Source organism: Netta rufina, assembly GCF_964035555.1.
Source record: "Netta rufina genome assembly, chromosome: 1".
NCBI classification, from domain to species: Eukaryota; Metazoa; Chordata; class Aves; order Anseriformes; family Anatidae; genus Netta; species Netta rufina.
In genome coordinates this window covers 168,464,170-168,520,944 of record NC_140123.1, presented here as the reverse complement: position 1 = coordinate 168,520,944, position 56,775 = coordinate 168,464,170, and the positions used below count along the sequence as shown (strand labels likewise).

The following is a 56,775-nucleotide window of genomic DNA, read 5'->3' as shown; positions in this document are numbered from 1 at the left end:
GCGGAGAGCAACAGCTTTAACTCCTAACATTCGATTTCTGAGCTAATGAGCCAGAGGATCACGCAGTTAGATGCTTCTTAGTGACATCTGATGTGGAAGAGGGTTTAATTACTGCTCCATTGTGTTTGGGAAGTTTTATTGCAAGACCTCTGGCAGGACACTTTAAGCTACAAAGCAGTGAAGTGATGCTAATGTGTTCTGGACATAAGGCTAGTTATATCTCACCTAGAGATAAGGCAATGGGCAGCTCATGGAGCAGAAATCACCACCAAGTCTTTGCTTCTCTTGTGCTCTGAGATACATCAGTTGGCATGAGACCTGCAGTAGTTTGGCCTGCGCTATTAATTGCTGTCATAGTCTCTGAGCAATTAGTTCACAACCGTGGACTCAATGGGCCATGCTGCAAGGAAACCAAGGAGAAGTGGTGTATATATGTATGTACGTGTACGCACACGGGCATGTGTAATACAGGCTGGGCAACAGGGATGCCTACTCACAGCTACGGAGCCGGGCACTTCTTCTCGCACTCATTCCCAAACCAGCCATCCATACGCTGTGTTTGCTGTGTTGGCTGAGGGAACCACACCCAGCTGTGTGTACAGCCATCTTCATCACTAGGTGACCAGCCCTGACGAGGTGCAGTCTACTCAGTAGGGATTTGCATTGCCCACCCCCATTCTGCACCCAACAGATGCCAATGCCAGATGTTCAGAGCCAATAAACCCACACCACAGTTATCCAGGACTACTGTGTAAAACACTAGGTGCTAGGGAGCACCAAGATTTACAGGAGGTAGTAGGCATTCATTTTGTATTTGATTTTGTGCCCATCACCTCTTATCTTGCCACTGGGCACCACAGATAAGGCACTGGCTCCTTTCTCTTGGCACCCTCCTTTTGTATACATTGACAAGATCCCCCTGAGCCTCCTCTTCCCCAGGATGAGCAGGCCCAGCTCTCAGCCTCTCCTCACAGCGGAGGAGCTCCAGGCCCTTCTCCACCTTGGTGGCCCTGCAGTGGACTCTCACAGACATGCCCATGTCTCTCTCCTTCACTTGAGGGATGGGGGTGAGGGCAGAACTGCACCCAGCACTGCAGGTGTGACCTGAATAGAAGGGTCACCTCTCACGAACCGCTCACACTCCTTTGCCTAATGCAGTCAAAAATACCATGAGCCCCCATAGCAGCAAGGGCATGGTGCTAGCTTATATTCAACTTGGTTCCTGCTAGGACTCCTAGGCCCTTTTCTGCCAAGCTGCTTTCCAACTGGGTGGCCCCCAAGAGCGCACTGGTGCATGGGGTTGTTCCTTCCCAGGTACAGGACTCTGCACTTCTCGTTGAACTCCAAGTAACTCTACTTAGCCCACCTCTTCAGCCCACCAAGGCGCTTGCAGATGGCAGCACAACCTCTGGTGCATCATCAGCCACTCCCCAGAGTTTTGTGTCATCTGCAGAATGTCTAGATAGCTTAATATACATTTTTTTGTTATTGTTGTTGTTTTGTTTTATAATTTGTTAACTAATGGCACATCACAACACGGAAAGGACTCAGTTTTGACTGCACGCTTGACCCTGTTGAGTTCTCTACTTTTATGCTTTGACCTCTTCTGCTGTTTAGTCACAATATAAATACTGCACCCATTTACGTGTTATGAAGAAAAAGTGTTTGTCAGCAGACTTTGGAAAAAAAGGGGGGGCAATGTATATAAGCCAACATTTATCATACTTGAAGGCTTTTTAATAAAAGTTAAATACTTTGCTTTTATAGACTTCTTTCATTCTAAACTGTATTACAAATTTGAAGAAATCAGGTACTACTGCATCACAATGAATCAGGTACTACTGCATCACAGCTTTTTGATAGTGGTTGTGTAGTCTGCAAATAAGTCTGACCAGTGAACCAGGTGTTTGAAGTTTAATTTATTTAGTAGTTCATGTTTAAATAACAAAGTTATTTAAAACATGTAATCTTCCTCCATTCCCCAAGCTGAAAAAAGGTATTTACTACTTCCCTCCTTTAAGATAGTTCATGTGTAGCTCATATATAGCAGGAGTTTTGAAAATTCCTAGATGTTATGTCACAGAGCACTTGCCCTTATTCACAAACATTAAGACCACTTGTTCACTGTCTTCATGGCATCTGCATAACTCATCTATGCAAGAAGTATCACAACCCTCTTACGATTTTGCATAGAGGGAAAGCAGGTAGAAAGCCACCCCAATGTGAAGAGTCCCACAACTAGTTCAGTAGATTGGCAGTATCTGCCATGTACATGCTGACTGTAGAAAGAGGGCCTCATTTTAGTAAATCTGAAAATGAAATTATATAAAATGCACTTTCCCTTACTGACACGGCATTCTTGAAAGGAACAGTCACTGTGGAACAAATATATATGTATCTGAGGCAAGAGGAAGAAAAAAAATCATAGATGTAGTTTTTGTATATCCACAATCAGTAATTCAACCACACCTGCTTACCTTTTGATGAAAAGAAGGGAGACAAAATACATGTTTTGTTTCCTTTTTTTTTTTTTTTTTTAAATAAGGTCAGGTTCTATTGAAAATCTCTGTAAAAACAACTAATGCTGCAAGGTAGTACCAATACAAAACAGATCAATATTAACTTTAAACTGTTAAACTTTATTATAAATTAAAATTTCTTTACAAAAATTGCACATAATTGACCACTCTTAGGTTCTGATGCACTGGCATTTGCAATAGTTTCTTTAATCTTCAAGTTTAATAGTCTCTGCCGTGAGTCCAATGCAGAAAAGGGCAGTAAGCAACCCTCTTAGAGCCTTCAAGTGCAAGAAGCATACTTGTGGCCACGGCAGTTACACTTTCCTTAAGAGCGGCTGCTTTTGTTTTAAATCCTGTAATGAAAAAGTCTCAAAAAAGGTTTAAAAAAGGAAAAACCCAAAGTGGACTACTTGCTTTTTACTGTAAACACAGCCCAGTAAATTAACCCCAAACACAGATCTCTCAGGCATCAGTGAGAGTGTCAAGTGAATCAGGAACAGCAAAACAAAGAAAACAGAAAATAAAAGGAAAACATGAAAAAATAATGTCTGTCATTTTGATTAACTATACTTACGTACATGATGTTATGAGAATCTGGCAGGGCCCAGAAGCGAGGCCAGACAGCGAGTTCATTTTTCCAGAGAGGAGGGTCATGTTAATTGTTTCCAGGTTCAAGGAAAGCAGACTGAAGACTTGATATGCTCAGCAATACTCATCTGCCTTACGCAGATCTTAGGCACAGATCAGCCTGAAGAATCATTCAACTGATTTTGGCATTTAACAGGACTTATGGCTGACTGTACCCAGTGTTCAGTGATTCTTGCTTTCTGTTCTGCAAGTGTTTAAATTTAAAAGCTCATCTAGGCTGACTCCAACCTCTTGGCACTTGGAAACTAGTTTTCTCAGGTTATCAGTTTTACCTCCTCCTGATGCTTCAAACAAGAGTTGCTGTAAGAGATGGGGAAGCAGATATAAGATTTAGCCAGAGATTGAGCATCACCACATCTAAGGATATGGGATATGCAGAAAATTTATATGAAACCTCAAACTGAATCATAAGGAGAAAACATTACATCTTTCCACAGTGTTGCACATAGAGGTAACTTATGAAGAGCTCTCTGATATAAATGATGGACCTGTAAAATAAAAACAAATATTAAGTCAGTACCATGTTGTGAGATCAAAATGAGTGATATGAAGCACAAAAGTCAGTTGCAATGAATTTTTAAATCAACTTTAATAGTTTCAAATTCAAGCATTATTGTCACTACTAAAAGAAAATACAAGTTCATGTCTGACCTTAATTCTAACCCCTGTATGCAAATGATTGATTACATGAGAACATTCATTTTTCTTCAAAAGATTCTTGCCTTATTCATTGCACAGGATGGAACATGCACAGGGAATGTAGCAGCTTATTCAGTAACTTTCACTTGTGTACAACTCCAAGGTCTTTCTTACTATTGCATACAATCCCAACCCTGCAATGAAAATAACTGTTTCATAGCCTTTTTTTTTTTTTTTTTTTGACATCTATCTGCGCTTTATCGGTATGTCTTTGCAACTACAGCAAGACTTATTTTTCCATTTTATGTCTGCATTGAACTTTTTTGTTCTCCTTCTTCAAGCGTCTACTCCAGCCTCCTTCAGCTACTGTTATCTGAAGTACCAGCTCCAATCAAGAAGTAATTGGTGTTTGTTAGCATTTTAAACTGTGAAACATTTGTATATTCTCTTAGCAATCCTTTAAATGATCTGCTGAAGGAAGCAAGTGACAGGTTCTCCAGGGATTATAAATCCAGAATCTCAATCATAATTCAAACAATATCCTACTTAACTAGAAGCTCCAGCTATCTGCAATATTTCACATATGCCTGAATTCTAATTGGTTCATACTCTTTAAGGGTTCTCTTCTCAATTAATTATAAATATATTTTTCCAAATTTAAAACCAAATAATGCAGGGATCTTGTAAGTCAGCAGTCTCACTATAGGGAGTGCCTTAAAATGCAGTCCATCTAATACAATGACTGAAGCAGGGATCTGTGACTAATTAGAGATTACACCAAACGATCGACACAGAGACAGAATTAAGGTTGAATACACAGCCATGTCTTTGATGTCTCCTGACTGAACTATTTGATCTTACAAACTAAATAACTGTCTACTTAGGGGTGTTCTTTTTTAAAGACTCAAGGAAACAGTAAAAAAAAGGAAAAGAGATTTCATATGTGAATCTAGCATGAATCGGTTAAAATTTTAGTACTGTTTCAAAAGAAAGTCTACTGACAAGAGAAGGATGCTGAGAACCAGTCACTGCAAGAATGACGTGTAACAAGATACAGCAGAGAAGCAGCTCAGAAATGCCACAAATGAGTGGTGAGTAACAAGCCCATATCTTCATGATCCCCCTAATACACAGCATCTCTCCACAAGCAGAATATTTAGAGTGACAGCAACAATACCAGAAAGACCCATTCTGTTTGAACTGAGAAGTGATTCACTCTGTTGCTGTGCTAAAAAACTTTCTTATTTGCGTACAGAGAGATAAAAATACACCCCCCCCACACCCACACACATTAAGTGGCAATGAGTAAGCTTATTATTTTTGGAGAAAAGGAAATGATAGCTTTAGGGTGTAAGTGGGGCATGGGAAATCATTCAAATTCTCTACACACATTTGCCTAGCAGAAAAACCCTTCCAACTGATTGCAAAGGTAGGGAGTCATTAGTTATCTTCCAGCACAACAGGATTTTTTCCCCTCTACTGCATTTTAAATGTTAGCCATCTCCTCCAGGTTAAGCAAAAAAAAAAAAAGAAAAAAAAAAGGAAGGGAGGAGGGGGGAATATAGACTTCCCTGTACAGGAAAGATACAAGTAGTATGCAGAAGAATATATAATCCCTTCTACCTTGATTGACAAAGATACTTCTCACACTTGAAGCAAACGCTTCTGTGTTTACACAGAATATTTCAATTATCCAGAATTCTTAGGTTTAAGAAATGACCATTGCTTTGGACAAAGCAAAAGAATGAAAAAGTTCTTCAATTTTTCATTTTAGTAAGGTGTGTTGACTTACTTCTCTTTGTCCCATTAGAAAGCATTCGGCAGCAATGGCTCTGAGGAAAAGAAACACACAAAAATATTTATTCTTGAATTATTTTAAATGCCATAATTGGCAGAATACTGACTGTGCAATGGAATTACAAATTCCTTGAGAAGAACTAACTTCCAATGATGTTAATCTACAGTGAAAAGATAAAAATAACCGTTTTTTAAAAACAACCTTACATGAGCAAGACATTTCAGTGGTTCCCCATTATGAACAAACACTGAAGAAAAAGATCAGTTCAGCATCACTGGATAATGGAGATTACTGCTATTGTGATATATAAAGGGGAGGGTAGAGAGGGGAGACAGAAGTCAATAGTTGAATTAAAAAGGCAACTTGTAAATATATCATTCATCTTTATCTGTATAATATCAATTCACATAAGTTTCCCCAAGAGGGAAATACCACTTTTCATTTTAAAGATGTGACAGTACCTCTGTTGTAACAAAGTTACTGCTTAAATAATAAAATAATGAAAGAGACTTGCAGCACAAGCCCAATTTGAAGGACATTTCAGATTTACCTTTGTGATGTAAACCTTATAAACAAAAGCAATATCTATGAAAACAGATGTATGACTGTTGCATTACATTTTCCAGATGGCCAGGCATGTTGGGATATTATATGTAAACATCTTGGCTTGCAGTTTCAGAATTTGAACATTGCTCTCTTCCCAGTATCGCAGAAGCAGTCTGTAAAAGGCATTCATGAGAAAGGAACACTGCTCTAATCACTGGGAACAGAAAAGCAATGCAAAGATCCATACACATTACACAAAATATATTACACTTAATCTCAACCAAGAGTTGCAGGTAGGAAAAAGAGGCAAGACACCACACAAGATCGACTGAACATGCTCTTATAACAAAAAAGAAGGTACACCATCAGAGAGTAACTACACAGTGTGAAAACGTGATCTTGGCACATTACACGATCTGGTTTTAGCATGTGTGAGGTAACTGTATATTTGAAGGAAGGCTGATTAGTTTCGCAGTCACGTGGCTACAAAATACTGTGCAGACAGTACTGCTCACCCATTTTGTGCAGTATCAACATTGTCTAAGGAAGCTGTAAGCTCCACCTAGACAGAATTTCAACTTGATGTAAAACTCAGCCATTCGATTTCCTATGCTCAATATAAGTGTGCCATTCTCCCCGCACCCCCCAACCTGTGGCCAACCACAATTTTTTTTGTTTTTTCAACTCTGGCTTTGAAATCTTTGGAGTCCCTGTTGATGATGAATAGTAAGTGCTCGTGGTCTTTTCAAGCACTTCATACAATGTTCTTGAGTTCACTGCAGCTGAATATGTTAAAATATGGATTCTCTAATCCTGGACGAGTGCATTTTGAAATACTGTATAAGAGTTGATGTGATGTTTACTCTAACTGCCCTTGATTCCCATGAGATTTTTTCAGAATTAAGGATTGTCTTCACTAAATAAACATCAAACCTCCAGGTAGCACTGTTAAATACCGATGCATCAATTTTATTTTGCTCCATGTTGAAACTATACTCTTAGCAGATATTAAGTAACAAGATTTTAGTATAGTATCTAACCTTTCTCTACACTCTTGAAATTTACGTTTGTAAACATATACAACATGAATATATTTATTAATAGTTCCTGTATAATTATAACCTCTCCGTAGATAAAACAGAACCCTTTCAAATACTAGAAAAAGATTGAGATAGTATCAAAATGCACAATGTGCCTCAAGCAACATGCAACAAGAGGAAGAGTTTTATTTTTGCAGTAGAAATCAAATCATGTGCATCGTGTACAGAAAACAGTAGGGATATTAGCCAGCTGTTCCTCTTGATTACAGGTGTTTTTACATACCTCAGTGCAAGTCCAGGATTAGCAGGCATAGTAGAACAAAACCTTTCCAAGGTTTTGGAATGTTGAGATTTTGGAATGCAGCTCAAATAAAAAAGAATTACCTGCAAAATTTGAATTATAAATATTAATCTACTTCACAGCAGTCTAATTTTGCTAAGAGTAATGGGATGACAGAATTATGAACATTGTGACTGAAGTGAGTTACCACCTACAAACCTTATCAACAACAAACCTTATCCCTCAGGGGTACAAACATCAATTCATTTAAGAAATCAACGTACTGTTGCTAATACCACAGATTTTAGTCTTTCCTGCCTGTATTTAGTGAATAAAAAGAAATGCACTGGATATTAGCAAAATGGGACCCAAGATTTTCACAGAGAGAATAAAAGTTTGACAGAATAAAGCTTACGGAAGTGCTCAACTCAATCTTTCTCTCCTGCTTTTCTACTTTATTTCTTCTGCTTCTCAGACACTATAATTTTTGTGATCAAAACCGACAGCTTAAATATTGTTCCCATCACCCAGCGGTACAGCTCTGCTGACCCTTCTTGCTCAACCATCTCTTCTCTCCTTTCCGGTTTCTCTTTTATCAAAGAAATAGTAGTTTGTCATTAATAGCTGTATTCACACAGTATCAAGACATGCAATTTATTTATATTGAAGTTTCTCTTAGCCTTACATACTCTTTATTCTGAAAGTCACTGCTAGGTATTTTTCTGCTCGTAACACTACTCTCCTCAAGTACGTTGTTCTACTAATTCCTAGCTCCCAGTATACATATACTACTGATGCTCTGATGCTGTTATTTTGACAAGTAAGTTACAGATGCTCATTAAAAGGATATCAGTCTTTGTTTTTTAATTAACTGTCCCCAGAAACATTTTTACCTTGTTATGAAACTCGTAATTGGTCCAATAATCAGCAGCACTAAAAGGAATTGGGTATCGCGTGGGGACTGTAACCAGACATCTGTTCACTAGGTCAGTAAAAAGCTTGAATTCTTGAACTTTGTTGTTGGATCCAACAACTTTGCTATTGATAAAAACAAGGTAACTGGAAGAAAAGAGAAAAAAATTGTTCTGGTGGCCTTCACTTAATTTTGAGATTAAATTACTTTTGTCTCAAGAACTTACTCCAGCCAGATGTTCTGAACAATTTCCTGCTGCATCACTGCACCAAGAGCTGCTTCGTAGGCATCCAGTGCTTCACTAATACTCGTGTGAAGAGACTGGCACAAACTGTTTATATTAAAAGTTGAAAAATATGATGTTATATACACAACATATAATCTTAATATAGAAGAGTAAGAAACAAGAACTTCCCTAAGAAGCACAAAAACAGTTTTCAGTTTAACACCAAAATGGACTAACTTTAACAGTCAATGCATTACAATGAGCAAATCTCAACTGCACGTAAAAGTAAGGAATAATGCAGAAACTGTGCAGTTTAAAATACAGTTCTTGACTGAAATAGAAACATTATCCGTTGTCTTCTTTTGTAATGCATCCATTGCCTTCTCTCTTTTATTAATCGTTATCATAAGGATGCTTTGACTGCTACAGAATGGAGACAAGTCTTGAGATTCCATTTGGAAAGAACCAGAATAATAAAATTTCAAAGTTGTATTACAAGAGACCACTTGAGAAATGACGTGAAATTCACAACAAAAGTAAGTGTTCTGGAACACGCTGATCATATCAGAGGGAAAAAAAGAAAAAAGCAAAATAGTCAAAACTAAACTAAAACCAGCTCCTCAAAGCGTAGTCAGAACAGTATATGGGACCTCACCAAACACAGGAGACTTTTTTTTTTGCCTAAGATTCAGTTATCAATCCTCATTTCAAGGTGTAAATTAACAATAAAAGCTAAGACTTCCAGTAAGTCGTAAGAGAAAAAAGCATGAAGACTAAAGAAATGCAAAATAGGGTAGGGTTGTTTCAATGACCTTCCTACAGAACTCTACTGACTAGAGCAACATAATCAGTGCCTGATTCTAGGCCTGTTTTCTCCAAGAACTATGAACTATTTACTAGTTTTGCTCAATATATATATGTGTGTGTGTCTGTACATACGTGTGTGCACGACGTATGTCTATACTTTTTTATATAGATATAAGATGAATGATGTTTCTGGGCAAAACATTGTCCCTTGATCTTTTGAGGCTCTAGTAATCTCACACTATTTTCACCTGGTAAAAGTCAACTTTTATATCTTTTGCCACCTGCACCTGAAAAGAAGAAACATATAGGCCCAAATCCCTAAGCACTTACTATGTAGCAAAACTGAACCAACACAACCACTCTTTGAAATGAATTTTGAAAGTGGTGTTAAAAGTAATTTAGGCACATATTTCAAAAGCACCGATTCTTCCTCTTAGGACCAAGTGCCTAAGCTCAGATTCTCCTGTGACCTCAAGTTAAAGTCACTAATGACGAAACAGTGACCTCAAGCGTCTTTCTAACAATACTTCACTGTTTAAGTACTGAAATCTAATAAGCGAACTTGCAAAGAAGTAAGTATTTCTTAAATATATATATATATACACACACACTTAGTTGGAATTCATGGACAATACCATAAACTAACATTGAGGTAACTTAATCTAAACCTTAGGCATTATCTTGAAATGAAACACGTTTTACCTGTTTAAAAGTTCACCGTCAACTGAAAGCTGAAAGTGTTGGAGTTCTAAGCAATGCTTAGTCATCACCTGAAGCATCACATTTGCCCCTTTACTTGAAAAACTCAATAGCCACTTGTGCAGTTGGCATAAAACTTGCATAAAACTGTCTATGCTTTGCAGCGGCCAGTTAGTTTCTCTGAACACTGGCAGATCATTTATTGAAAGAACCTCAAGTGACACATGTCTGGGCAAATAATGAATGTTCTGCAATTGAAAACTCAATTTACTCAGACCTACTAGCTGTTCCTCAGAAATACTGTAAAACGCCTCACCAATATATCTGCCACAGATATGGGATTTGCTGGTTTACAACATCATCTGTAAGGTGTTCTTTATAGAGAGGCGCTGTAAATTCAATTGGCATTGGAAAATTCAGGAGATATCTACAAGAGAAAAAGTAGTAGTAATGGAGAATATCCTTCTAACATTGAAGATTCCTCCACAAACGTAACAGTTTAAAAATACAATTCATGGAATGTATTAAGAACGCACCTACTTTTCTTAGAGATTAGTTTAACTCTATCCAGATAAAAGATTTATATAGAGAACATTACATAAAAAATAGAAATGGTTTATATACAAAGTGGTTTACAATATTAGGCTCTAGGTTAAATGTTTCTCTAGATCTCAGACACCACCACCACCCACCTTGCCCCTTATAAAATACATCAAAACCTAGGATATAATTATCTACCTATAGACATCTACACTGCATTGCCAGCACTACATTCAATGTAAACAAACACAAGCAGTAATAAAACCTAACACATAACCTGGAGATAAAAAGTCTCAGTCTCATCTGTGTAAGATTTAACAAAGAAGGTCTTCCTTTGGAGGCCTTCAAAGGCAGTTAGCTTTGACAGACTTCCTGAAGTTTTGAAATATGCAAGGTTCACTATAATCAATTAGGTGCCTAACATTCAGGTGGAGCTTCAGCAGACCGATTACCAACATGTACCTTTTCAGCAATAATCTGTTGATTAAAAGCATGCTGGACCTCTGGATTGAGGGCTTTTACAACTGCCTAAATAGGAAGTTTGCAGTATGCAGTTTTAAGCTCTAAACTTTGAAAAAAAAAAACTTCAGCATGCATCACATTCCTTTTTCCCCATATCCACAGATGAAACTTGTTAGCTGTTTCACCTGTAAGTTCTTATGCTTTTACAATTTAGTATAAAAACACAAACAACTATAATGCTTTGAAAACAAGAAACCATAATTGAATGAAGTCTTAGCAAAACCTGCCAGAGCTAAAAGCAGAAGAATCCTAGACTGTTTTGTTTTTTGAGAAAATGCCAGTATTACCAAAATTTCAACAGAAAATAATATTGCATACATACCTTAAGAGATCCATGGGATCATGCTGTTGGTAGGTATTCTCAAAGAAAGCTCCCACAAAATCTTGTAACAGTGGAAGAACATTGCCTGACCTTTCCTGTTTGTTTTTTTAAATAAAGAAATAAATTAGACATCAACCTGAAGATGACAAGAACAATTTAAGCACAATAACCAGCAATGTCTCTCTCTGTAATGCTCCTTTGCCTTCATTCTCTCAAAAAATGAAACCTAATGGGGAAAGTCAGCAGGTAGAAGAAAACATATTACAGAGTGAGTTTACTGTTGCTATCCAATGTTCTTGAATAAGGAGATTAACAGTGCATTAGAGTGAACAATTGAGCTACAGATTTAGCACTGTATAAAATTACTTCGGTTACATTAACTAACATCACTAATCTTGCCAATTCTATATTAAAGCAGAACTACACATTACAAAAATATTGTTAAGAACAATCAATTTCCTACATGTTTGAAACTACACATAAAACCCAAACTTTATAAACACAGCAGACCAACAAAAAGAGTTTTGGGATGTGGCATTACCTGTGAAATAAGGAATTTACACAACTGATAGAAGATCTCTGCATTCTGAGGATTCTTCTCAAATGCTCCAATCCACACTTGATAGGCACTATCGCTCTGCTGCATCTGCACATACAAGGTGGCCATACTCTCCAAGAGTGGGCAGTTGTTAGGGCAGAGCTCCAATAAAGATCTACAAAGTTCTGCAGCAGATTCCCACCTTGAATAAAAGGTAACAGTTAAGTTTTCAAGGACACATAGGTGAGTACTCCTTATTAAAAATGTCTTGAAACAACTTACCTTTCAAGAAGCTTCAACAAAGCTATCATGTTTCTGTAGAGTGGAAAGCAGACAGCTATTCTTTTGTCAGCCTCAAGGCTCTCATCAGTACATGTTTTGACTGCATCTTCAGAACAACAATGTAAAAATCAAGACCTTAGACCTCAATTAATGTCAAAGTTATTCAAAACTTTTAACAAAAATTGTAATTTAACAACCACAAAAATACAGAAGCATGCAAAGTTTTCTGAGACAATGATATAAGTCTTTCAAAAGTGTCATTCCTCATTCATCTAAAACAACAACAAAACAGCAAAAAAACAAAACCAAAAAACCCAAACCCACTGAACAGCTAATATCCCATCAATGAAGTGTTAAAGCTACATTACACATAGTAGCTTATCACCATCTATTTAAAACTACGTTCCAGTATATACAGGATTGCTGCTGAAATCAGTTCTACTGAGACAACAGCTAATATGTGCTAATTCTCTTTTCATGTTGAGAAGAAATACACAGTTACCCAATACTGAACACCACATTATGTCTAGACTACATCCACTCCTCCAGGTTATGCTTGAATATTCATTTGCACACTGCATTACTGTCTGCAGCATAGTTATGTTCTCACACGCAATTCAATATTGGTGCAGCTAACACTAAGTACTGACATACAAACAATGCTAATGTAAAGTCTCCCTCCGGCAGCACTACAAATCAATTCAATTTCTTCTACTACCTTCATGAGATCTTTAAGTTTCTCAGTTTACTTAAACTCCAAATGCAGACAAACACACACTTTGCTCTGCCTCTTTTAAGGAAGCACAATAATCTTCCATGAAAGTACCTTCTCAACAGACATCCCATTGGGGATGGAGTAGAAGAAGAGAGGGAACAACCACAGAAGTTTGGTTTTATGCTTTCTTCAGCCTCCAAAAATAAGCGATGCCATACTAGCACAAGGCACTGCTCTCTATCCTGATAGACTATCACAGTTCATGGAAAAAAGCTATGGCTTTGAACCATACATGAAAAATTTTGTGTGCTAAGTACCTAAAACATGGACTTTCCTTGCTCTTCTGTCCAAATCAAGCAGAAATATTCACTGGATTAATCCTAATGACTTAACATAGCTGCAATATCACACTGCCATGAAATTCCAGAAGTATAACATTTCCTGATATGTAAGAAGTGAGTAATGCAGTGAGCAGTTTACTTCCTTAATCTTACCTTCAAACATAGCTAACAGCGTATCAGGATCAGTCTTCACATCTTGAACTGTTTGCCATGGTATTAAAAATGGCTCTTTGTTCATTATCCTTGAAGGACCGACATTAGCTGGATCATAGAACTTGACTGGGAGAATGCCGAATTCAATTAAATGTATGTAAGCCAGCCAAGCCAAGCAACGATCGCTTACAGTAAGGCGTTCTGATATTATCTTTTCATTTGCTGATTTTAAGGCATTCTGTAAAGATCAGAAGAAATGCATTATATATTTTCAATATAAAATCTTTATGATCTAAGAATGAGAAGAGGAAACAGGAAGAGTAGTTTTAATGTTCTCAAAACTTCTCCACAGAAAAGACAGGAAATAATTCATGCTATCAATCATGATTAGATTTGGCTTTGAATGAATCTGTGACTATGTTCAAGTAATACACAGCTACATAATTTCTAGTAATAGTTTTAGGAAAAACTGCTAAGATCATTATTTTGAAAGGGGAACATAGAAACATTGAAACCATGCATCTCCCAACGTTTGTCTACTTAATTCTGTGACAATTACATCTAGTTAGTTACATATAAATTATTTATTACCTCTGGAGACAACTCATGTATGAGTTGGATACCGTTTGCTATACCCTATTAAGGGTCTTGTGTGGTTTTGGTTATGTGTTTTTTTGTTTTTGTTTTTATTTTTTAAGTTTTAGTTAGACAGCTACTAAGTCACAGCTTTTCAAGACTCCTGAAAGCACTATCATCTCTAGAGACATTGGTCAGGAAAATCAGGACCAGTACCCTGCATCTCAGAAATGTTTCCAATACCTTTTCTTAAAGTAACATGGAAAAACAAAATAGCCCATTTAAATTGGCAGATCCCAAATAAAATCGTTAGAACAAGCTATTAGACAGTCTAAACACAACTGCTCCTAAAACAGAACAGACTCTCATGGCTAGAGATACGCCAACTTTTTTTTGGACAAATACAGCCCAACCAAAGAATGCGCTTTCAAGGGAGTCATAGTACTTGCAAATTTAGGCAAAATTCTACAAGATACTTATAAGGTCCGAGGTAAAAGCTGAACTTTGCGAAATGTTTCACTTATTCAACCCTTCAAAATATTTACAGTACAAATTTTTAAAGAGAAGTATTACTACTCAATTTGAAATAACATTTATACTTAGAAATCATCTCTTATTGAATGTGGTTAAATAACGTCTCCCTGAGATAGTCTTTTAACTACACATTACAGGTGAATATTAAAAAAAGGTTTGGTTTTGTTACGATACTTTGGGAAAGGGAAAACAACCCATGCTCTTCCCTCATATACTCCAGATTTTCATTTCAGTTTGACGAATACTTTTTTCCACTCTGTTCTTTTTGTTCATTCAGTCAAACATTCATAGTTTATCAGTACTGCTGTGTTTAGAATAGCTGTTGGAGAAAGTCAACACAGCATTACAGTTTTCTATTTAAACTGGAGCTAGAAAAAAAAACATTACAGCCTTACACCACACAACCAAGAAAAATATTTTAAGGTGTAGCAAGCCACAGGTGCCACCTGCTGGTAGGAATGAAAAGCTTGCAGTTGAAATAGCAGCTTCAACTTTTAGTGGTATTTTAGCTGGTATTCAGCACTTACTGTCATCCACCATTTCTACAGACTACAAAACAGTAAAAAGCACTCTGAATTCTCTCCCAGTCACAATAAAAGCCTGAGATAAGACTTTGGAGTTCACTGTATCACTAACATGTCATTAACGTATCAAGTTCTGGAGCAGGAACAGTAATGTAAAATAACATCACGCTATGTTCTTCCGAAAAGTTACTGATTTGATCATTTCTGTAGTAACATGAAACATCTGAGTACCTCAAAGGACTGCTCTACTGCTTACCAGAAATCAAAAAGTAAAGCAATTCCTTGGTAAGTATTGAGGTTTAGCCCTCCTTTGTTAATAAACTTTGTGTATTAGCAACCCAAGCAACAAAAAACAGGTAACAAAAAAAAAAAAGGCATACCCAAATTTTACAACGACATACTTTAAAATAGAATTCCCTAGGAGATTCCTTCAGCAAACAGAAGTAACAGCTCTTTTAAAGATCATATTAGGAGCCACATACATAAGAAAGATGAAGGTATGAAGTCAAAACCTGGGGTGATAACTTGGAAGTTACCTGCAGCAGAACAAGAGCATTCTGATGTCTTCCTGTAAACAGGCTTAAGTGAACTCTGTACAGGAGAGTCTCCAGAAGCTGGAAGGACAAGAGATTGGGATTTTCTTCTCCCTCTGTCACTTCCATTAGGAACTGTAGCATCCTCCCACATACATAGTCTTTTCCATCAAAGGAATTCTCCAAATTCAAGAACTAGAGACAAATAATTCATATTTAAAAAATCAAAATACTTGCAAAAGCTTCAAGATAAAGTTTAAAATCTCATGAATCGCATACTTTGAATAATGTATTTTACCATCTTATGAACCAAACCTTCCCCCACACACACTGAATCGTCATGCTAATCCACACAAAACACTTAAAATATTAAAGAACAACTTTCTGCATCTTTGTGACTATTTAAATTTTGCAAGCCTAAGTAAAAAAATTAAACAATTTTAAATAACCGATGATTTATAGAGGAAAACATGATAATTTGAAGATATCCTGCAAACTTTGAACTTTGAACTTTGAACTTTGAATCACTTCATTTTCTGAGCAGTGTTGCTGAGGTTTTAAATAAACTAACACTACATCTTTTTCAAGTCAAGCTTCTCCTTTCATACTTTCCCTAACAAACATTTTCTACAGTAGAAAATGCATACCTACATCAAGCACTTGACATATACAGTTTTATCTTTCACTTACTGTCCACCAGATTTGATAGGATGGGGCATATTCCACTGCTGTTTCACACATTTCCTGTACCTCCTCCTTTGTTCCTCTTTTTGAGAACAGTCTGAGGTAATGACACCAGATTTCTGGATTTTCTTTGTTGTTCTCAAGAGCTCGAGACAAAACATTTAAAGTAGAATCCAAACACTCAGATGATGAGCTGTGAAAATTTAAATAAATAAGCATTAGACCTACTTTACTTTTTTTTTTTTTAGTATCAGGACTTAAATCAATATAAAATAGGAAAGTGGATGCTTATAATTAGAATGGAAGTTACAGTCAGCTGTCTTTTTTTCTTTAAAGATGTATTGTCCTTTCCTATTATGAAGCTTTCAATGTTTCAGCAAGTTTTCATTCTTCAAGGGTTATTACATGAAATTATTGGACTGCATAGAAAAATCAGTTTTCCCCAAAAAAACTAAAAAAATAAAAAACAAGCCAGTTTAACTAAGAATAGGTATCATTTATCCAGAAGCAGAAGTTCCAAGCTTCAATCATACAAAGGTATTCATATCATAAGGGCTCAAACCTGAAAAGAAATTTCAAGGCTAAAAGTTGGAACTTTTTTTTTTTTCTTTTTTATTACATATTTTACTTCGTATGTCAGCAAGGACAGTGTTTATTCCATGTTTCTTTGAATGTCATAAATTTACCTCTAAGCTGCTAAAAAAAAGTTGATTTTACTTTGAGATGACTGGTATCATCTCATGATAATTAAATAATACAAGATTAGTTTAAATAAGCGACTGAATTGCAAACCACAGAGCTAAGCTTCAATATATAAACAAACCTCCATAAAACCACAGAAAGCTTTTGAGATCTTTTCAGACCACATTTATTCTGAGAACATCTTTAGAAATTAATTTGCAAAGACATTTATAAGAGGAAGAACACATGTTCCAAAGTAAAACAATTATGTACAGGACTCAAACCTGTACTCCTTCTCTTAGCAGAGCACATCATGACAAGCCTAGAACCAGTGCCATCCACAAAACCACTCAGTTAAGTGTAATACTGACATGGTCTTGGGGAGGATGTACTCTGAAAAAGGATGCATCCTTTTCCATTAGGCCCTGTTTTTTTGTTGTTGTTGTTGTTTGTTTGTTTTGTTTTGTTTTTGTTTTGTTTTCTTTCTAAAATAAAAAAAGGTTGTTGAGAAAAGACATCTCCTCAGTCAGCCATGTGCTGGTAGCAGTTTCCTTGTGTACTGCCCTTTCCGTGCTTTGCTAGTATTTTGTTACTGTTACATAGTAATTCAAACAGCACACAGCATACATTCCTCCATTCTAGTGTTCAAGCAGCTATTAATACACCTAAAATTATCCAACATTTTCCATTATCTGTTTACACGTTACTTTTTAGAACGGCTACTCCTCTCCACTCCCTTTCCTCCTTCCAACAGCTGGTCTCCCCACAACTCCTCTGCCTGAAGCTAGTACCTCACTGTTTACGTCATTCTGTAGAATGAAACCATTTTGACAGAATTCCTGATGAAGTTATCAGATCGCCAATAAAAATTGTCATACTCCGCAGAGTAATTTGAGGAAAGAAGCTAGAGAAACTCAGAAATGCAAGAGAAAAAAAAAATATGAAGAAACTGTTCAACTGGACAATTTCTACATGGATAAAACCATATAGCAGAAGTATTCTTGCAAGAAATCTTACTGATGGATGTCACTTCTAACATTATTCTAACCATTTTTACTCTGAAGAGGAGAAACTGATGTGATCTTATTGATCCCCTACTTTAACACTGGAAGTACAGCATTCCACTTTAATCTCAGGAATACATTAGGTTGTACACTTTTCAAACAATTATTTCTCCCATTCTGCTTTCCACCAACTTCCATTCTGAATCAGAATCTACCAAAAGATCAACTGCCATTGTAATTTATTAATCATACACCATACCACATACAGTAGGAAATCTATTGTTTTCAACTGCTTTTATGTAATAATTTTGTGGATTTGCTGAAGAAAGTTCTTCAGCAACAGAAAGGAAAATTGATCATAGCAGTGTGGGTAAAGCAAAAAGCAAATCTAGTATCTAAAAAGCAGACTTACCCTTCATTTTGATTCAAGTACTTGTATGCAAGTTTAATCCAAAGCTGTACATCACAGGGGTTTTCTTGGACACTTGCCTCCAAGTTGGAAATATCATCGGTCTCACTTGTAAAATATCGGATATCATCTGGAGTCACCACAGCATCAAGAGCTGGAACTCTCTTTTTGTGTTCTGTAGGGTGGGCTGCAAATGAAAACAACAAAAAAAGTCTTTTCAAAACGGAAGTGACTTGTCACATTAGAATTCATACAAGGAGTGACACTTCTAACATTTAGAAAACTGGCCATATTTAACAAATAAATACAGTAAACGTTGCCTTGGTTTGATGTTTAAGAGGAACTTTTTTTTTCCCCTAATGACCTCACCACCAAAGACTAATTCTACAATTTAAGATAAAACAAAGATTCACTTTTTTTTATATACAGTTCTATGGAAAAAGTCTAACTTGGTCCTTTGGTAAAGCTGGAACATTACAGATAAATTCTTCACTTTCAAGAACAGGCAGAGGTTCCATTTACACTTCCAATCTCAAATTATACTAGTTATTTGTCTCCAGTATGACAAATTAATGTCAAACTTGACTCAATTGTGCAAAATAATGTTTGCATACAGGAAGTATGAGGAAGTCAAAAGAACTACAGAAAATACTGGTTTTCTTAAGAACCACTTTAAGAATTAAATGTTGGGAAGAGGTTTGTAGCTATTTTTCCACTGTTTGTTTTTTTTTTTTTTTTTTTTTTTGTTTTTTTGTTTTTTTTTTAAATGGATGCCACACTTCTATGGATGCCACACTTCTGGATTACCATATTTAATAGGTCCAACAGACTGTTCCTCCTCACTGCTGCTACTATCTAATAGAGGTTTTCTCCAGTACTTTGGTCTCCATTTCCTTTTATCTTTCCATGTTGTAAATGGAGGCGCTGTAAACAAACAGAGTAATAGCAATTATTTTACTTTTCTGTATTTAAGATTAAAATGTCCTTAAAGATAAAGATTATAGATGTATACATGTTGCACTTGCAAAATTTTTAAGTTTCAACAGCATTTAAAATCTGTTATTCTCGAGCATATAAGTCACATTTTCAAACTGGACTCCAAAGCTATTGCACTAGGTCCTTAAAACAAAGTGTCATTTTTAATCTACCACAAGCATAATTAACAAACCGAGACAGAAAAGGAATATTCTTTGTTTAGGAAGTCACTAAGGTACCTATAGAATTTAAAAAGCTTATATTGTATTTAATTTATCAAGGAAGTTACTTACTGTGACTTTTACTCTCATTGACCTTGCTAGCCAGAAGAACAGCCATCTGATCCACTGACATACGGTCTCTATTTATACCAAAAAGTTTTTCAACATATTTTTCTGTAACAAGAATGTTTGTATCTTAGGTAAACACAAATGAAAACAGATAAGCAACTTAAGAGCAATTTAACACAACATTCATGAAGTATGACTGCTTCAAGAGATAAAGTAATTTAACACACTGGATCACAAATCAAAAACGGAACAAGTTCTCATGTTCAACTACCTATACCGCAACAGCATTATCTTAGAATTCCAGCTCCACCAAAACAGATCAGTCCAGTAGTTACAAAAAAGTACTAAGGAAATAGAGCAAGATTTTATCCCTAGTCCTTCCCCCATCCTCTGAGCCCCCAGTCCTTTGAGTGAAACACTCCACAAATCAATATGGTTTTTCCTCTGTGTAAAGACATTAAGGTAACCCACTCCTGAGCGTTGAATTGGACGATTAGAGGAACATTTCCCCCTCCCCATACAGCAGTATCTTACATGCTGCTTTACATCAAAGTACTTGCTCCCAGAGCTTTAATGAAAGCCATTCCCTTCAGAAATAACTCTTTAAATGAGAAAGTAAGCAAAAGATTCTTGTAAACCTGTGGCAGTGCTGATTTCCTCATCTGTGCTTTTTTCTGAACAACCAATCAGTTCTAAATTGTAAGAAAGAATATCCTGAAACAGCTGCTTTCGGCTCAGAGTGCAATCTTTCATGTGCTGCCTAAAACAAACAAATAAGCAATTAAATACTTATCATAGCAACAATTTAATAAGGCCCATAATTAGTAAGTTGTTTTTAGTACATGCTCAGGTAATTCTTGAAGAAAATGATACCCATGTAAAACAATATAATCTGCTTTGAAACTTTCATTAAATGTTTCTGGGCCTTCTCTAAACATAAGCCTACATCAATAACTTAACCCTAGTCTCTGTTATTTCAGTACAGGCTTGCTCATTAGAATAAGCCTCTACACACTCATTTAGAACTTTCTGGTTCAAACAGGTTAGTTACAAGAATTAGTTGTAACCTTGTTTGAAGCATTCAAAGTATGGTTTGATAACAACTGCAAAACAATGTGAAAGCTTTCTGCCACCAAAAAGGGCAAAAAAGGAGCTGAAGTGCACTCCTGTAGTATTTTTCTAGTAGTTAGAAGCTTCCAAGGAGAGTGTAGACTAATTCATATCCATTGTTCCACCAACTTTTTAAAATATACTTTGCAACACCATTTAACAAAGTATTTTTAAGATTTAACACCAGGCTTCAAAGGAACGGAATATCTTAGCCAGTATTTTCCTGGAAAACCAGAATTCCACTATAATAGTATCTTCTTACAAACTCATTTAATACTTGTTATAAAGCTTTACACCCATTAACATCACAATACTTTTCTACTGTGCTTAACATTACCAATTACTACCCAAAACTTCAGAGTAACATCAAACCATCATGAAGGTATAAAGCAAGAGGAGCCCTGTCTAAAGTACGAGGCAAACAAAGGGTGAAATATCTCAGTCTATACTGCCTTTTTTCTTTAAAGAAAAAAAAAAAAATCTAAAAAGCCTCCTTTCTTCGTGGCTTAGATACAAAATTTTTATTTTTATTTTTTACTGACAACCAAGTACCTGAAACAGGGTATTTAAACTTAACTTTTTCTAGAACTTGTCCATAGGATCACAAATTCAGACCTTTTGAAGAAATGAAAACCATCCCTATTTCCATCTTGAATCAGACAACAAATTTAGATCAAATGAAATCAAAATAAAGAGAACTCACCACTGACAGTCATCATCATTACACGTGCCTGTTAAATCAAAACGGCAGAAACACTGTTTTGGCTCAATCATATTGCTATAGGTTACTGAACTGAGGTACAGTTTTTCCTTGGTTCGGAAATACGGACTAAACCTAAAATGAAATAGCAAATTATTGTGATAAAGCATACAAACATGAAGACATGAATTTTATTCAACACAACAGATTTAAAAAACAATTTCTCAGTACTAAATCTATTATTTCCAAAACCCTTACTATCATAAACACTGCTAACCTGTAATATATGAAGGAGGTGGAAAACTTTAGGAGAGGAATGGAACGAAAGAGCATTTCTAAACTGCTTCTGCTCTAATATTCTCCTCTCCTTTACATGCAGAACTGAATTCATATAAAGCCATGAAATGTAGTAATCACCCAGCAGGGAAAGCAAATTACTGAAATTAAACTTTGGTTTAGTTCTAGAATAACTTTACCCACACTCTAATGAGTATTAGATCAATATCAAGTAGAAGTACAAAGAGAACCATTAAAAGGTTAACTTGAAAAAACTTGCAACAGATTTTTAGAATTTGCGTGTGAACAAAAACAAACAGTCTGATATGAGTAGACTTATTTACACATTTAAAACAAACATAAAGTCTGACCATGTCAACTTTGGGAGTCCTAGCTCTCTAAGGAAGCCATACATCTACATCAAGATAAAATGAATATGCCTATAAAAATAGCATCTTCCCTCTTTTATTACTTCACAGTGGAGGGGGAAAAAAAAGCCTGAAGCACGTGATAGAACTCCACTCCTACTGAAATTCCAGATCTCGTTTTCTAAAAGTTACTAACTATGAAAAAGACTTTTTTTTTTTTTGGTCAAAAGACAGATGTGTCAAAATAATTACACTTGCAGGTGCCTATTTTAAATCAAGACAAATCACTGTGGTCCTTCTTCCTTCCACTGACCAGAAACATAATACCTGAGTGGCTCAATCTTAACTTGGACAATGTAAATTCTACATAAATTTAAGGACTGCATAATTGAAATATTCTACTGTCAATTTTAGATTGCTTCAAATTGCAGTTCAAAATAATCCAGTTACAGAGAACAGTATGCAATAAAACCATCATACTGCACAAGAGGGACACCTGCTTAACAGAAAAAGTACCTAAAATCATTAAATTCTCTATCCTGTAACAATTTTCTCTAGCTCAAGTTCCTCATCACAACTTGTCTTTCTGTACATGTCTGGGTATAAAGAAAAGCAGAACACATACACAGAAATCAAATAGCTGTTAGTGTCCATACCTGTAGGATTTAAATACTAGAAGAGGACTATGATACGGTCCAAATGGAAATGGTTTTGCTTCAGTTTGTTTATTTTGTGATGTAACAAAATCCATATCCACTGAAATTTCCTACAAAACAAACATATATAGGAATTACAGCACAAGCTAATAAGAACCACCCTCATATTTACTGCTAGAGCATTTACCTGACCACACAATAGATCTTCCTTGGGTGATATAAAGGCAGTACTTTTCAGTAACAGCTCTTTCAAGCTGTCAGCTTTAGCATAAAGTTTTTTCAGTTCATCAATATTCAACCCAAGGAAAAGCTCAGGCTCCTCCGCTGCCTTTTTAGAAAGTTTGTTTATAGTTTCTTGTTTTGGAGTGTCCATGTGTTTAAGATTTGGTTTAGTATAAGAATTAGAGTCTCTGAAAGATCTCCTTCGTTCTCGGTTTGAGTTAGACAGAACTTCATCATCGAAGTAGTTTTCTTCACTGTCCAAAGACAATTTATCCTGTGTGAGATCATGAAGTGATGGCTGAGGTAATGCAAATTCAGACTCCTCTTCTGCCTGAGGTGCAATATCGGATTGTTCCTTGGTCTGAAGCGCGCGAGCCTCTTTCAGTTTCTGAATCTTCAGAGCATACTCATACTCTAATTGCTGCAGTCGTTTTTTCTCTAATGCAATCAATTCTGCTGAATGCTTTTTTGGACTTGATGCAGGGGAGTTCTCCAATTTCAATATTTTGCTTGGCTGAAAAGGAAAAAAATCCCTTTATTTCATTTTCACATTTACTGATCTATTGACAGGAGGTAAATTAAACATGGGCAAGATATTTAACTCAAGAGTTTATAAAAATATTTTTAAACTCTTGCCAAGATTTCAACAAACAGCAGGAAAACCACAAAAGTTTCCCACAATTCAACTGGCACGTTTGCAGGTTTTTCAATAAGAATTACCCTACATCACGCGCTAGCCTTCAGTAGAAGTTCTAGTCCTAGTTAAAAGGTGAGCTACAAAACATGTGTAGATTGAAAAGCAAAAACAAAAAAAATACAAAAATAAGCCTCTTTGTTTTGTTTGTTTTTCAAAGTAACAAAATCAGATCCCCACTTTGGTGCTTTTCCTAGATAGTTTTAATAAGATCAGTGATATCTAGAAACAGGACTTGTCTTTCTTCACACATAAACAACATTATCTATATATTAACAACATTCCTTCAGCAAATACATGTAGACTATGAACAATTTATTTTTTTAAAAATGCTTAATGCTTTTCCTGTTGAAGACTCAAAAATGGAGGACACAAATTATGAAGACTCCCAATGTTCTTTGGAATGTTTTCCTGTTTTTTTCTGATATCCCATCTGAACAAAGTTTCCTAATCAAAATTGCTACTACTTTTCAAGTGCAACATTGTTTAACAGCATGCAGCAGACTTACTCCAAGGTGATCTTGCTCCAGTTTTCGTTTCCCAATTTCCTTACTTGCTACTGCTTTTGCTCGAGCAAGTTCTTCCCCATATTTCAATGCCAGAGCTTTTTTTACTGTTACTCGTTGTTGAACTTTATGAATCTGAAAAAGAGAAAAATATAATACTAAGGTGCAAGTTTTCAAATAGGATCACATAATAAGAAAACTCATGGGAATGCATTAATTCTCCAAAGCAAGCCTACTGCCTCCGAAAATCAAACTTCACATTCCAAGATTTCTAGCTACAGTAAATAGAAACATTTCAGAATTTACTTGTTCCTGAAGCTTCTTGAGAAACATTTTATTAGCATTCAAGATCTTCTCTGTTGCTTGTAGCTGTTCAGCCAATTTGTTAATTTTGTTTTCAGCAATTCGAACATTCTCTCTCTTCTTGGCCTCTTGTTGCAACAAATGTTTCAAGACAGATTCATCCTTCATCAACAGAAGTCTAAAAGTAGAAAAGTCATGTTACGTTTTTTTTCCAGAGATAGGTCTCTTGGAGATATCATTTCTCCCCTGAAACCTTGGTAATTTAAGAACTTAGAATTATGTTTGTTGATGAGTGACAAAGAGCTAAGTTTCCCCAAACAGTCTCAACATCTATAACACAATAGGCATCAGTATTATATACAAAAGATTTCAGTATTCAAGTTCAGCAGTTCAAAGCAGATGAAAATATCTTAGTTATAAGGACAGAAGAAGGTAAGCAAGTGGGCTATTTTAATAGTTTTTCACATTAAGCCATGCAAAAAACACACGTTATTGCTTTCTGTTAAGTAACAAGCTCATTCTTTCATAGGGTACATGCTCATGCCCTGAAAATCTTGTAATCTCCTGAGGTGGGTATGAAAACACAAAGGCACAGTAATTAAAGATGAAGTTATGCATTAAAAGAAGATAAAGACTTGGATGGATAGAAGTGAATAAATGATGGGGAGGAGAGGGCAACACGCTATACAGAGAACACACCAGTTTCTTCACAAGCCCACACAAATCAACACAGTGAGAAGTTGAAAAGAAGTATGCAAAGCACTTATGATCTTTGCCAGTTACTTGTAAGGGTGAGAAACATGGAAGAGGCATGCTAAAAGATGTAAGTGACAAGCTTCAAACAACACGCCTATTCTGCAGAAAACACTAATTCATCTATATCAGAGAGATCTTTTCAAAAATATGCTACCCTCAAAATGTACTGGGGAGTGAAAACCACTGTTTTCATATTTGAGTTATTAGGTAGCATGGATGAAGTCACTGAGTGTAAATGCAACTGAAAACAGTCAGTGTTAAGAATCCTACTTACAAGTTACCAAGCAGCATGCTGGCCCTACAATGCAGGCCCTTTTGTACAGCAGCAGAATTCAAGGCTGAATTGCTAACGACAGCAAAAAAAGCCATAGAGGTTTGCTGTACTTCAGCTACACACTGAAGATACATATACATGTATGTAAAAACTTTCACCCTTCTAACCAAACAAGCCTTCTAACCAAACACTTGGACAAGCCAGGACTTACTTATTTTTCTTCAGCTTCGCTTCTGCTTCTGTAACTTGTTTTGTCACTACTGCTATTCTCCCAATTCCATCAACTTCACCATCAGAGTTTGCAGGGGATGAATTGTTCCTTAGTGGATCGGATTTAATTAAACGCTGCTTCTCACGGCTAAAACAGATGTTAAAAGTAAAGATGTTCACTAGCTTCAGCATTTATTCCCACTTGCTTTAAAATCTTCAAGAAAAACAGTAGCAATGCAAGACTTCAAGTTAAAAGAAAAAGAAGTTTCCACAACTGCAATCATTTACTGCAAGTCAGTTCAAATCTAAGGACTTTCCTCAGACTCCTAAAGTTGTCTAAAAACTGATGGTGGGAAAACTGTACATAATGGCAAGATCTTCACACAAAGAAGGTCTTCAAACCGAAGGTGTTCGTATTTTAATTCCAACTACAAATATACATTAATAAAGAAATACAAGGAATACATTTTACTTCAGCAATAATTAAACTCAGTTGTACCTGGCAATCTCTTCTTTTAAGAGTCTGTACTCTATCTTCTTGTCTTCTGGTAGAGCCTCTGGAGTTCTCATTGGATCATTTTCTTTTTCTGATTTTGGAGGGGCTTTGATTTTTGAAGCCTTTTACAAAGAAGTCCAAGTCAATACTATTCACACAAGTTTAAAATACAGCTATTAACTGCTATCTTTAAGCAGTTTTTCAGCACAAACTTAAAACTGTTCATGGTTATAAGATCTTTCATGCCAGTGCTTTTTTCTGCCGTTACGTATTGAATTTGAACTGAAACAAGTGACATCAAAATATATTATACTGTATCTGTGTATTATACATTGTATCTGCAAGATGAAGTCTTAACAAAAAGATTTCAATCAGCTTGTGCAACAGAAGTTACAATGTAAATGAGAGCAATCTGGAGTACACTCTTGACCTTTTCTACTGTAATCCAAATATTTCTTGACCCAACTCAGAAGCTTAAATTCTGTATACATAGGTATATTCTGTAATTATTTTGCTATTAAATACTGATAGCTTACCTCAACATTTCTTCTTGCTTCTTTTATCATGGATTCTAGTCCTCCAAACACACTGTTAGTTGAATTAGATGGCTCTCCATCAGACTCACTATCATCTGAATCATTTAATGTAACCACAACAGACTTGTGTTTTGGAAGCTGTAAAAAAAAAAAAAAAAGTTTTTATATCAAGAAAAAGTTAAGAGATGACCGATTATTTATTTACTAGAAGAGAAAATAGATGCTAAAATCCTTTGTTAGCATGGCACAACATGATACACCATTTCCACACTGTATGTAAAAACTAAGAATTCATGCATCTCCACTAGTACCCATCCCTGATACTGTAACATGAATGGAACAACATTCTCAAACTACTCCCATGTATCTGTAGCATATTTCTGGCTCCACAGTCAACACATCTATCTCAAACCTTTCACTCCTATAATCAGTAAATTATTTTGCTTTTAAGGAAAATTATCACCTACCATTTGCAGGCAATTTTGGCAAGTAAACTGGAAAATAACAATCAAGTCTGCATTAGGAATGTGGTAGCCGTACAAGACCTCCACACACTTTCGATGCCTCTTTGGCCACAGTTAGGTCTAACTGAACTTCCAGTGAGCTAGCGGCTCAGGCAGTTAAACTGACAGAACACCAACTGCACAGAAAGAACATAGGCTACAAGATTAATCACGCTTTATCAACATTACTAACTGAAACAGTTCACCGAAAATCAGAGGATTGCCAATTCCAGCAGAGAATGATGCAGGAATAAAGCAGTTTAGATAAGCCTCAGATGCTCTGCAACTGCATACAGGAAAGACGCAATTTCAGTTCACATTTCCAGGACTTCTCTTCCCATCTCCCAGTTTAAACTTTTTTAAACTTTCATCTGTATTTAATTGTCCAGACCTAACCTTTACCTCAGGACAAGACACCACCAAATTTTCTAGACATGGCAAAAAAACAACTACACTTTTTGAAGTGGAACACACTCAATTACTACGTTTCTTTCTTTCTGATACCCTGAGTATTGTCCAGAAAGAAAACAAGGATCACATCTACTTCTTCTGAATGTACTACAGTTGCAGTTTTTGCACTACCATCACACAGTATACAGGCAGACTTCTAGTTTTCATTGGTGCAGGAAAACAGAACAAAACTCTGGTCCTCCCAAACCCAGTATTCCGTGGTACTACAGCCAGTGAAATCTTGTTTGATCTAACTGGGCATCCAACCCTTCTCCACATCTTCTAATGCCTGATATAACTGTTCCCTATTAGTGGCTCTCAGTATTCACAGATGAAAGCCATGAAACTGGTTTTGGCACAGTGAGGAAGCATAAACTGTCCCTAAATTCCCTCATTTTTCCTTCTAGGCAAAAGACAGTGCGGAGGGTCAAAATCTGCTTTTCTTCAACTAGTTTAGAAAGTTAAGTAAGGAACAGGACTGATGCTCCAGATGCCAGTATAAAAAGGAGGTACTGTTTGGCCAGCAGCAGGAAAAAGAATGATACCAACAAGGTCCTGATGATCACTGTATTTCAAGCATTTTAACGTGAACTAACAATAGCCCAGTTCTGTGGACTAAGCATGCATTGCAGGTGGACTTCATTAGTAAGTTCAAAGCTTTAGTTTAGTTTAATAGAAAGGAATGCCATTTGTATAGGAAAAAGAAAATCGTAAAATTTTTGATCAGATGAGTGTGGGTGTGTTTTGATGTCTTCTTAAACTGTTACATTCTTAATTCAGCGTCAAATTCTTTCTAGAAAAGCATACAAATTATCACTCCACCATTCTGTGTTGTATCAGTAGAAAACAAAGATCACATCTATTTGTTGTTCACGCAAACTGAGTACAACTTCAACTTGTGGTCTTAGTAAGAGAAAGAACAAGTATTTCCTTACTGTGATCACTGCTCGCGGAGGCCTTGGTACTCTAACTAACTTTGTATTTTGTACCCGTGGCTGAGAGACAGTATTAATACTGACAGCAGACAGATTGCTTCTTGGCACAGACTGCAAATTATCTGGAACAGGAGGGGAAGGTGGACCACTGTTACTGGAAGTTTCCTAACAAAATAAAACAAAAATATAGTTATAAAAACACTCGTTATACACAGCTACTTTAAAAGACATGGAAACGTAAGCATAAATGTGGTTTTGCCTAAATCATAATTTCAAGTTCTGAGACATGTATTGAACAGACTATCCAAAAATATTAGGCAAATCTTGCAATACTGCCAGAAAGGCATGCAAGAGTATTTAAGTTATCCATGGTTCACAAGTCAACTGTGAAAGACTGGTGACCTTTTAATGACATCAGAAACAATCCCAACCTTCAAAAACAGAAACTTTCTTCCACACACAAAAAAAACACCGAACACCCTTAAGCATTAGAACCTGCAGCTGTCTCCCAACCAATCTGAGACAGTTAAGCAATAAAAGTTTTACTGAAAATAAAAACCCCACTTCGCTCTGTGGTTTCAAGGTTTTGGTACCTTGAAGTTTCATAGTTCTTTTACAGAAGACATGCTGCAAGTTACAATTCAAAGGATATCCTGGGGTGGGATTTGTTCTGGTTTCTTTTTGGGGACAGAAGAAGATGGGTATTTCATTGTGGGGTTTTTTGTTGGTGGTGGTTGATTTTTAAGTTATCAGAAAGGCAAACTTATTTAGGAGGTCACATTTAAGTTTTGGTCAAGAATGCCACCTAGAGGTTTACATGTACATTCAAAAACCAGTGAAGTACCTCGGATCTGAAAGCTCGTTTGTTAGCTAGAGACTTGAGTAGCTCTTCTCGTAAGAGCATCTCCTCTTCTTCTTCCTCATCTGCAAATGGAGGTTTTGGTGGCTGCTCAGGCTCCTCAGGTGGAAGAGGTGGTAGAGGTGGAGGCGGATCAAGAGAAACACAGGAAATACCCTCCATATAAAGTTGGTTCAAAGATGGTACAGGCTGAGATAAAAAGAAAAACAAGGGGTTGAAACTTTTGAAGTTTACTATTTCCTTAGAATTATTTAGTAAAGATTATGCTGTATCTAAATTATTTCATGGTTTAAAACTAACTCTATCTGCAGCAGATTTAAACTACTGTCAAAGGCTGGTGCTGAACACTTGTAACGACCCAAAAAAAAGATAAAAATAACAAGGTTACATTTGGATGGTGAAAGTATTGCAGACATACAAACTATAAATGAAAATTCAAAAGTATAGTCTAGCCAAAGATATATGGCTGACTTGATAGGTGAGGGCTAATGGATTATATCACTCTGCTTCAGAAACAGTCCTTAAAAGGTTTTTACAGATTTGTCTTAACCAACAAAGTTACAGGCTTCCTTCAGTAAAAACTCAGAGGCCATCATGACACAGAAGAGCAAGTTTCTGTTGCCTTCCTAAGTAGAGTAAGAACAGCTCGTTGAAGAAAACTGATGAGGAAAAACTATTTTCATGGGAACTCTGTGACTCAAAGACAGCATGTAGTCAAAAGGCACAAAGGTCGAAAGGACTGGGATGAGCTAGAGCTTCCCCCCAGCCCTGCTAGGTAACAAGCTCTTTTTTGCTTGATGTAAAGGAAGATTTTAATGCTACTAAACAAATAAGAGAAAAAATGAGTTCAATAAGGAGAACTTCCATTGAACAGAAACCTGATTAGGCAAAAAGTAGCTGAAAAAGTTTTTTAAAAAAAAAAAAAAAAAAAAAAAAAAAAAAAAAAAAGAACTGCAAGACTTCCAGATAACCAAAGGAAGTCACCACTTGGCTCAGATTTTTTTCAAATACAAACTAAATTTAATCCGAACTGCAGCATTAGAAATAAGACACAAAATGAGAACTACTAACATTTTCAAATACATTCCTTCCAAGGTTACTTACTGGAATTGGAGGCGGAAGTGGCAGGGAAATTGGTGGTACTGGAGGTGGAAAATACGCCATTGGACACTCAAAGAAAGGAGGCTGTGCTGGAGAGGAAGCTAATAAAAACAATTGTAAGAAATACCGAACAATAACTCAAATTTATACTTCAGCTGACTTAGCACAGCAGAAGGAGGGCTTTCTTAAATTAACACTTTTCAAGTCAGTTGAAAACACAGCACAGTGCATTTATTTCACACACAAAAAATAGTTAACTGTACAGTTTCTATTTTACAGATGAAATAGAAGTACTCCCAAAGAGTACTACTAAGGTAATGATTCAGGATGATTTAGCCCACATATCTCATCTAATTTGCAAGAATATCTTCTTAAGCCATGTATCACAGTAGCATAACCCCTGACTACCGCAGTAGTGCTACAACCCAGGCTGCAGCTCACCTTTACCACACAAAGGCACACAGCTGACTCAAGCTCCATTTAACATCTATAGGGACCCCCATGCCCTTTTCTACAAAGCTGCTGCCTATCCAGTAAACACCCAAGGGCCCTCGCTTTCTACACAACTGCTTTTGAATGCAAACCATAGATTTTAGTGCTGCAGCAAGTACAGTACAACCTTGAAGACTTTCAAGATATCCCTACAGCAGAGGTGAAAAGGAAAAAAAAAAAAGGCCAGTGTTAAAACAAGACAAAACTAGCTTACATTAAAAAGTGCACATTGCACCTCAAGAGAACGATTTTCCTTCTAAAATAGCAGCTCATTTCCTACTTTTTAACTTTTTTTGTTTTAAACCATTTAATATACAAGAAAGCTGAAAATTAGTCTTACCTGGAGAGTTAGTTTCGCTATCTGTATCCATAGCAACTTCATCATAATTATCATACTGATATATGCCTCCTGCACTATCCACAGACGGTTTATCCAAAGACCATCTCAAGTCTGTATCTGAAGACTAAACACACCAAAAAGGGTATTTTATTTAACTGATCTTATGTCATTCTTCTAGAGCAAAACAAATTTTAGAGACAGGCGCTTATGTCTTCTAATTATTTCATAAATACAATTTACTCGGCTTATTCAAAAAAAAAAAAAAAAAAAAAAAAGCCAACTGAAAATCAACTTCTAATCAAATCCATTGCAGGCAGTGATTTAAACAGCCAGTTTAGAAACTGGAGCTCTCCAATTCTTTGGTGAGGGGAGCAGGAGGAAATAAAAACCAATTTTACACAAGTGAAAGGGAACATCTGTCTAGAAAGGGATTAAATCAGTAAAACACCCTGAGTTTTTTTTTTTTTTTAAGGGGTTAAGGAAAGGTAGGTGAGGGTGAAATCAGGAGGGGGAACAAAGACAAGAAAACTTACGAATCCCAAATGTAACACCTGAGTACCATACTACAAATTCATTACCCTGCTTCTTGATCTCCTCTTTCCTCCAACTAGCTTCATAAAGCGATTGTACTGCTCTTCTTGATTTGAGAGGTCCCTAATTTTTCTGATTTCTTCTTCTCTCTTTCGTCTCTCCTCTTCCTCTTCTTGTTTCCTCTGGTCTTCTTCTTTCTGACGCCTGTCTAGTTCCTTTTGCTGCTGTATCTTCTTTGATGTCTTTGTCTGTTGTTTCCTTAAAGTTTGCTTGGCTTTAAACAGAAAGATATGCAATTAACTCCACCTTAACTAAATAGTTCCCCAAACCCTAAATTCTTGAGGAGCTTTGAGTAGGTGAAGAGGGTTCTAGAATGATTTACAGCTCATCACCCACTATTTCATAGGATCATAGAATGCTTTGGGTTGGAAAGGACTACCCTCTACCCTCTTTTAGTTTAAAGCCATTTCCCTTTGTCCTATAACTACGATCCCTGACAAAAAGTCCTTCCACAGCTTTCCTGGAGGACCCCCTTTAGGCACTGGAAGGCCGCTGTAAGGTCTCTCTTCTTTCTCCAAGATAAACAACCCCAACTCATAGAAGAGGTCCTACAGTCATCCTCATGACCTTCCTCTGGACTTGCTATAATACTTCCATATCATTCCTGTGCTGGGGGCCCCAGAGCTGAACGCAGGGCTCCAGGTAGGGTCTCAGGAGAACAGAGCATAGGGGGAGAATCCCTTCCCTCACCCTGCTGGCCACACTACTTTTGATGAAGCCCAGGCTATGGTTGGCTTTCTGGGCTCCAGGTGCACATTGCTGGCTCATGTCCAGCTTCTCAACTACCAACAAATATTTTTTCACACAATGTAACTATGTATTTCTACTTCAGAGTACCTGCCATTGGTAGCCATTTCAGTAACATTAAACTTATTACCTGTAGCACTCGTTTTTTTTGTTGAATGTGTTTTTGTACTGGCTTTGACTTTTTGTGTTACGGTTTTCGTTTTTGTTAGTTTTTCCTTGCTTTCCTTCATCACCTGTTGTTCTTTTTGCTGCCATTTTTTACTAGCAGACTGAAGTGCAAGAAGCCTAAGCTGCAATTCAGACATCTCTTCCTCTTCATCAAGCAGCTTCTTCAGGAGAAAAAAAAAAAAAAAAAGGAAATGATGAGACAAAGTGAAGAAGAGTCATTTAATAAGTGACATTGTTTTGAAAGTTCATTAAAGTCTGTCCAAAATTTTTACCACGAAAAAGCTTAAAAATACTGCTCTGTTGGTAAAGTGCTGTTCTTGAAGAATGAACTACTTCTACAGTTGAAATGTTTGAGTAGTTTGGAAAAAGGTATGAGACCATCATAACGCAATTATGCCTCATTCACAAAGGAATACTTCCTTACCTTTTCAGATGCCACATCTGAACCACTAACTTTTCGCGCTGATGTTTGTTCTTTGTCTTCTGAACCTTCCAAAAGAAAAATACTGTGGTTTTAAGCAAGCTGTTTCTCATGAAACAAAGCTATATTAAAATGACGTACAGATTTGAATCCATGCAAAGATATTTCATCAATATCATTGGTACACTGCGTAAAACAGAACAGCAGTTGTATGTATATGAGCACATTAAAACACACTAATATAAACTTGACAGGTCTGTTGAAATCTACATCAGATTGCATAAGCCTAAGGCAAGACTTGCCATTTTTTTTTTAATAATCCTTCTCTCTTACAGCTGACATAAATTTCGCCAAGAAGCAGAGCAAAACAGATTAGGAAACCAGGAGAAAAGAAAGCTTCTTGCCATCCATTTTATGCTACCATCTCATATCAGTTGGTGTCCCGAGCATCTCGGATTCCCCTGGCAGCTATTTGGAGTAACAGGTCAGTCTTTTGCAGAATAAAGGCTCAAAACTGCAATAAGAAGACATTTGCTCCATTTCACACCAAAGAAAGAAAAAGCTGTGCCATGGAAACAAACAGCAAATAGTAATGCTTTCCTGGTGAACATTAGTATGCTGACAAATTAGACTGTTCAAAAAACATGCATTTCTTTATTAATATATTTTATATGCGTATATATTATACACATGCTATCTCATAACTTGTTTATGATTAGTAGAACTGAGCATAATTAGTTCATTTTAATATTGTAATGTATAATGTAATGTAAATAAGATATAAACATATATAATTATATTTATCTGCATCACAGGAAGAAAAACTTTTAGAGAGAAGCTTGACAATCTTTTCCTATACTAGCCTTTCTTCGAAGAGACTCCTTCCAAGTCACATCAGGAGAAAGTAAATTGCACTCAGTGAAGCTTTTACTCTTCCCCATGTTTTATGGAAGGTCACATTCAGAGAAACATTGTTTAAAATATACCAAATCCTCAAACCTAAACAAAAATGGTATTTAACAAATGAATGTCTTCCTGCTTGTACATGTATGGATGTTTCCAACACACAGGAAGAGGAAAAATAATAGCTAATGCCCATCTCCATTCCAAAACAATTCAAAAAAGTTAGGCAAAGATCTTAACCATTCAGTCCACAGGACGGAAGGGACAAGATGCAGATAAGGACATGGTATGCAAACTAAAACGCCCTTTCAGATCAGAAGAGGACAACAGGCCGAAGAGACTAATGGACAGCAAGGGAAGGAGAGCAGGGAACAATGTAAAGCCACTAACAGTGGAGTTAAATCACAAAAAATTAATTCCAGAAAAAGACACAAACTTCCCTCAGTTTTAATATAAGTTCTTCAATTTGAACAGGCCTGGAAAAACGTCCAGGACACAGTTAAAATAAATGTCATAGGAAAAATGAATGCTGCTAATATCTTAAGAAATGTGTAATTAAGTAGCATACAATCACTTGATAGCTATGAATCTGCACCGGGTTTTTCCTACTTAGGAAACCTGCATTACATTGCCAGAAAGGCCTCTGTCTTACAGATCTGTCTGCTTTCAGACCACCTTTGTCATACACTTAACTGACTGGTGCACAAAAATCCAGACGCTCTTAATACACATTACAGAATCTATTTTCCCTACCATATGGTCTGTATTTTCATCCTCGGTGCTTCTAAACTTTGAAGTTGGATTTTTCTGAGACTGCTTTCCTTTTTATTCCTGCCTTGCTGTTATCCTCCTGCAAGCTACTTTTTTTTCTTCTGTGGCCAGAGTCTCACTTTTTCCTGATGTCTCCCATTGAAAACTACATTCTCTCAAAGAACAGCTAGATTTTTTATTTTATTAATAGGAAAGACACAAGGGGAAAGGTATATAGAATGAGGTGGTTTATCTAGGAATTATCAGTTGTGTGTTTTATTTTGTCTTTTTAAGCAGGCTCTCTTCTAAATTTTCATACTGAAGATACGTATGAATGACTGTGTTTTAGTCCTACCTTTCTTCGTATTCTTACTACTCACATGGATCCTTACTCCATCCATTTACTAATTTGTCTCTTCTTACTCCATCTGTTTAATTAATCTCTTCCCACTCAAATTGATAGTTTACATACACTGACAAATTAGCTAACATCAGATGACAAGTGATACGCATTAGTGCATCCTCTACACAGCAATCATTTATTAGAACTAGATGAAGCCTCAGAATAGTAAGTTTAAGTTAAATAATTGCCTTATTTTGCTAGACTTAAAAATAAGCTGAAGGACAGAACTCAGCAGAACCTGTTTAAAAAAATGCTTCCAAGCATCTTCAACGAATTACATAAAACTGGAAGGAAATAGTCTTTAACTTACAAATAACATTTTAAATAAAACTAATATTTTAATACAATATTCCCAAACACTTAATATATATGAGAAACAATGGCAATCAAAAAGAACTTTACAAGCTAAAACAACTTTACAATTACTTACCTTGGGCAGATTCTGTGCCTTCAGATTTTTGTGATACCTGCTTTGTTCCTTCTTTGACTTTTTTTAATCTGCTCCTCTCAGCTGGAGTAGGCAGTTTTTGTCTGAGAGGTTTCAGTTCAAATGCCTGAAAGGCTATAACCGGATTTTTCTCCTCAGGAGAAACTTCTTTTATAGCATCTGTTGTAATACTGTCAGTTTCTACAGTTATTTGGTCCTCAGTGTCCACCGCTTTATCATCATCATGTTCATTTTCTTCCCTGTTGCTCAGAGCCAGTCTTTCATCTTTATTAATGTATTCAAGCTCTAACTGGATCTGCTTATACTTCAAGAGCAAATCCTCAAAGCTTTCTTCCACAGAGCTCTCACTTTTAGAAGAGTAGTTCTGCTTTCTAGATGGGGACCTCCCAAAAGTTTTGGCTGAATTACTGGTTAAGAAAACTAAGACAAGAACATACATGACCTTAAATAGCACAGATACGACCACTAAGGACTAGACTACAAATTCTTTTTGTCATAATCAATTCTGATAAATTTTAATTTTACTGTAATGCCAGCTTGAAAAATATCACCCATAAAATAAGAGCAGCACATAAGAGATGCATCCATTATTAAATATGGATGGCTTAAATGTTTTCTCAAACCAAAAATTTAAGATTTTCTATTTATTCCAGGAATTTCATCAAAGTGCTGAGAAATCTCTCTCTCTAGGTCACGGTACCCTCCCGGGAACAATTGCTGCGATACGGAACATTTCTGGCATTCCAAGGAACAAGTCAAGCTTCCAGAGGTCCTAACTCTATCGCTGACCCCACAGCCGACACTGACAAAGATAGGTTAAATTCATTCTCACTCATTTTATCCTTTCCTAAAATGCTCTGACCTAGCCACAGAGCAATTAAAGGCTGCAGTAATTGTAGCTCAACAAACACATTAAGGCACCGAACAATCAACAGCTGTGAGGAAGAAAAAACAATGGCCAAGACTTGCAATCAAAACATCCAAAATGGTAGAAGAGGGTTTGGAATTACTAATTACTCAGAAAGAAGTTCTCTACATGTGCCCAAGGGATACAGACTTTCTTGCCATGTTGTTTGAAGCAGACAATGGAAACATTTCTTTGACAGCTATGGTGAAACTCCCACCAGAGGTTCACTTTCTTTTACCTTGAAGAGCTCTCTTACAATTAAAAAAACAACCCAGTAAAATAATTACCCCCAGGAAAAAATACTTAGGACACTGAGTCAGGTTTGACTCATTCAACTTCCAGTATCAACCCTCCGTGATAACAACTGACTCACAAAGTTATGGAAAATGCTTTTTCATCAACATCATGTCTCAAACCAATATATGGAGTAAAACTAGAAGCTAAAATAGGCATCCCCCGAATGCACAAATATTGAGCACTGAGGACGATAACTTTGTTTCTCACTCACAACATTCATCACCAACTTGGATGTTTCACTACAAGCCTAAGGAATCTTGGTATCTATCCTACAAAAACAACTCCCGTATTGCAAAACATTTCCTGTTATTACAATGCTCTCTTCAGCTTCAGCACAAAAAAGCAGAAAGTAATCCATCTAAACTACATACAATCCAGAAAGCAAACACTATTATAATTTGAAGTTCCATAAATATATTGAAAATACATCCATAACATAAAGAACTGGGAGCAGTATAACCACAAATCACATAGTAAGCATATTTGCAAATCTGCTTCTAAAAAAAGATTAGTGATTCTGAGTCCCAAGAAAACTTGCTAATTTTTACAATAGACTTATTAAGCTATTTAACATCTAAAAGTTATCTATAAATAGTTTCCGGAGTCATCTCAAATTGGGTAAAGACCAAATTTTGAGGTATTTTTTTGAGCTTGTGCCAGAACTTCTGAAAAAGGTATTAATCAGAGATCTGGCATTTCTCCTCGTTTTGGCTGCCACAGAGTTAATTTACTTCATAGCAGCTGGTATGGTGCTGTGTTTAGGAGTCAGGGTGAAAATCTGGTGATAACACGCTGATTGATGTTCTAGCTGTTGCAGGGCAGTGCTTGCACAGAGCCAAGGACTTTCCAGCTTCTTACACTGCCCTGCCAGCGGGGAGGCAGGGGGTGCACCAGGAGCTGGGAGGGGACACAGCCAGGGCAGCTGGCCCACACTGGCCGAAGGATGTCCCATACCTGTGGCATTGTGCTGAATGATCAAACCTGGGGGAATTTCCTGGCACGGGGGAGTTGCCACTGTGCAGAGACTGTGTAAGCATCAGTTGGCTGGTGGTGAGGAGTTGTTGTTTGCATCAATTCCCCTTCTCCCCTCCCATTTCTTTCTTAGTTTATTCAACTGCCTTTATCTCAACTCATAAATTTTCACATTTTTTACACTCTTCAATTCTCTCCTCCACCCCACTGAGTAGGAACAAGTGAGCTGCTGTGTGGTACTTAGCTGCCTATCAGGTTAAACCACGACAGTGTTTCATAGATAGAGTTTTGGTTGGTTGGTTGTTGTTTTTTAAATACATAACTCTACACATAGAATGCAAGAGTAGGTGGAATGCTATGAGAGGCAGGCAGGAATGCATTAAAACAACACTTATTCTTCAGTCAACACTTCATTCTACAACCAAGAACGAGACCAGTTGATGATACTGGGGTTAGAAGTGAAGAAAAATGTAAAAAAGAAACCTCTGAAGGGTTCATAATTCACCAGGGAAAAAAAAAATCATACATTGGTCCCATGTTTCATACTCAGAAGTCCACAAATCTCTACATATGAGTTTCTGCTGAATGCCCATCCAATAATATATTAAAGTTGCTAGGAAATTAAAAAAGATAAACCTATTAAAAGATAATATCCGAAGAAGAGTAAAAAGAGTTCTGTAAGTGCCCCACCATGTCACTGATTTACCCCTATTTATACTTCTACATAGCACACAAAGTACTAGTTCCATGGATAAAGAAAAAAAAAAAAAATCACTTCTATGTTAGCACACCTTTGAACTCAATTTCCCTGGGGAATTCCAAATACCACTCCAGATCACAAGCTTCCCTGCACCACTTCACACCAATGAAGTGCATCCCTACCCCATTAATATTAGCAATGCGGAGGTTCCTTAGTATTTAGGGATACTCTAAAACAAAATCTTTTAGATGGCAAGGATATGAAAAATACAGAAAAAAAATGCATTTTAGAGAGTAAATCATGGGTCTTCCTTAATTATATGACCCACAGATAACTACATGTGGCTCATACAGGAGCAATAGCATTATTAAATTGCCTATAACGTTTAAGCAGAAGAGTGTATCTCAAGTATTGCAGATAAAAGATTCTCCCCTTTGCTGCTTTTGGTTTGAAAATGGAATTATTTTCTGACTGGTCTTTTAATTAAAAGCAGACACAGAGACTGTATCAGTATTAACAAGCATTGCAAGTCTGCTTAGTATGATCAATAGATTGGCCCTGCAAATTACTCATTCTACAAGAAGTAATCATTTTCTGGTGCTTAGAGCAACACTGCAAATCAAGAGATATCTAACATCCATTTTCAGCACTAGCACCATCTTACTATGTTACCGGGGGCAAATCACATCTTCACGCATTGCCTCTCAAGAAACGATCCTCAAATGAAGAGTTATGAAGACTTCAGTGGTAATGCTCTAACAAGATGAGATTAAATAGCTCTTTATTGCTAGTTTACATATTCCCTTCCCACTCCAAAAGAAGAACAGTTGACACTGATAAATAATCTAGGATCTAAAGTAATCTAAAGTAACACAAGGCTCCAATGATCAGCTTTCAAAGCCTTAAGCCCTGGCACAAGCTGGAAAAAATCCCTGTTCCTTGGGACTGCCAGCACAGCCAAGCAAACAAGGCACATCCTTTGACTACTAGTACAGCAGACAACAGAACAGAGTTAGGAGTTTTAACTGCTGTTTCTCTTGCTTCACTTTTTTTGGTTTCCATTTTTTACATTTGCCTGTTTTCCGTTATGCAAGTGGTTGCGTTTCCGTGCCACGCTGCCCCTAAGTTATGTTTCACGAGTTGTTTTTTCTATAACTGTCTTGGAAAATGAGAGGTTTTTCCAGTGCTTTTGCAGTTCCCACTCTTACAAGGAGAAAGTGTTAAAAGTGTTCAAAGCCACCTCATCAGCTCTCTAGGAGCGATCAGAGAACACCCTCCAAGAAACACAGAGCATGGCTTTGCAGAGAAACGTGGCTTTCCCACCTTCCCCAACCTCCCATAGGAAACGCACTCAGCACACAGAGTCCTGTGTCAAGCGAGGTTTAGCTGTAAAGCTGGCTTTAGCTATACGTAACAACCTCTGCGGGCCTGTAAGCGAAAATGAAAAAAAAAAAAAAAAAAAAAAAAAAAAAAAAACAGGCAGCGGATCCTTCGTTGCCCAATAAGGGAAATTAACAAGCTTAGCGTTTTACAGCAACTCCGCTGTAATTATATCCGCTCAGAGCGCCTCGCCAAAGCCCGAGCCCGCTTCCTAACAGAAGGGCTGGCAATTTGGGGCTAGAAACGCAGCCCCCGGGTCCTGAAGGGCTATAGGGCTTTGTTCCGGGCCACGCTTTTCCCCCCTCTCGCTAAGGCAGCTCCCAGCAGTAACCCTGCCTGCCAGCAGCCCCTGCCAGCAGGCGGGGTCCCTCCCTCCCTCCCTCCCTCCTTCCCTCCCTCCCTCCTTCCCCAGAGCCTCGGGCCACGCCGGGCAGCGCCGCCCCCCGCTCCGAAGGATACATTTGCGAGGCGAGGGCTCCCTCCAGGCCTGGCCGCCGAAGCCGGCGCCGCCTCCCCCTCCTCCTCCTCCTCCGGGCGGCCTTCCCGGCGGGTTGCCTCCCCGCTCGCCGCCCCGGCTCCTGCCCCAGCGCCAGCCGCCCCTGTAGGGCCGGCCTCGGAAGCGGAACCGGTCCAGGGCGTTGTGGCTACGCTCCCAGAAGGAGAGCCGCGGGCCGCCCTCCGGGTGCGGGCCCGACGGCATCCGCGGCGCCGGCAGCGGCGGCGGGTGGGAGCGGAACGAGTCCTTGGGCCGGTAGCCGCCGTGCCCGTGCAGGTGGCCCAGCTCCGGCGGCGGCTGGTGCCGGGAGCGGGGGAAGCGCCGGGCGGACGACGACAGCGAGAGGCCCCCGCGGAGGCCGGGGGGCGGCCGGCGCCTGGAGTAGGGCCTGGCGCTGCCGGCCGGGCCGCCGGGCTCGGAGCCGCCGTAGGGCCCGGCGCCGCCGCCGCCGCCGCTGCTGTTGTTGTCGTCGTCGCTGATTTCGCCGTCTTCCAGCTCGCCCTCCTCCTTCGGGGACAGCCCGCTAGGATCCAGCGCCGCCGCCTCTGCGGGCGCGGCCGCCGCCTCCGCGGCCGCCATGGGGCCCCCAGGCCAACGGTGCCGGGCAGGCGGAGCGCGAGCAGCGGCGGCGGCTCCTGCGCAGCGCAGAGCAGCGCGGCCCCGCGCCTCGCCCCCGCCCCGCCCCGCCGCCGACTGCCGCCGCCCGCCCGGCGCCGCGCTCTCGCGAGACAGCGCCCGGATTGCGCAACGGCTGGGAGATCGGGGGGAGCACCCGCGCGGGGGTCTCTGGGTGATGTAGTCCTCAGCCCCGAGGGGGGTAGGGAAAGCCGATCCCGCCTCCGCTAGGAGCCAATGGGGTTCGGTCCGCCATGTTGGGGAAGGGGTTCGGGGGGGGGGGGGGAGGGTGGCCGCCATCTTGTGGAAGGGAAGGGCAGGGCGCTGGCTGGGCGGGTGCTGAGCGGTGTGGGCAGCGGGGGTTTCTCGCCGTGCACCCGCGGGTGTCCTTGCTGCGTTGGTGGGGCTGGTGCCCGGCTTGCCCCGGGCTGTGCAGGTTTCTCCAGCAGCGGCAGGCGGTGTCCCGGCGGTGTCCCGCACCCGCCCGGGCGCCATTTGCCCGCCGGCCCTCCCAGGGCTGAGCTGCTGCTGCCTTCACAGGTTTCAAGGAGGTTCGCCTCTTTTACCAGCCTCCACGGCAGAAGTAAAAAGCGAGCATCTCAGAGTGGAAAGTAGTTACATAAAAATTAATAAAATGGTACCACGTGTTTTTATCTGACTTCAAGATTCGAGTATTCTGGTACAAAGTGTGCATTTCAAGGGCTTCATCTCATAGCAGGGCATTCTCAGGCGAGCAATGATTACATTCCTGGGCAGGAGGATGAGCTTTGTTTAGACTAGAACAGAATAAGACGTACTGAAAGCATTCTGCTGTAGGTCAGGCAAGGTATCTGGAGCAGTGTCAGATTTCTGTGTCTGCAATCTGATCTGCTGTAGTTATAAATGTTTTGATTTCACCACATCTAGTAATGATAAGCTGCAGAAATTTCCCTCCCAGCAGACATTGGTTGGGCATCCCAGGATTTTGCATATATCTGGTTCTAGTTTACAGTTAACTTTCTTCCTAAGTGTTCTCACACACCAGAAGGATATTAGTATCAGCCTCTTTTAAGAGGGGAAGGAAAAAGCTTACAAAACTAAGGTAGTGGCACAGAAGTAGCAGCTCTATGGGAAATTAACTTCATGTGGTGTTTCCATTTCATTGACTGTTGCCATATGTTTGCTCAGAGTTCATCTAAGAAGCCTGTGTGAATAATCTTCCTAAGAAAGAAGCTTAGAGACTTATATCTAAGAAGGAATATCCAATTTCAAAATAATCATTAAGTGTACATAAGTTCTTACTGAACTCAGATAATACCTTCAAAACACACATGAATGTAAAAAGAAGGACAAATAAGAGGAGACAGTAAGATTGAGAAAAAGAATGAATTATATTCGAATAGAAGGGATAGCTGCCCACTGATAGATAGAAATTACTTGTCTCATGAGAAGCTTTAAATCAAATCTTTCACCATGAGATATCCTGAGCAAATTATCTCAAATACCTTAAGAAATCTTTCGTTGGATGAGTTAGAAATACAAGATAAAAATGGGAGATGCTTGTATGTGGTATGAGATAAAAATCAGACATTTTACAGAAAACTAAGAGCTTTTCAAACCAGAAAGTAGACTCTAATCTTTATTTTTGATACCTATGCTGAGTTAATACTAAAAAATACATCAGCCATGTTGATACCATTCACTCACAACCATCACTCAGTGATGAGAAAACAAACGACATTTTGCAAGCGTTCAATTGTTCAATACCTATCAGTTACTAATAAAGACTTCTTTAAAATCTGGGAGATGTTAAAATGTGATTTCAGGTTTTTACATGAGATTATAATAGTGTCTGGTGGAAGAGGTGGTTCTGTGAGTTCAGTCTTTCATTAAGTACATACAAGAAGCTTTTTTTTTTTTTTTCCCTTTGGAGGAGGAGGCTTTATTTCTGGGAACATAAAATAATTGCTGCAGATAACTTCAGATGGAATACACATATTGAAGTGGAAGTTCACTTCTGGTTGTATGTTCCTAGAAAGAATTGCAATTTCTTCTATGGAACATCAATGCCCATTCCTTTATCCCCTGAGATTTACAACTGAGGAACTCCTTCATTGGCACTTGAAAGTCTACACAAGCCTCTCTGTAAGGGCTCATAGAAATTAACGTCATGTTGAGAAGTAAGCAAGCAAGGTCAGAAACTTAACCGCATAGCTCATGCCCTCTTTAAGGCAAAGATGACTGTAGGCTTTTTCTGCTGAGTTTGTATTGTACTTAAAAGTAATATATCTAGGTCAACACCAAAGACCACAGTGAGTGTATAATGTGTATTTTGTCCTGTGCTGGGATAATTATTTTTCTTTAATTCTTTAAATTGTGTACACATGTAATCATGGTTGATCTAAATACAGAACTAGAAATATTCTGTAGTGTTTTTATTTCATTTCCTGTTTTAACATATGCATGTGGTTTTGTTAAACAAAAATATCTTATAGTTGGATTCCTCTCCAGATAAGAGAATTGTTTTATGGATCATGGTTGCTACAGCCAATGTCATGTTTGTGCTATTTCACAGAACAAAAGTCTGTGGTCTTTTTCTACAATGTGATAGGTATACAAATGTAGAGATGATTAAACACAACCATGTCCAATATTCTGATATTTTCACATTTTTCCTAACTACTTCCCTACATATTTAAGAGAAAATCTGAAACTGAGTTCAAATTAGTATGCTTTAAAATAATATAATCAAGTGTACCATTTCTATCAAATGTAAATACTGCCATGGGTTGCATGTCACGTGTTGGAATGAGAAGTGAAAAATATAAACCTCGCATCAACTTCACAGGAGACTTTTTTTCTGATGAGGGAAGTGAAAGTGTGCTGTAGCATTTTCATCTATATGAACATGCAGTATCTGTTAAAAGCACTGTGGAAACAATTAGAGACAATATGTTATCATGTTCTGCAGTCTTTCTCAGTTCTTAATAGTCCTCAATATGAACGTTTTTAAAGTAGTATTTCCTACAGCATATACTCAGAGCAAAGGATGATGAAATTGGTTTTGGACACAAGAAGTTAGCTATTGCAACAGTAAAAGGAGCCTTTACTAAGGAACTTTTTGGATGGAGGGAATGAAGGGTCATAAGAGAATAATTATTTATTTGTACTGGTCTTGAGTGAAGATATAAGCTGTTGGAGACACCACAGGGGATAAAAATAAGTGACTCCCTTTGACCAGGAGTTTTCTTAACCTGTCCTTCATAACTGTGAGTCTGTCTGACTGAGACTGCGTTTCTTTAGCTGGGAAAGAAATGACTTGTCATCTCAATTTACATGAATTCTGCGTGTTACGTAAGTAGTAATTTCTCAAGTGCAAATACTGCAGAATGTATCACCCCACCTCTTGTGCATTTTGACAAAACTGTTTTCAAGCAAATCACTCTTTCTGTGGTGTTATGGAATAAATACGCAGTCTATTTCGCAGGTTCAGGTCAGGCAGAAGTAGGTTATTTTTATAGCTCAGGCAGAGAGCACAGAGCACACAGAGGTTCAGCCCTCTGCTGACACAAACTGACTTAAAACAAAAATACATAAAGTTACAGCAAATACATTCTGCTTAGCTAGGGGCCTGATGTGACAGAGCGGCATCTGCACAGGAGGAGACTGTCACAGCAGCTGGAGCAATGTGTTCCTCATGATTCTGTCTGCAACCCTGGGGCATCAACCTATGTCTGTTCAGCTTCTCTCTCTTGTCAGACTGCTGTGTCCTTGACAAACTTTTAAGCCTAGGGAGGCCTGCTGCCACCTTCCCCGCTCTGAGACTTTATCCTCTCACAATCTTTAGAGATCCCCAGGGTGCTGCAGACAAGATGCAGGTGTCTTACTCGTGGCTCTTCTTCTGAAGACCACCTTGCTGTCTTGTCTGTCCTTGCCTCTGGACTTAGGCATATGCCAGCATCAGCTTCTGGATTTCTCATTCTCTGTTCATTTCATGTCAAGGTACACAAAGCCTATTTGCAAGTCTGGGATTACTGTGGTTACAGCAGTACCTCTGTACTTCTTAATACACTGTGTTACCATACGGATAATTATTTGAATAAACACATACAATACAACCAGTAGTAGTAATATATATATATATATATATATTAACCTATAAACCCTACATTTTTTAATGTTTTCAAACCAGTTCCACTCTTTCCAATTATTGGGTTGTTTTGCTTTGGCTGCCTCTTTTTTTAATGTGTTCACTCAAATCACAAATGTTTTTGGAGTTGTCTGTCATGTAGCTAAAATAGTCTTTTCCAACTACAATATGTATTTCACCCTTATGAGCCAGCATAAAGCCAAATTTTAATCTGTTTTGATTGTACAGATGCCAGTCATCTCAGTTGTTACTTGGTAAAAATGATCTGCAGTGTTATTACCAATTTGCTTTAAGTAATAGCTAGCTTAGGTGGCTTTTGCCACCTCATGCATGGGAAGCATAATAGCCCCCAAATTTTCCTGCTGTGAAATAGCTTGCCTTTTTTGATAATATTCAGAGGGAAGAGATGTCAAATGTTAAATAGCTGGGGTTACATACCCAATATAACATGGTCCTGTGAGAGGTATAGAAGACGAGCTCAATTTACAGTTCAGTGAGTTATCAAATAACTGTCTAGTATCATTCTAAGAATTAGTAGTTTGGGTACAATTACTGTGCCCCATGTAGTATGTTGCATTTGCTTTCACGTAGTAATTGTTCTCAGGTGCATCCAGTCCCAGGTGGATGGCAGAGCTGGAGCTTCATGCTTATGTATATTGAGTCAGTTCCTATTTATTGTCATCAGGGATAATTTTGGACAAGTAATTTCTGCCCTGTGGGAATTCCAAACTTGTCTTTATACTGAACTACATGCTGTAGGATGCATGGAGACGCCTTCTTAAGAGTGATGAGGGACACTAACACATCCAACATTTCACAACATCTAAGTCTTTACCATTGTGGTAAACTAACAGAACGGTGTTTTTATAATTCATGTGGTGTTGTAGAGACTTGACTCTTAGAGGACATGGCGCCTTTATGGGTTCCATCCTGTTGATCTTCAGTTATCTGTGTGTTACCTCCGTGTAGACCCAAGTCTCTGGGCTCCCGAGAGTGACACAGTTCAGAGGAATGTTCTATAAAGGCTTCTTTTACCTGCAAGTGAATAATCCTCACACATTTAATTAGAGCCTTCCAATAATTCCACATAACATTATTAGTCATCTGTAGCTTGGATTGATGCAGTGGTTTAGGTGGGGTGTGCAAGAACCTTATGGCTTTACCCATTGAAACATTATAAGGTAATAGTGCACATTTTTTATTCACAGGGCTCCTGAGGCCATAGTAAAGCATCTGCCTATTTAAGGCCAGTTTCTTCACAAATTTTGGATAGTCTAGTTAAATGAAATAATTCCTCTTTTCAACAGGTCCACAGTGTAAATGCTGTTGGAACCATAAGGCTTTACAGACCATCCAGGCAACTTCTCCTGTGAAATTAGTCCCTCAGTTACTGTGTAGTCTGAGGGGCACTTTGAACTGAGGAGTTCTCTCAAGAGTTTTTTGGTGACGGTAACATCTGCATGTCTGCAGAGGTAGGCCTCTACCCATCATGAGAACATTTATGATTACAAGACAGTATTTGTAGTTACAGCATTTGGACATCTGTATAAAATCCACTTACAAATCCACAACGGGTCTCTGTGGTTTTGGGTGTGCTGCCCTTTTGGTTTGAACAACTTGCCTAATGCTGTAGGCCAAATGAACAGGACTAGTGCTGCAGTATGGTTATGTGCTACTGGAGAAATGTCGAGCAAACCAATCTTGTTGTACTACTGTAATTAACCCCCTTTTGCCAGGGTGAGCCAGCACATGGGTCACACCAGCAAGGGAAGGGAAGGGAAGGAAACCTGAGGTGCAGCCAGCAGCTGGCCTGGGAAGGCCAAAAGGAACTGAGGTGTAACAGGCACCCTGGCCCCGCCAGCCTGCATTTTCATCTCCTGAGGGCAGGTCCTGTAAAATAGATGGTTTTGAAAGAAAAGCAGGTGGTGATGAGGCTGGTGAGAACAGGTTCAGGAGCCTGCAGGCCAGAAGGGCCTGCTCTCCTGGCTGATTGATCAGTTAAGGCATTCTCTTGTGTGATATCATCATAAGGAAAAACACAAGTTTAGCATTGTACTATTACTGAAAGAGAGGGCTTGTGGCAGACCTTCAGCATAGCAGCTGTTTGGAACAGGAGCACCAGATGACGTTAAGCAGCTGCACTGTTCTCAAAGCTACCCACAATCATGCACAACCCCAGAGATGTATCAGGAACCAGTGTAAGGGGTGGCTGATTGCCCTTGTGCATGAGGTGCGAGTCAGAGCAAGAAGATCAGCAACTTGTGCCAAAGAGATGGTTGGCAATAATAAATAAGCTTCTAGACCATTGGTAGAAGTGCAGACAGCACACCCTGCAGCTAGATGCCCGGAGGAGCCAGGAGGACCTGACCTGTCTAGAAAAAGGATAACGTGTGGGTTCTGTAGGGGAACACCTCTGAGATCAGGGTGTCTGGAGTTGTTCTGTCATAGCGAAACAGTCATGTGGGTCTCCAACTGAAGGGGCAGGACAGCAAAGAAGAAAAATGCTGGCTGCTAACAGGAGTAGGTTTTGTTCTCAATTAATTGTGAGTTGAAAATATAATGGGCTTTCCCTTCTAAAAGGAGGGATGTAGCAGGGTGAGGAACAGCAAGAATTAAGAGATGATGCAGGACCAGAATATCAGTTGTTTTTTTTCTCAATCAAAAAAAATCGATCAAAAAAAGCAGCAGATTTTTTCAATCAAAAAAAAAGCAGCAAAAACAACTATTTTCTTTTTTTTTTTCTTTTCATACTATTCATACATTTTCTTCTTTTTTTTTAATCTTTTTTCTTTTTTTTTTTCCTTTTTTTTTTTTTTCTTTTCATACCAGCTGAAAAAGGCATCCCATTGGACCTGCTCCACCAGGCTGCCTGAGAATTTATACTGTTAGATGTGCCAACAAAAAGGAGCTAAATTTTCAAAAATATATTCACAATAAATTATAATACAAAAAGGAGTGTACATGTTACTTTCCAGTTGCTAGCTGTGAAAAGTGTAAGAACTACACTCCTGGAAAATTGAATTTATATGCAAATAGATACGACATGAACCTCATTGCCAGGACAATGTTTTCAGCTTTATTTGCAGCACTTTACTGTTACTCTTCAGCCTAATCTGAAATATGTAGGAAAAATAAACGATTTGAATTGCTTTGTCTAGCTCTGAAAACCTTCTGTTTATCTTCAGGAAAGCTCAGAACTTTCACTTGGCAGGATACATCTTCAACAATGCAAGAAAACAGAAGACAGTAACGATATTTCCAAAGTACAGAAGGCTCCATACTGCTAAATAAGTGGGCTTGGGTCCAGTTCCTGGCCTCAAAGGCAACTGGTGCTCAAGACTAGCCCAGTCTCTAGGGGACCTCCTAGAAACAGCTGGTCAGAGCAGTCCAACTACTCCTGGAGAATAAATTTGCAATTAAGCAGTGTGGGTTACAGAGAGGTCAAGTGCTTGAGCTGCTCCCAAGTCCTGTTTATTTATTTAGCAGTATACATTTATCATCAAGACCTTCTGTCTTAATTAATGGACAAAGAAAAATTTTTCTACCAATTGGTTCAGTTCGCCTAATGTTAACTGACTACACAGGGGGCACGCAGAACACTTCCTTGCATTAATTAATAGGAAGAGAGTGGCTTCTCTAGGGTCAAAGTAACTTTTATATATACAACATGAGTGTCCTAAGATCCTAAGACACTGAGTCAGTGAACATCATAACATTAACCATTTCTGCAAAAGTTATAGTACCTTAACTCAGTCAGCAGGTACTATTGGCCTGTTGACTGTACAGAGCACTCTTCATTACTAGTTACATCTAGGAGCTAGGATGTGAGCATCGTCCAGTGAAACCGTAAAGTCAGTTTTCAGGAAAAAAAGAAAAAATCAAAAGCTCTTCTGTGTGGTAGTGCTGACTTTCAATTCCTCAATTGCAAGAGGAAGCACTTTTTGTCAAAAGCCTTTGACAAAATATCTTTTGAGTTTGAAATGTTTGGCAAAAAAAAAAAAAGTTTTTTACACAAATACTTAGTTTGAAAAGACTGGGACAGCTCCAGCCTACAACTCATCAGTAGCTGATGTAAAAGAAATCAAACATATAAAACAAATTGTAGGTAGCTAAACAGACTCACACTTGGGAGGTTCATAAAAGCAGGATGGATGTCTCAAGACAGAAGAATGCAAAATATATTTAAAAAATCATGACCCATTCTACTAAAATAATCAAGGACGTTAAAAATATTCACTTTGTGTTGTCTTCAGATTTCTTCTGAGATTTTGTTTCCATTCAAGTAGTTTTCCGTTCTGCATTCATGTTATCCAGTGTCTATGGCATCAAGAAAAAATACCAAATGTAGGAAGACTTGAAATGTAGGAAGCCATGAGATAACCTCTAGTTGTTATGGTGATGTCCTAGACTTCCAAAACCTGAAATATCTCAGAGGTATGTGGAAAAGCAGAGCACCATCTTTTGTTTATCTTTGTTATGACAATGCAAGGGAGTATATGCAGACTCCTTTAGCAAATTAAGAATGCACTGTGGAGTTATGGGGGGTGTTAGTCAAAAATACAACATTTTCTGAGATAAAAACAATGGAAATGATACCTTGGAGTGTTTCGTGCACTGATAGGGCACCCTGCAACTTCAATACCAATTTATGACACTGGGTGGATCTCTGAAGTCAGAAGAACAAGAAAAGAAATCCCTTAATTATTGCTGTCTTGGTGTGAGAGCAGTGGGTTGGGCTCCACCCTTTCTGTTAGCTTGATTTCCCCACTTCCGATCTGCTTCATGGCTGGGTGAGTTGCTGTGGCATCACTTTGCTGTTTGTGACTGAAAGAACGTGGACGAATTATCACAGCAAAGAAGCTGAATGGGCAGTTGAATATTGCTTCTGATAAGACTTGTTGAAAATACTGAGAATCGTTTTTTTTTTTTTTTTGTCATAGGACTTTAATTCATCTTGCTTTTGAAACATTTGTGCTATGCAACTTCTGCAGAATCTGAACTGAGCAGAAGTATTGAAAGGTAAGGGATATTTCTGCTTAACTTTTTAACTCATTATTACAGCCACCTTGTTTAGGCAAAACTTTTGCTCCTTACTCTACAGTTTTTGTTTTATTTTCAGGAATTCTTTGCATTTCTTACATAATTGTACAATTCCTAAAGTGAAAAAGTCTTCAGATCCAGCAGTGGTTAAAGTTGGATGTGCAAGTGTTTGTCCTGGGTGAACCAGCACTAAAATTCTGCACTGACAAAATCAAAAGGATTGTACTTGCATGAGTATTTAGTGACAGAAAACTTGTTCATTATTAAAGAGCGTATCTTCTGAAATGCAGCTTGTTGCTACAGAGAACCTGCTGCTTTTGTCGATCTGCAAAACGTAGCTGAATCTGTATTGCACCTAACAAATGTGTTATCCTCCAGTAAGTCTGTCTAAATAAATAATATGTATCTGGTTTAACAGAGAACTCTGAACAACTGTCCAGGTACAATGCAACAAATAATTCTTAATATGTACTGTAATAAGTACATATTTACTAATGTGTAGGGTCTCCTGTGTCCCGAGACCACATTAATACAAAGCTTTTACAATAACTGAGATGCATGGAAGGCTTCATAATGCTGTGTGTTTGAATCCAGGTACACCCCAAAGGTAGATAATCCCCTCAAGAACTGTCTAGTTCCTTTGGTAGTTAGAGAGGTAAAAGTTGAAGCACAATCATCATGGATTTTATTGAAGAATCCAAAGACTGTGGTTAGGGTTCACAGCATCTTTTACAAATGTTTAATAAAACATCTCAATAAATATAATGTTTCATTGCATATGAAAGAACCGGCAGATCATCTAGTTTCATGTTTTTCTTGATTCAGTTTCCCGTGTGACCTGGAACAACATATTTACCAGCGTTATTCCCCTCCCTTAAACTTTGGCAGAATATAATGTTTGTGAAGCTTTTTTAACCTCTTCTGACTTAACTGCTATAAAAATGCAAAGTGTGTGTTACTAATTCAGAAACAGAACACCCTCAGTACTTGAGCTGTATCTTCATAATTGATGTTCCAGCTTCTTGGTTGTGGTATAACATTCAGCCATAATCTTATATACTACCATTGCCTTCATACCATAAATCATTCCATTTAAAATTCAGTTTGCTTTTGATACTAAATTTTCTGCTAACCCATGCTTTTAGAAACCTGAAACAGTGAAATAAAGTTGCTTTGAAATTGATTTAAGAGGCATTTTGCATGCTTCACTAGATCTTATATAATGGATTATAAATTTAAATGAAGGATATATAACTGCAAAAAAAGAGTTTTGAAAGCTATTTTTTTGTATTTCCCTTGTCAGACCTGAATTTTGTACATAAACAATAACCTCTGTTGTGCCTCTAATGTTAATAAACTGAAACAAATAAAAATGAAGACTACCTTCAATAATGTGAGAAGCGGTGACTACCTTTTATTTTTATCACAACTACCAGTAGCACATCAGTATTCATTAGATAATTCAACTGAAATGAACTTCCTTACCACCGGAAATATCAATTGTATCACTTTCATCCATGCATCTAAAATCAGTGCAAACTGTCATGGCTTAGGCAGGTGAAGCAAGATGTACTATCAGGGACAGTGCCTTAGTCATCTGTGCTTCTCTGTTATGTGTCTTTACCAGCTCAGTGAAAGCTGGCTTTGTAGCCTACAGCAGGTCTGTCCAGTGATTATGATATACTAGTACTAGTGTAATTCATACCCTGGTTTAAAGAAGATGTGTCTACAAGGTAAGGGTAACCCAAACCCGAGGCATTTTGTGATTTACCACTCTGAAAAAAATATCACTAATAAAAAATAACATTTTCTATATTTATTTCTCAGGAGCAATTAAAAAAAATGGAAATTTAATATGGAACAAGCAGCAAAAAAAAAAAAAAAAAAAAGAAAGAAAATAAATCCATTTAACTAGGGCTTGAGAGCCAATTTCTCCTTTAATAAAGCAGCAATTCTCACTGCAAGCTTGCTTTTAAAATAGTAATTAGTGAGAAACCACATCAGCCTGATGGTGTTAGCAGCATCTGCCTTGAGGTTTTGCGTCAGATCTGCACACTGTGTAACGCATCTTCACTGCCTCGAAGGGCATTGCACCATTCATTGCACAGCCACAAAGCCTTCATCCCAGAGTTTATGTAAGGCTCTGGTTTGTTATGAAAGCATCCTGCCCCCCTTCACACGGAAAAGGCAGAGAAGTGGAGCCTCTCGCTTAGAGCAATTGAAATAATGTTGGAAAAGAGACGAGTAGGAGGCGGTACAAGTCATGCCCTGACTAGAGACCTGGTAACTGAAGCACTACCACCTGTTGATTATGCTGGCAGAGTTACTCCTGCTAAAGCTCATTGCATGGTTCAGTGCTGTTTTATTTCAGACGCAGATAAAGGCATGATGAGCAACTGCTTGAAATGTCTTAGTTTAAAACCCTTCACATGGACACTGTGTGCGCTTTGGTTCTTGAGCAACTGCTTAAGGAAAGTATAGTTTGCCATCCCATTAAGGAGATTATATTTGAAATGTGTGTTGGATATTTCCCTGTTGCTTATCATCTTCCAATGGCTTGTAGACTGGTGTACTTTTTTAGTCTCTAGAGTGAAACATAAATTCAACGAACAGTTGGACTTGACAGCCTGTTGGCATGGTTTCTTTACAGGGAAGAAATATTTAGGAATTTTATGAACTTATTTTATTATTTTTTTTCATTTGGGGAAATGCAGATGTGCTAAAATCAGAACATTATTTCCAGCTGGTTTTGCTGGCTCCTGAAGTCAGGACATAGTGTGGACAAAACTCATATAATATACTGGCCTTAGAAGGGACAGTAGTCTGGTGTTGGAGTAGTCATTTAAGAATAGTAAGCCCGATTTCAATCCTTGTTCTGCCTCGTTCTGTTATGACTAGTAAAGGTCAATAAAAATTGGTCTTCCTGTCATTTCCAAGCTGTTTGGAGGTTAATGCACTTGATTTGAAATTTTTGATGGAATTGTCATGTCTGCAGTCAAAAATCTCTTGAGCTTGAAGTGTGCTGGAGCATCTACTTTGCCCTTGTTCATCCATTCATTATATTATCACTTCTGCATTCCTACCAATGTTTTTCTTTGTGCTGTCATCATTCAGCAAAGGTTTTCCTACCTCTTGTTCTGCCTGAGGGCTCTTCCCATGCTCCACCCTTTCTCTACCAGTTCCTCAAGCATTCTGCCTGCCACTGTGAAAAATACAGTATTTATTTGCAATCCTCTTTTCTATGCTACAGATTTACTTTTTTATTTTTATTTTTTACCTGAAGCCTTCTTTATATAAAGACCCAGCTCAACAATTTATAGCCCTTATCTGCCCTTCCTCTGGACTGCATTTCCAAGTATTTTCCCTTTAAAAAAAGACTACAGCTTATGTCCTTCGATATTCAGGCACTCACTTCCAACTGAAATCAATGGGAGCTTGGCAAGCCTGTAAGAATTCAGGCCTTGTTACTAGCAGTATTTTCCAGAATTCTCCAATTCTGCTCGATATTGTAGAGGTAAACATGATATAGTTCTTCTGAAAATCTTAAATCTAACAGTGTGATCTATGCAGGAAAATATATGTGCATAGTTCCATCACTTCTGCCCAGTCTGCCTAAACAGATGAAACTGCTAATTAAAATCATTATGGATGACAGGTTACACCCACTTGTGTTGTGGCAGAAGTGGAAGGACATGTGTTTTTACAGGCTAAAAATGTATTTATCTTAATGATTCTGTACCATTTAAAAGTTATCTAAATCTAAAAGCCAGCCACTCCTGTTCCCTTGCATAGTTAATATTCTGTCAACAGAGACTGTGCTCTGCCTGGCGAGGTGATAGAGAACAACAGGGGAGCTATGAAGCCATTCCCATGGCTGTTCTCATCCACCATATACTGGCATTCATTTCTCAAAGCAGTTTTCATTGCCGTGAGATAGATTCCTCCTGGAGGAGCCTAGCCTCCCAGTTATGCTCCAAATCTGTTCAAAGGCTTGACACATCTAACCCCAGATGTTCTCTGCACCACCGTAAAGTCCTGTACCTAATGCATGCCAATAGGAGCCTCTCGAATGGGGCAGAGCTCTCAAACACCCCGGATTCATTCATTGCCAAATAACATGGGAGCATGAGCCTCAGCTGCCAGCTCTCAACACCATCTTGAAACTCTGCTGATCCTTCATCATTCATCCACATCTCTTTTGTATAGTTGTGGTGGATTTACTCTGCTGGGCAGCTAAGCTCCAGCACAACTGCTCTCTCACTCCCCCTCCTAAAAGGGAATGGGGACAAAAAAAGGATTCCATTAAAATATAGTAAAAAAAAATATCGAAAATCTTGTGGAGTGTTAACATGGAAATTAAAGCATAAAAGTTAACGTCTAAATATGGTGGGGTTTTGTGCTGTTAAAAAATAAAGTTGTAAAAATCAAGATCTTTCAAGGGGTTCCTTCGCATTCATTGTCTATTAACTATAAGACAAACAATATTTATCTCCAAACAAATTTTTAACAATGTCATCTGTTCAGTTTTTAAAAAACAGTGGCCATCTCTCTTTCATCCTTCTTCTACTATAAAAAAATATTTATCTTGTAAAACAGACTACTGAGGGAGGTACAATGGATTACTCCATGGTAGGATCAGCATTTTCTATTAATTTTATACCACTAAGAATAACATTACAAAAACAGAGTCCTCACAAACATGAATAATATTTAAGCAGGGAAGAGAAATGGAGAGTACCATACCAGAGAGACAAAAAGATAAATACATTAAAAAAAAAAAAAAAAAAAAAAAAAAGCAGAACATAAAGCTGCTTCAAAGTATCTTCATGAAACTTTGGAAATTTTATGCTATATTACAGTAAATTACCTAAATTCCAATTTATTCCTAGGAAAAGACTGAATGTGAAAGAGTTAATTTTAATTAGCATGCTATGTACAGTAGCATGCTATTATCTTCAGTTTGTCATGCTGCCTTTGCTCACCTCACATTCCTGTGTCCTTTTAAATTACCATACTTATTTTTAATTTTAGACTCTGTGCTGGCCGTATTTTGCATCCTATAGCCCTAGGTACAATGTCAGAAGGAACTCTTCATCCAAATACCCAGGTTGCTTATAAGTCTAATGATTTAAAAAAAAAAAAAAAAAACTTGTCAGATTTTTCTTACTTCAAGTATGTATTTGTATATAAAAGTGTAGTGAAAAGCTTTCAAGCAACAGTTATTTGCCTTTTTTTTTTTTTAAATTATCAAGCTTTTTAGCTATGTAAGCACAAATGGGGAATGTTTCTTTAAATATAAGTAAATATTGTTTATGAAATGTACATATTGCATGTGATTTAACACTTGAAACTGATTCAAGATGGTATTTTAAGTATGTGAATTCTAAATTCACATTATTGTCATCATCCAGATGTACATTAAAAATAACTTTTGCCCATTAAAACTGCTTTATTATTATTTATTTATTTTTATTGCAGGACCTAGTAAAAACAAAGTGCAATATTTAGAAAACAGGACTTTAAACATAGCATTTGGGTCAACAGCAGTTAATGGTGTAGACTCGTTACTTTCAAAAACGTGTCTACTTCTTTCAGTTTCCAAATATAGAAGTCTAATTTCAGGTTTCTTTCATTTTCTATTTTAGCCCTAACACTTAATGTATATTAAGCAACTGCAGGAACTTATCTAGGTTTCATATGATCAAAAACCCTGGAAGAGGGATGCACAAGGCCACATGACACAGACATCTCTGTGCTGAAATAGGGGTAAAATTCAACATTATTCATGCCATGGTTGTTACAGAATTTGTAACTGAAATCACCTCTGCATGCCAGGCATCAAGAGCTGTATTCTGTTTTGCTTTTCTTGCTATTGTAAACTCTAAGAGCAGCAGCTGTGGCTTTACGCCAAGATTCAAGGTCTGTGAATAAGCAAGGGCAATTGTCTGATGTGTCTCTAAAGAGTTCTACTTAGCTCAGGTATGGGAGCTACAAAGGAAGATGAAGGGTCCTTTAGAGCTCCGCAAACATGCCTTCTCTTTGCATCAGCTGGTAGGTTGTGATTCATCATGGTCACATAGTTGTACAGTCCCACTGGTATCAGCGAGGCTGTATGATTCCTGCAAGAACCTTTTTTTCCTCCATCAGAAATCCCAGCATCAGTCTCTTACACATGTGGTGGTTTTACTCAGCTGGGCAGCTGAGCTCCAACGTAACCACTCTCACTCCCTCTCCTAAAAGGGAGAGGGGGAGAAAATATGATGGAAAGGGCTCAAGGGTTGAG

The 56,775-nt window shown here is 38.0% G+C and overlaps 1 protein-coding gene across 3 annotated transcripts; it reads right to left on the bottom strand.

Annotated features, from left to right (window-relative positions):
- Window positions 1-2,676: 2,676 nt before the first annotated feature.
- On the bottom strand, window positions 2,677-41,305 carry ZFC3H1 (zinc finger C3H1-type containing). 3 transcript variants are annotated; one of them, XM_084303683.1, is made up of 35 exons: window positions 40,672-41,305; window positions 35,939-36,355; window positions 33,456-33,520; window positions 32,994-33,192; window positions 32,104-32,330; window positions 31,526-31,649; window positions 30,697-30,794; window positions 29,578-29,781; window positions 28,734-28,898; window positions 26,846-26,983; window positions 26,313-26,431; window positions 25,815-25,961; window positions 24,577-24,751; window positions 24,274-24,405; window positions 23,036-23,584; window positions 22,849-22,958; window positions 21,552-21,683; window positions 20,377-20,498; window positions 19,742-19,843; window positions 19,281-19,397; window positions 18,477-18,660; window positions 16,386-16,572; window positions 15,699-15,890; window positions 13,529-13,766; window positions 12,320-12,425; window positions 12,041-12,239; window positions 11,500-11,594; window positions 10,432-10,542; window positions 8,610-8,714; window positions 8,364-8,529; window positions 7,474-7,574; window positions 6,222-6,323; window positions 5,599-5,638; window positions 3,593-3,655; window positions 2,677-3,467 (listed from the first exon to the last, which is right to left on the bottom strand). In XM_084303683.1, exons 1-35 carry the CDS (start codon window positions 41,285-41,287, stop codon window positions 3,330-3,332), a joined length of 5,985 nt encoding a protein of 1,994 aa, XP_084159809.1. In that variant the 5' UTR covers window positions 41,288-41,305; the 3' UTR covers window positions 2,677-3,329. The 3 variants fall into 3 exon arrangements, with proteins under 3 accessions (XP_084159809.1, XP_084159811.1, XP_084159810.1); XM_084303684.1 differs by having other exon boundaries at window positions 3,346-3,467; window positions 3,562-3,655; XM_084303685.1 differs by lacking the exons at window positions 35,939-36,355; window positions 40,672-41,305 and adding an exon at window positions 33,874-33,939.
- Between the last annotated feature and the right edge of the window lie 15,470 nt (window positions 41,306-56,775).

Coding starts and splice junctions, on each gene's coding strand:
- ZFC3H1 (XM_084303683.1), bottom strand. CDS start 41,287: ATGGCGGCCGCGGAGGCGGCGGCCGCGCCCGCAGAGGCGGCGGCGCTG. Junction 32,331..32,993: donor AAAAAAAACGAGTGCTACAG/GTAATAAGTTTA, acceptor TTCTGTTTAAAG/CCAAGCAAACTTTAAGGAAA. Junction 26,432..26,845: donor AAGCAAGAAGAAATGTTGAG/GTAAGCTATCAG, acceptor TCTTTGTAAAAG/GCTTCAAAAATCAAAGCCCC.